Source organism: Aphidius gifuensis, linkage group LG2 (genome assembly GCF_014905175.1).
Source record: "Aphidius gifuensis isolate YNYX2018 linkage group LG2, ASM1490517v1, whole genome shotgun sequence".
Lineage (NCBI taxonomy): Eukaryota > Metazoa > Arthropoda > Insecta > Hymenoptera > Braconidae > Aphidius > Aphidius gifuensis.
Genome location: NC_057789.1, coordinates 22,627,943 through 22,700,031, shown reverse-complemented (window position 1 = coordinate 22,700,031; position 72,089 = coordinate 22,627,943). Strand labels below are relative to the sequence as shown.

Below are 72,089 nucleotides of genomic sequence, written 5' to 3'. Positions count from 1 at the left end.
TATTCTGGTCAGAATCTGTTCAGGAAACCTTATTCAGGATACGTTCAGGTTTCCCGTTCCTTTCCTGAACAGGAAAACTGAATAAAAAAAATTAATTTATTTGATAAGTTTTTCCTGATAGTATCCTGGTCAGAATCTGTTCAGGGAACCATATTCAGGATACGTTCAGGTTTCCTGTTCCTTTCCTGAACAGGAAAACTGAATAAAAAAAATTAAATTATTTGATAAATTTTTCCTGATAATATCCTGGTCAGAATCTGTTCAGGAAACCTTATTCAGGATACGTCAAGGGTTCCTGTTCCTTTCCTGAACAGGAAAACTGAATAAAAAAAATTAATTTATTTGATAAATTTTTCCTGATAGTATCCTGGTCAGAATCTGTTCAGGAAACCTTATTCAGGATACGTTCAGGTTTCCTGTTCCTGAACATCAACTAATTCGGTTCAGTGGTTCAAAAAGTATTGTAAAAAAACAGTTTGTGACACTACATGTCGTTGAATAAAAAAAAAAATAAACAACCGAAAAATTTGAAAAAAATATCGTAGAGTCTACAGATAAAGCGTCGTCGATTAAAACATTGCCGGAATTGATCGGTCAATATTTGGAATTGGGCCATGTCCAAAAATGGGCATATAAAATCTAATAAGGCCCAAAAAGTAAAAAAAAATATCATGTCTGTTTTTGGAAAAAAAAAAAAACCCAAATTTGTTTTAACATCGACTAATTCGGTTCAGCGGTTCAAAAAATATTGTAAAAAAACAGTTTGTGACACTACATATCGTTGAATAAAAAAAAAAAAATAAACAATCAAAAAATTTGAAAAAAATATCGTAGAGTCTACAGATGAAGCGTCGTCGATTGAAACATTGCTGGAATTGATCGGTCAATATTTGGAATTGGGCCATGTCCAAAAATGGGCATATAAAATCTAATAAGGCCCAAAAAGTAAAAAAAATATCATGTCTGTTTTTGGAAAAAAAAAAAACCTTAATTTGTTTTAACATCGACTAATTCAGTTCAGCGGTTCAAAAAATATTGTAAAAAAACAGTTTGTGACACTACATATCGTTAAATAAAAAAAAAAATAAACAACAGAAAAATTTGAAAAAAATATCGCAGAGTCTGCAGATGAAGCGTCGTCGATTAAAACATTGCCGGAATTGATTGGTCAATATTTGGAGTTGGGCCATGTCTAAAAATCGGCATATAAAATCTAACAAGGCCCCAAAATTGGAAATAAATATGACAATTGCTTTTGGCTAAAAAAAATGAAGAAAATGAGCATCTTACAAGCCAATTCGATTCAGGACTTCATGTTTTATCTCGAAATAACAAAAAGTCACAGAAAAGCGAAAACATAAGTGTCCTACGGAACACTAACAATAAAACCTACGATTTCTTATTAAGAACAGTAGATATAAGTATGTATGTAACAAAATAAAACAGTCTTTGTAAAAATTTATAATGTAATAAAATAATGTAACACGTATTGATCAATAAATAAATTTTGTTTAAAAAAAAAAAAAAAAAAACGGGCTAAAGCGTGCGTTTACAATAGTAACCCGATGTTCGTAGGCTCAATCCCGTCGAGTCGCACCAATAAACATAATTATGTTCTTTGTCTTTTGTTTCAGCCCATATATCTCCACCTCTATCCCAGTAATAATAAGTAATTAATTGATTCAGAAAAAAAAAATGAAAAATAAAATGAATCGTTAAATAATTTTTATTGATAATGTTTCTTGATCAATTTCTGATCGAAAATCTTGATCAAGTCTTGATCCATTTTTGCGTTACGTTTTGAACAATTCTTGTACAGATAGCTTGATCAAGTCTTGATCCATTTTTGCGTTACGTTTTGATCAATTCTTGATCAAGTTGTCTGATCAAAACTTATTGTTCTGAATTCAAGTTGCCTGATCAAGTTTTGATCATATCTTGAACTGAAATTCTACTCGGGTTGGTGTCAATCCCCAAGCCTGGTGCAAGCATCGACCAAGACTTGGAAACATTTTGCCAGGCTTGGCCCATTCCTTGGCCATGTTGTTTTCTCCTTCACGGGTCATGATGATAAAAATAAAATAAATTAAATAATAAAATAAAATAAATAATAAATTGAAATAATTGTGGCAAACAATTGAGGAATTATTCTAGACTACAAATTAATTTATTTGGCTACGTCCTTTCCTTAGAACCATTTGCCAATAGCTCTCGTGATGCCGTGAGACGAGACAAGACGAGAGTCTGCCCTCTCTTGTCTCAAATATTCTCGTCTCTCATCAGCTATCGCAATCGATCTCTCGTTTTGTCTTGTCTTCTCTCGGTCGAAACTTTATTCTTAGTAGTTTTATTTACATTATAAATAATAAATTCATTACTTCGATTTTTTTATAAATTTTTTTTTAATTTTTTAATACAAATTATTTATGCTTAGATATTATTTGGTTATTCCGATAATTTTTCTGCGAAAAGCAAATATAATATGGAGAATAAATATATGTTATCTACTGTACTAAAAAAAAACAAGAAACAATAAGAATAATATTATATAATCAACTTTGATGAAAAAAATTGAAAATTTGTTATAATCAAGCTCGGGAAGTTCGATACCGGCGAGACTTTCAGTTGATACTCTCGGTCTCGGTCCTAGTCTCGCGTCTCGCGAGACGACGCATGCGGGACCAAGACTAGTCTCGGTACCGCATGAAGCCCTAAAAATGATAAAAATCCTGCCCCGTGAAGGAGAAAACAACATGGCCAAGCATTGGGCCAAGCCGGGCAAAATGTTGCCAAGTCTTGGCTGCCAGTCTTGGTCAGTGCTTGCACCAGGCTTGGGGAATGACACCAATTTAAGCTTGGCTACCAATACTGGGCCAAGCATTGGCTGCCAATACTCAGCCAAGACTTCCAAAAATTTAATAATTTTATAAAAAAAAAAAAATTTTTAATTGTTTAAACTATTTAATTTTTTTATTTATGTAATTGATAATATATTTGACTGAAAAAACTACACCATAAATACTTGACATCACCAGGACTTAAACAAGGTATCTTCTAGTTGAAACTCCAGAGCCTTACTTACTTAACCATAGCAGCAACAATTAGAGATGAGGAAAATTTGTTTGACTTGAATGTTCATTATAATCATGGCAATCCAAGAATCAACCGACACTCGGCCGATATATAAATTTTATTTGTTTCATTAACCCCGGAATATATTTTAATAATTTATAAAAAAAAAATTTTTTTTCTTGAAATTTTCGTTATGTAAGAAAAAAATGAGTATAGCTGTTATACACATATTTATATATATAATTGAATAAAAAATTTTCAATATTAAATACATAACAGCGGCTCTTAATATATATTCACATATGTAGAAAGAATAAAAAATAATCCATTTTGGTGACCAAAAGAACAATCGACAAATGGCAAGTCAAGTTCACCAATTTTTAATGTGCCAACTCTTGGCTTAATGTATATTCCCAGTCTTGGCCGCCCAATAATGAACCAAGACTTGGCCGATGAACGGTCGATCAATAGCTGGCCAGCCCTTAATGAGCCAAGCCTTGGCTTAATTATCTGTTTCGAGTCTTGGCCACCCAATAATTTACAAAGACTCGGCCGATAAATGGCTTGATAAGAGCTGACCACCTCTTCTTCAACCAATCCCAGGTAGGAATTCTCGGGCTTGACGACCGTGTCAGGCTTGTGCAAGGGCTGTGTATCAAGCCTTGGTAGCCAAGGCTTGTCTCAGGCCTGGGCCCGTTGATTTTACCCGGCTTTACACGAGCCTTGGTAACTCAGTCTTGTGTCAAGCCTATATTTTTTGTTTTTACCCGGTCTCACACGGGCCTTGGTAACTCAGTCTTGTGTCAAGCCTGTCTTTTTGGCTTTTACCCGGCCTCACACGAGCCTTGGTAACTCAGTCTTGTGTCAAGCCTGTATTTTTTTCTTTTACCCGGTCTCACACGGGCCTGGGTAACTCAGTCTTGTGTCAAGCCTGTATTTTTTGCTTTTACCCGGCCTCACACGAGCCTTGGCTGCACAGGCTTGAAACAAGCTTGTTCCCGTTGATTTTACCCGGTCTCACACGGGCCTTGGTAACTCAGTCTTGTGTTTTTTGATTTTACCCGGTCTTACACGAGCCTTGAAACACAGCCTTGTGACAAGCTGGTGCCCATCGTTTCACCAAGCCTCACACGAGACTTGACTTGTGCATATATTTAATAAAAAAAAGAAAAAAATAGTAATTAGTTGTATAAATGTTATATAAATTTTAAAGAGAAATTATCAGGCTTTGACTATTGTGTCAGGCTTTTGCGAGGACTGTGTATTGAGTCTCAGCAGAGTTTATTCATATAAAAAAGTTTCACCACATCTTACATCAATACCCCGACGGTTGACTTGATAGCGCGTTCGACTTCTACGTGAGAGACCCCGGATCGATCCCACGTCACCTCCATTTGTTTTCGTTTAGTTAATGTCGTTTATTCAAATTTTTTAAATAAAAAAAAAATAATGTTATAAACATAAACTAACAATAATAGTTTATTTATATTATTTTTACTTTTTTTTGCAAGCCTGTGTCAAGCCTGAGACACAGGCTTATGCCAGGCTTGGAAAACAAGCCTGGAATACAAGCCTGACACCGGCAAAAACTTAGTGAACATTCCAGGGCTCACCCAGGCTTGACACAAGCCGGGTAGTGAAGGTTGACACGAGCCTCAGAGCCCGACAAACAGGCTTGTTCCAGGCTTGTCCCCGTCGTCACTTCCTACCTGGGATGGTCGGCCAAGCATTGGAATACAAGCCTTGGTAAGCAAATAACCAGCCATAAGTCAGCCAAGCATTGGATGCCATTATTGGGACAAGACTTGGCCGTGTTGTGAGTCTTGGCAATTCCTACCCGGGTGGTCACAATATTATTAAAATTGAAAAATAAAACTCGGACCTAGGTGAATTCAGTTCCGTGCTCTCCCAGGTAGGAAGTGACGACGGGCACAAGCCTGGGACAAGCCTGATTACCCGGCTCTCGGGCCTGTGTCGGGCCTGAGACACAAGCCTGTGTCAAGTCTGGAATGTTCACGATGTATTTGCTGGTGTCGGACTAGTGTATCGGGCTTGACACAGGCTTGTGTTCCCAGGCTTGACACCGGCTTGCAAAAAAAATTATAAAAAAATATAAATAAACAATTATTATTAATTTATTAATTTGATATTATTATTTTTTACGCGATACAATTTGAATTAACGATGATTATATTAACGAAAATAAACGGCGTAACGGGGGATCGATCCTAGGTCTCTCACGTGGAACTCCAATGCTCTATCAAGTCGACCACGGGGGATGCATGCAAGAGTCAGTCAAAATTTTTTATATGAATGAATTTATTCGAGAGTCAATACACAGTCCTTGTAAAAGCCTGGCACGATAGTCAAAACCTAATAATTTTTATTTAAAATGTCTATTTACAATTTATAGATCTAATTTATTTATTTATTTTTTTAATTGAATATATGCACAAGTCAAGTCCCGTGTGAGGCTTGGTAAAACGGGCTTGACACAAGGCTCGTGTGAGGCCGGGGAAAACAAAAAAACACGCTTGATACAGGCTTGAATTATTGAGGCCTGTGTGAGGCCGGTTAAAAACAACGGGGACAGTCTTGTGTCAAGCCTGTGTTAACGAGGCTCGTGTGAGGCCGGGGAAAACAAAAAACACAGGCTTGACACCGGCTTGAATTATTGAGGCCTGTGTGAGGCCGGTTAAAAACAACGGGGACAGTCTTGTGTCAAGCCTGTGTTAACGAGACTCGTGTGAGGCCGGGGAAAACAAAAAACACAGGCTTGACACCGGCTTGAATTATTGAGGCCTGTGTGAGGCCGGTTAAAGACAACGGGGACAGTCTTGTGTCAAGCCTGTGTTAACGAGGCTCGTGTGAGGCCGGGGAAAACAAAAAACACAGGCTTGACACCGGCTTGAATTATTAAGGCCTGTGTGAGGCCGGTTAAAGACAACGGGGACAGTCTTGTGTCAAGCCTGTGTTAACGAGGCTCGTGTAAAGCCGGAGAAAACAATGGGCACAAGCTTGTGTCAAGCCTGTGCTCCCCAGGCTCGATACACGACCCTCGCACAAGCCTGGCACAGTTGTTCAAGCCCGAGAACTCCTACCTGGGCTCTAGAGCTCTCTGCTACTCTGTAGCTACTCTGTAGAGGATAGAAAATATTCCACAACAAAAATATATAGTAATCAAGTAAATTATCATTGTTTTTTTTTTATATTATCAGTCAATAAAATTATTTTTTCTATTGATAAAGTAGACGGTATGATTCATTTAATAGCCTGGGCAACTCATACAGGTGAATTTATCTACGAAATTAATGCGGGAAAAACAGATACAAAATTATATCAAACGATACAATCATTTGCACTTCAATTATATCATCAAAAAGTCAAATTTTCTGATGCTCGTTTGATTCCAATAAATTCTAAACTCTTGCAAAGTGTAAGAAAATTATTAGATTAATTTATTGAAATTTAGAACTGAGCATTCTATTAGATAATATTTTTTAAAGATTCATTGTGGTAAATAATTTTTATTTAATTAAGTACACTATATATGTATGCGTAATATAATTAAAATTTATTGTTATACTGCTGAATCTTTTTTTGTTCTGAGATAATAATCCCGAATTGAAAAATAAAGACTCGCGATAATATGAAACATGCATAGATTAGGCTGTTTGAAAAATTAATTTATGATCTTGTTCTTGGTAAGAAGAATATAAAAATAATTTGGTTCAATTCGAATATTTAATCAGTGATATTGTATTTTTCAAACTTCAGCAAATTCATTATTTGTACTATTTAATTCCATATACATATGTAAATTTTGTATATCAGATTTAGAAGAGTCTATTTACCAAGGTATTTAAAACATCCGCATGTGAAGATGAACAAAAATTTAATTATTCAAGATAACAATAAATCAAATATATAACTACATTTTTAAAATTTTGTTCCTCATGGAATATTTTTTTTATCATTAATACTGTGTCAAAAAGAACTGACGTCAAGGCAAATATAGATTTGAGTAATTAATTATATAAACTATAGTTGTACCTGCATCTATATATAAACGAGGAAGGTGATACATTTGAATCAGAGTTTAAAAAAATTACAATGTATTACATTGGGATTTTTTTGATATTATTCAAGTATTCATCATTCGTGGCTTCTAAAACAACTCATTGTAATACGACGCCTGGTACAGCACTCGATATATATTGTAAGTCAAGCAACTGGACAAATTTCAATGAAGAAGATTCAATTATAAAAAGGTATCCAAATAAACTTCAAATAATAAATAAAAAAGCTAACGCTTTTCTATTCGATGCATTTGATAATATATCATCTTCATCAATTGAAACGCTGCGACTAGATTTGGCTGATGGACGATCGTATATTGATTCGAGTTGTTTTTTAAAATTACAAAACCTGAAAAGTTTAGAAATTAATTCAGCTTCAGTCTTACTTAATCCTTATAGTTTTTATGGACTTAAAAATTTAACATATCTCAAAATAAAATTGGACAATGAAACAGCACGACATATAGATAAAATATTATATCAACAATTAAATTTAAATAAATTGGAACTTTTAAATCACCATGATTCAGATATTTGTTATTCAACGAGAAAAAATACAACTATTATTCTATTACAACTTCAATATACGGGTGGTTTTTTTAAAACATTACCTCATAACTCATTTGTATGTTTCGGAAATCTGCAAAGTATAACAATCACTGAAAGTGATCTGATGTTTCTTGAACCCGGTGCATTTAATGGTTTAAAAAAATTGGAAACCGTCTCACTAACATCGAATCATAAACTCACTCATATACCTTCAAATGTATTCAATATTGGAAGTTTAGAAATAATAAATTTGAGTAACAATTCCATAAGTACAATTGATAATGAAGCATTGACAATTGAAAATAATAAATTATTATTAGTTAATTTGAGCTACAATTCATTGGAAATCATTGAAGAAGGAATGTTTAGAAAATTTAAATGTCATTTTATTGATTTATCACAAAGTGGAATAATTGGTATTGTTAATGGTGCATTTAATACCTCACGTATAAATATAATTGATCTTATGAAAAATCAAATATTAAGATTTAATTCATTCAAATGGGGAATCAACTATGCCGTTACATTGACTTTACTCGATATTATAAAATTCGATATTGCAACGAGCTCGAGCTTCAATGATAGCCAAATTTCAAGAGTAACAAATAAATTAAATTCCATCATTAAAGAATCATCTCTGTGTTATTTAACGGAATATGGTATTTATAAAATTTGTAAAACAAGAAATAAGAGCATTCGTTTAGTCAAGGATATTTTTAATTTTCTCTCAATACCAAAACTCGAAATACGGGACAATGAGATATTATCAATTGACAATTATGCATTTAAAAATCTGACGATTTTAACCTTGAAGATAAGCTCTGCCGTAGAAAAATTTACTATTACCAATAATTCTTTTGCAGGATTGCCGAATCTTAAAGTTCTCGAAATTGATACCAAGCAAATTTTTTTAAAAACACCTGTTTTTTATCATCTACAATCATTGATAGCTCTCGAGATACCATTGATTGAACCTCAAGAATTTCAATGTCGATCATTTTCAAATCTTCAAAGTTTAGAAGAATTGGTACTTGTGAATTATAATACAGTTGACATTTGCTATGGTCTATGTCGCACTATCAACTTTGGTATCAAAAGTCTGCAATACAAAAATAGTATTTTTACAGAGTTACAATGGATGAAATTATCTTGCTTGAAAAAATTAGTACATCTTGCCATAACCAATGGTAAGCTCAATACATTAACATCTTACTCATTCTATGGACTGGAAAATATAAAATCTTTAGACCTATCATCAAATCAATTGACTCATATAGATCAAGATACTTTTAAAGTATTAAATCATTTAGATCATCTCTTACTGAGTCATAACAAAATTATTTTAATTAACGATAAATCATTTGAAAACAAAATATTATCAACGCTTGATTTAAGTTACAATGAATTGAAATCCATCAATAAATATACACTCTATGGTCTTAAATGTAAACATCTGGATATATCAAATAATAAATTATTATCTATTGAAAATTATGCATTTGCAAACATGGATCTTAACAGACTCTATGTATATAATAATAAAAATCAAGATTTAAAAAATGCTTTAGCATGGAACGTTAGTGAATCTAATACCCAAACAGATTGTTTTAACGAAGAACCATTTACAATTTGCAAAAAATTTAATACTTTAACATCGGTGAACCTTATCACAAATCGATATGGCTATATAAATTATCGACTCGGTATCAAGGTTAGTGCTGCTTTGGAAAGTCAGACACTTAAATTATCTGGACAAATATATTCAATTGGTAGAAATGCATTTCAAAATTCAGATATTGTTACAAATTTAAAAACACTTATATGTCATCAAACAACTCACGTATTTACAATTTATCCAGAATCATTTGAGGGCTTGACAGAATTAGAAAACTTAGAATTAAATACTGGATTAATTGTACTAAAAGCTCATTTATTTAATAAATTACCATCTTTGAAATATCTTAAAATTGAAGTTGAAGAAACTTTTCAATATCTCAGTCAAGTATTGATAAATTTGAAAAATTTAAAAACATTGGAAATTGTTGGAAATCATACAATTGGTATTTGCCAAAATATATATTCGCATAAAATACCACATTCATTAACTGACATTCGTTATACATATGGTAACATTACAAATTTACAAGCAAATTCAATGACATGTATGCCACAACTTGAAAAAATTATTATAACAAATACACAATTAATGACAATCCAGGCTGGCGCATTTAAATCAATGAATAATCTTCAATATTTAAGTTTGGAATTTAATAAAATAACAAGGATTAGAAAAGGTACCTTTGATGATCTTAAATGCATTGATTTACATTTGTCTGCCAATGAAATAAGCACTATCGAGGATGATTCATTTAAAAATGCCAACATTCAAAATATTTATTTATTTACTACTGGCGTTACCTCAGTCAAGAAATCTTCGGGAATATCCAAATCTACTCACATCCGAATTCTTACTGATGCTGAATTGGAACGTCGAAAATATTTAATAAAATTAGGTTCATTACCATTCACATAATTTTCCTATTTATACATGTATAATAAAAAACTTTTTTTTGTTGTCATTAAATTTTTCAACTAAGAAATTTTAATCGCATTCAACTGAAAAGGTCTATATATTAGCATTGCACATATAGACTTCAACAAATTAATTAAATTAATTCCAGCATAAAAAATGTAATTGTTTGCTGTTTATTAAAAACTAAAAATTTGTTAAAATTATAATTTTTTTTTTGGAATTACGAAATTCAAAAGATCTGGTAACATTTGTTGGGGCGTGTGGCCCACGTTACCGTTGGAAAATGAAAATTTTCAATACTCTGGCTAGGGCACTGTTGAATTTTATCTGTTAAATAATATTTAATAGTTCATTAACAATAAAATCATTTAAAAATTTTAATTTCAACGACCCAGGTAGAAATAAGAGTCAATTTTTTGACTTCGCATATCAAATTAACATGTGAAGTCAAAAAGTGACCGCAAATTGACTCTAATTTTTACCTGGGGAGATATAGTCTTTTTTATTTTTCAAAAATCCAATTATCTGTTTTTTTTTCTGCTCTCTCCTATCAGAAGCAATATAGAGTTTTCAGAGACGCTTCTTTTATAAGCCAAATCCAAAGTCCGAAGTGTCCATTATATATGTCCTATAATGAACGATGGTATTTCGTATTGCCTTCGCTTAATTTTATAAAAAAAAAAAACAATCTAATGTTTATTTCAGTGGCCCTATTTGCATAATATTTTTTAATATCATAATTGAGGGTCTATTTTTCATAAATTACGCCTTGTATATAACGTATTTTTTTTTTTTTCAAATGTTTCACCTTAAGAGGAATGACAACCTTTGAAGATCTAACCTTATCTGTCATTTTTTCCAAACAACTTTTTAATTAGTAGAAAACAATATAAAGACCTAAAATTTGGTAAAGTCACTTATAATATTATAATGCACTGCATGACAGTATCAGAATTTGTTTATTTAACAAAAAAAATTAAAGATTCGTTTATCGACGGAGTTTACAATAAATAAATTTCCAAACAACTTTTTTTATTCTAAAATTTAATTAAATTTTATGAAATTTTACGAGATTGATTAAAAAATTATTCTCTAGTGCATGACACTATTTATTTGCAAAATACTAAAAAAATTTTTTTATATTTTTACAAAAAAAAAATTTTTTTTACCAGCAATGATAATTTATCCGGGGGAACTCGAAATTAAATTGGTGGCGCTGGGTATGCTATTTTTGCTATGTTTTGGGACTTATTTAACAATTGGCATTTTATTGTTGTGTCAAAAATAATTCCATAAAAAGTTAATTAATGGTTATAAAACTAAGTAATTTACACTTAATCAAATGTAAGTTAGGTAAATTTGAAACGCAAAACATATGGTTAATTATCGGATTAGTGTTTAGTATAAAACTGCAAGTGTAAGCATTGTAATTTTTTGTGGTTATGAATAACTTGATCGATAAAATAAGAACAATCAAAAAGAATCAGTATATAAAAAAGCATATTTATCGTGGATAATCTAAATATGACTGGAAAAATAGTAAGACAAAGCTCTAGAATTAATCTCTTCTCTATTGGTTATCATTTTATTGGCAGCATGTTATTTTTGGGAAACGATTGCATCAAATGCATGAAAACTGATCCTCAAAATTTAAACTTCTTTTTTTATTCTAACATCTTAAATTTTGTAAAATTTTGCATGGGTTCTAATTATTTGGAGATAATATTTAACTTTCAACTACTTAAAAATTCAAAATCGGAACGATAAACACAGATAAGAAAAGCATATATAAAAAATGCATGCGCTAGTTTTTATATAAATTTGCTCCTTTATATATAAAGGCTATAAAGGAATTAGGTGGACCTTCGTCGAAAAATTCTCATTTTCGATTTGAAGAATACCTGAATACCTGATGTTTATCATGAATTAATAAATTCTGACTGATAAAAAATATTATTTCTCTTATCAAATTTATTTGCTGGACTTATGTAATAATAAAAGTATTACATTTGAGTATGCAATGGTGGGATATATATAGATAGTTGATACGCATGAAATTTGTATAAAAATTAAATAAAATGAGGTCTAAAATAAATATTAATCTTTTAGAATTGTTTATAATGCATGTACGGACAAATTGGTATACTGAATAAATATAAGTGATTTTACCACCAGATATCGTCTAAAGTATGTCCCAATATTGAATACAATTGGGACTCACAGATGGAGCGAATGTGGTTCTGTTGGTAAAAATAAGGGAACAGTTAGGTCAAAATGAAAGGTTGTCATTCCTCTTAAGATGAACCAAAAGTTTTACCGGTAAAGCCTGTATGTATTTTTTCATATGAAAAGATTAAAGTAATAACAATAGTATTTTTCTCGTATAAAATTACATATAGACTTTACCGGTAAAACAGGACAACTTTTGTTTTACCTTCGATCATAAATCCATCAATATATAACGGACTTAAGAAAATCAATCAATCCAAAAGTTATAACGAACCTAATAAATTTTAATTATATTTAAAATAACATTTCATTTATTACAGAATTGTAATATTTAAGTACTTTGAAGATATTTATATTTATAACAATTTTAATGAACAAACATATTAAAAAATTAATATAATATGATGTTTTTTTATTTAAGAAAATAAAAGTATTATTATCCGCAAGCATAATAGTATACTTGCGGTGATACTGCCTATCGATTCTATACAGTTTCCATGAAATATTAAACAGTTTTAAGTATTGTCTAGTACGACAAGAACAATCTAGAAAAGACGGAAAAAAATTGGAGAAATTTCCATTGATCGTTGCCAAAAAAAAGTCGGAGATAAATCGGAAAAAAAAAGATAAAACTTTCCACCACGGGTCGTATACGTAAAAAGTGGGAGAAATCGAAGAAAAGTCGGAGAAATATCTGTGTCCGTAGCTTGAACACAATTTGATAATTAATAAATATATAAACAACAACTAAAAAGTGTATACTAGTTAACACTATATATACATGTATATTCAGAGCTCCGTTTATGCCAGACCGTTTATCAGAATTTGAAAGAAAAATTATTGTTGTTAAAAATGAGACTATTTGAGACGCATGCACGTTCTGAAAAAATAACTATACATACAGCTGCCATGGTGAACATATGTTTATAATAATATTCCGTAGTAAACAAAACGACATAACCTATGAGCCATATAACATTTATTTAAAAAAAAAAAAAAAAAAACCAATTAATAATTGCACATGACCCACCGGAGTATTGAAAATTTTAATTTTCGTCATAAAATATTAAATAAACTTTATACATAGTTAAGTTGTTATTTTTTTTTTTATTATTTACTTTTTTTTTTTTTTTTTGTATACAATTTTATGTAAACATGGAAAAATAATAATAAAAAATATATTTAAAAAATAAGCTTTCACAGATGAATCCAAAGCTACCCACTACTGCTGATGCAAATAATTTACAGTATATTTTTTTATTTTTGTTTTTCAACACATATACACTTTGGTTGAGTTTCTCTTATCACAAGTACGTGCCTGCAAACATTCAAATATACACATTCATTTCATATTACATACACCACAAAATCCACGTACATTTTTTTTTTTTTCTAGCTAGTTTTTTTAGTAAAACTTTTTTTTTTTTTACTCCTCACTTTTCTTGAGACTTGTTTTCTACTTTTGTTCAAGTCTTACGAACCATACTGAATAATTTTTTTTTTTTTTACACTGCCATTATTTCTGTCATTATAAAGCAGAAAAAAAAATATATTTTACAAGTTTTTTATAATTTTTTATTTTTATACTTTTGCTAGTTTGTCATTTCCTAAATAATAAAAATAAACTATATACATATAAGTTATTAATTTTATTTATTTATTTTTATTATCAACTGAATTTATGATGTTTGAAAAAAAGTTATTTTGAAAAAAAAAAAAACGACGACAATAAAAAATAACTAAAAGCAACAAATCAGATTTATTATATGACAATACATTTCATTTAATAATAACTCAGCAATTGAATTTAAAATAATAATATTAACAAAAATAACAGCAGACTAATATATAGAGATAGAAGTACTAAGACAAGTAGGAACATGTGTAAAGATTTATGTATATGTAAGTATGTGCAGAAACAAATATCTTATAATAATAATAGAAACAATAATAATAATAAGTGTAAGTACATGATAAAATATGAAACGAAACAAGAAAGTATACACAAAAATCTATATACACTTGACAGAAATGTCGTGCACTATCGGTCTATCACATATACGTGGATTTACGTTTTATTTTTGCTCTTGAGATATTGAAAATACATATACAAAATGTACCAAAAAGAAAAAAAAAATTTAATGATAAAAGTAATAATAACAATAATAATAATAACAAAGTGATATCGAAAAAATCCGAAGAGAAAAAAAAAATAATAAATATATACGATGGTACATTGAAAACTACTAACGGACAAAAAAAATATATATATATAATATTATATCTCAACATATGTATGAGAAAAGTAAAAAAATAAAAAAAACTAGCGAAAAATATAAGCAAAAAAGAAACAAAAGAAAATGAAAATGTCTGGTTGGCCGAGAGTGATTCGGTATATATAGACTTTTTTGAAAATATTTTTATTATTTTTTTTTAACTAATTTTTTTTTGTTTTTTTTTTTTATTTTTCTTTTTCATTTCTCTTTGGTCTATTCGTAAAAGGGATTGTTTAAAGGGGTTAAAAAATAAAAAAAAATAAAGAAAGAAAAGATTTATGGGTTGACCCGATTTTCCGAGTCAAACGTTTTGTTTAAATTTTCCACTCTTAAACTCTCATAGTTTGAGTATAACTTTAGGCATGCTGTTAGATCGACACATTGAAAATTGACACGGGCTAGTTAGACACATAAAATTTTCACAAATAAAAAAGACACAAATTAGTTAGATACAATTTAAAACGACACAAATTAAATTCACACGTATTAATCGGACACATAATATTTTAATTATTTTATAAGACACACAAAAATATTACACTCATAATTAGACACAAAATAATTCGACACAAAATAATTAATAAAAAAAAAAAATAGACACATATTAATTAATATTAGACACATAAAAATACGACAAAAATAAATTAGACACATTAAAAATAGAAACATTGAAGATAGACACATAATAAATCGACACGTAATAATCGGACACATTAAAATAAAAAACTTCAAAGAACGACACAATAAATTAGACACTATTTAAAACGACACAAATTAATTTCACATGTATTAATCGGACACATAATATTTTAATTATTTTATTAGACACATAAAAATATTAAACTCATAATTAGACACAAAATAATTTGACACAAAATAATTAATAAAAAATATAATAGACACATATTAATTAATATTTGACACATAAAAATACGACAAAAATTAATTAGACACATAAATATAAAAATGTTGAAGTTAGACACATAATATATTGACATGTTTTAATCGGACACATTAAAATAAAAGAACGACACAAATAAAATAAAATTGTAATAGTCGGACACATAGACTAATTTGAGTCCCACATAGACAAATTCGTCTATCACAGTGTGTCGGTAATACAGAAAAAAAATGAGAGATGGCACTGTATGTGTTTTCTCTTTTTAAATGGTCAACGTTTTAAAAATTGAATTGATTTAATTAGATTACATAATTAATTTCAAAAATAATTGAATAACATAATTAAAAGACAAAGAATATGTGATATTTAATTATGTAATCTAATTAAATCAATTCAATTTTTAAAACGTTGACCATTTAAAAAGAGAAAACACATACAGTGCCATCTCTTATTTTTTTTCTGTATTACCGACACACTGTGATAGACGAAACGTCTATTGAACTCAAATTCGTCAACCAGTACGACACATTTTGATCGTTCTTATTTTAATGTGTCCGTTAAACTGTCATGTCAATACAACATGATTACCAACTAATAATTGTGTAAATATTTATGTGTCAAATATTAATTATGTGTTAAATATTTATTTTTATTTTGTGTCAAATGTCCAATATGAGTTTAATATTTTATAATGTCTATAAAATAATTAAAATATTATGTGTCCATTATATACATGTGTGATAAGTTTTTAAATAGTCAATTTATTGCGTCGTTCTTTTATTTTTATTTTAATGTGTCCGTTATACGTGTCGATTTATTATGTGTCTATCTTCAATGTTTCTATTTTATGTGTCTAATTATTTTCATTTTTATGTGTCTAATATTAATTAATATGTCTATTTTTTTTATTATTTGTGTCAGTCGATTATATTATGTGCAATTGGTATATTGATAGTGCAAAATAATTAAAATATATTGTCCGATTAATACGTGAACAATTTTAAAAGTATCTCTAATTGGCTTTATGTGAAAATTTTATGTGTCTAACTAGCCCGTGTCAATTTTTAATGTGTCGATCTAACAGCATGCCTAACTTTATTCACAAAATTCAAAACTATCCCAACTGGCAAAACAATAATGTGTATAGCTAACTGTACATCCACCCTTTGATTTTGTTAACTCCATTACCTAGATTTCTAAATTACCCAAGCTTGAATCATCACTCTATATCTCTCTTATTTTCAAACAACTATATAGGTTCAAAAACCATCGAGAGAAACAGCTGATACTGCACATAGCCGTTTGATTAAACAAAAACAGACACAAATAATATTAGAAACAATGATAATGTTGTTTATGTATTATATGTTTAATACTATTGTTATTCTTAAACAATTTCAGCTCAAAACTAAAGTAAAATTTTATGAAATTATATAACTTTTATTAGTATTTTTTTATTTTAATTATACACTAATTATTAAATTGCACATCCTATTTATTTATATTTAAATTTTTACATTTAATTATTATATTACATATTATTATTTATTTTTATTATATTAAATTATACTCGTTTAATTTATCGAAAGATTTTTAATTTATAAAAAGAATTTAATATCAATTTTATTTCGTGAATTAAATAGAGTTTATTAATGTATATTTTTTTCAATCAAATATGATAAATAATTTTATTTTAATCTATACTGTATTCTGTTTAAAAAAAAAGATTCATAAAATATTTAATACTAGTGTATTGATGTTGTATAATAAGTTTAGTTTGTAATTAAAGTAAAATTATGATTCATGGAATCGCAGCATATTGTAAAATTAATTATTATTTGATTTGGAATTTTAATTATTATTCAGTAGTTAAATTTTTTTCAATTATTTATTATAATATTTTATACAAAATAAATCAAATTCAATGTTAATTTAAATTTTTTTCTTTTCTATAAATTGTTTGTAGGTGTAAATAAATAGTTTTTTTTTTTTCGTTCCATGGTGGCTATAAACACATTGATTTTTCCTTTTAATTGAAAATTATAATAATAATCAACATATATATAAATATTAAAGATCATATAATTATTTCGATATTTTTGTTGTTTGTTTGTTCAAAAATAAAATGCAATCTTATAAAATACAATTTTACACAATAAATTTCTTTTTTTTTTCGAATTATTCGTTTTTGTGTTCCAGATATTTTACAACTGTTATTGTGTATACTAATTTTAGTTCAAAACTAAAGTTGAATAAGGGTTAGTAAAATAGTAGTATCGTGTTAAAAACTATTAAACTTTATTAATGTGTTTTATTTAAACATATTTCTGAATTATAAATAATTATTTCATTTAAAAATTCATAACTATTATGTCAACTAATTTTATTTTACGTAACGGAAATAACATTTAATATTTATTTTGATGAAGTCAATTCAATGAAATGTATATTTCAATAGCAGATATGTATATAATGATATTAATTATTTATTTTATTCATGAAAAGCTCTTTATATATGCTCTAATTCCTTAATCGTTTGGTAAAAGAAAAAAAAAACTTTTTCTATTTATAAAATGACTTTTTCCATATGGAATTATATTTGTTAAATAAAATTATACATTTAAAAAAATTTATTTCATATTCTATAAATTTTTATAATCTTTTTTTTGTATTCACCTGTATAGAATAATACTTTTTATTTCAAACAAGATTATCAGTTGCCATAAAGCTGTTTTGTATTATACTTTATGTTCTTTGAATTAATGTATACTTATAGTTAGCTAAACAAACAAATAAAAAAAAATATAAAAAGGAGGCTTTTGTGGTCTTGCTGACGCAGGTAATTTTGCATGTAAAATTATAACATTGCATGTATTTCTAACATTAAACCTTAAAGATGAACAGATAAATTTCATCGTCTCTATCTGAATGCATGTTTTGTGAAAAAATGTGTTTGATCTATACATAATCCACTTACTTATGAAAAAAACTATACACAAAATTGAACGTCGAAAAAATCATAAATAAATAAATCATTGAAAATTCAAAAAAATACAATTTATTTGAGTGTTTATTTTTTTTTTTTCTGCTTATACATTGCATATGAATTTGATTATAAAAATTTTTTGATAAGTTTTTTTTATATAAATCAAATTTTAAAATCTCCTAAAAATATTTAAATATTAAAATCAATATTCTATAATAATATTTTACATCGAAAATGTATAATTTTCATTAATATATACCTTTTAAATTTTAAATCTTTTCTTTTATTATATCAATTTTTATTGAAATATAAAAATAATAAAAACTTTTTTTATAAGTAATAATAATGAATAATAAATTTAATTATTTTAAAAAATTATAAATTGTTTTAATACGTATAAAAAAAAAAACTCAACACCGTCGTTAACATAATTGAAACTGCATCTTTTCGAGGACATAAATTTCAATCTTTTATGTAATATTATCTTTCAAATTAAAAATTGACAAATTAATGTTTATAATTTATGACACAATAAAATATAAAAAAGTATTACTACTATATAAATTGCAATAATTCATTACCAAAATAGATAACTTAATCTTGAATTATCTAAACTGATATTTTAAGTTTAAATAAATATATACGAATTAAGATTTTTGAAAGGTTAATATTTTTAAATTCTAACGAATGATTGACAATTCATGTACATAGTTAAATTTAATGGATAAATTTTTAATGAAATATATCCGCCAGATGTACCATCAACTTGTCCTTTGTGAAATAATTCAAGTCCAGAAATTGGTAAACTCGGATTACTAGTAACTTCTGAAATATCAAAAAATGGAATAGTCGTTTGTGATGCATCTTTAATCAAGTCTGTTGACCTTATGGTGATAAATTGATTTTCCTTAGAATCATGTGGGTGTGTTTCAAATTTTAGTGGATCATCCGGATTATTCAAAACCAATTCAGTTCTGAAAATTTTAAATTAATAATTATTATATTGAAATGTTTCAAATAAATATATAATTTAAATTTTTATTACAGTCGTGCACATGATTGATTTTTATATTTTTTTCCAGTAGTAATATTTCCATTTTGATAATTAAAACCAACATATTTTGCTTCAAGTTTAAAGCGTCTCTCTAAGCCTTCACCAACATACTCATAGCTAAATCTGACACCTAAAATTCAAATCATTTTTCATATATAACTAGCTGGTTATTTTTTTTCTTGTATTTTTCAATTTCTATGTACCTGATAACAAATGTTCTTCGTCAAAAGTCAATTTTTGTAGGCATATTTCTTTTGCATAGAGGTCATGTAGTGAGACAAAATCTATATTTTCTTTCAATAAATGTTCAGTTCCATTTGAGTAAATAGCCTTGTTGGGGAAATTATTATTATATTCAAATTTTGGAAGTGGTATCCATCTCTCAGTATTTTTATCAATTCTTCCATGGGGTAAAAGTTTACCTTCTCGAAGTTGAATATGAATCATTCGATCTTTCCCAACAAGTCGTGCACCAGTTGCTACCCTACAAACAAATAATCATGCAACAAGTTATATTTTAAATAAAAATATAAAATTCAATACTTCAAATGTATACTCAACATGTCATTACTCGTTTGTGACCATAATAAACTAAAAGCTCTAATTGTATCACTTTTAGTGTGAATACCATCATTGACGCAATTACAAACAACTGATAAAAATCGTTTTTCCCACATGTTTTGAAGCCCAAGTCTTCCAGCTGTTTGATATGGATTTGTGCAACCATACTCTGTATTTTTATCATTGTAGAAAACTTTTATCCGGAAATAATTTTTGGTACTTGAATGATCATTTTTATTCTATAAAAATTATTTAACAATTATATATTTACAAAATTATATTTATAATAATTTTACAGCATTAACTTACTTTTTGAATATAGTCAGTCATTAATGTTTTTTTACATTCTTTAATCCAACCTGGACAAATATTATCATTGTCATTATCGTCATTACAATTATCATGTAATTGACATAGCCGGAAAGTATTCCATTTTTTATCAATACCAATAGTATCATGGGAATTTAAATCTTCACTATTTAATAAAATAGTGTAAAATAAATTGTTGAAAGAAGCATAATTTTGCTTACCTTAAAAAAACAGAGCTATTTTTATTATTATTATTATTTTTAACTAATTATCTAAATATCTCAAACGTATACCTATTATTTTGCTATTTTTTTCATTTTTTGCATCACACGAACGAATGAAATTTTTAGTAATACTCATTTTATTTTTAAATAACTTGGTATATTCAATAATATTATTTATTCTATTTTCTTTTACATCATTCATTTCATGAGTATAATTAAAACCATAATTTTTATATCTCCATATAAATGAAATTACAACACTAGCAAATCCTTGAACTTCAGCATAAATAATTTGAGTATAAAATGCAAATAATTGATAATGTGGCGTCAATTCTATCTCACAAAAAGTGTTGTTACTTGACTGTAAAAAATAATTATGTACATAATTTATAATTTACATTTTAGATTTATATTTTATGAGTTTTTGAATAATACAATAACACAATGAATATTGAATAATTCACCTGCAATAATTTTTGAAGATTATCTATAAAATTACTACTATTTCCTTTGTTAATTTGAAAAAAAAGTTGTTGCAAATCAAATAGCAATGATATTGGATAGCCACGATCATAAGATATCATTTTAGTGGTTTTCTGATCAATAGCTAATATTTTGATATTTTTTTTCAATTTTTTTGTCCATTTTTGAGAATCCTTATATAAAAAATCGACTCTATCAGTATACTCAAATATTTTTTCATACTGTTTCAACAATAAATAATCTATCGAATAAGTATTGACTTTTAAAACTTCCGAATTAAGTTTATTGACCTTGTTTGATATCATCCCAGAGAGTTCATAAAAGTCTTCAATTTTTATTAATTTTCGTTCATCACTTAACGAAATCAGTGCTTCACTATAAATTATATCAACTGTTGAAATTGCACTTTCAACAATTGCTTCATTTTTAATAATGCTAACAAGAAGTATCAACACGACAAAAAAATATTTAGTACTCATTTTTAAAAACTATATTCATACAGAATAATATTCCTATCGACAATTAAAGTTAAAGAAAAGTAAAAAAATATTTGAGATACTGGTGAACTCAGTTATCTGTACGTATCCAACTAAATTTTAAGAATGCTATATATATACTAATCATCGCTTCAATGTTTGGAACAATCACATGACTAATATTTATTCTAGTTGTTTTTGAAAATTGATGGAATGTATATCTCTCGAAAAATAACAGGCAGTGTTTATGGTAACTAAACACTATACATACAGATAAAAAAAAAAAAAAACTTGTCTCATTGGTACACGTAATTTGTGTTCTTTAAGACAAGGTTAGACTTTTATCTTTTGTTGTTTATAACATTGTAGCAATTTTAAATATAAAATATGTAAACATACTTGGTATGGAATGCCAGAAATATTACTGAAATATTATGAATGGTGATAATCCATATACAATTTCATGTATATATTTTTAAAAGAATGAATAAATTTGCCATTAATGTATGCTAAAATATTTTTTTTATTATTTTCTATTTAACATAAGCCAAGCTACTTTGTTTTGTTATATTTAGACACATAATATATTATCAATGATATCGTAGTTTATTATAAATAAAAATATATATATATTTCAATATATATTTTTTTTTATTTAAAACAATGTATTTTTGTAATTCATTTTTGTGTAAAATATGGTGAACATGTGGTGTATTTCATTTGATTTTTTAAGAGTCAAATATAAGTGAGAGGAAGAAAAACGTAAAAAGGGGTTGGTTTTATACTTGGTGGAAAAAAAAAAAAAAAACTAGTGAGGTTTGTTCGAGCAGAAGAAGGAAGAGGAAAAGAGAAATGAGGAAAGAGATGAGCCAATCGATAGATCGAAAAGTGGGGACTATCGTAGACAAGCGTCGCCCGGATGCCATTGCTGGCGCCACGACGCCTGGCGTCGTGACGTCCCGCGTTTTCTACAAACAAAAGACAAATATATGTATATAAAATGTATCTATATGTGCACACAAATATATATAAACCTATTTTTTATACATATAATATATATAAATGTATATGCAATTCTAAACAACAACTTGATTGCCCATTTTTTTTTCTATATTCACTCTACTTTAAATTGTTTATACATTTTCATTGTTGTAAAATTTAAGAAGCACCTTTAGTCTTTTCTCAGCAGCAGCAGCAGTTCACTCAGTGCTTTTGCACTTGAACTAGTTTTTCTTTATTTTTATTTGTTAATTTTTATATTGCTCTTCAACTACTGTTATGGCCATTTACTTTTATTGATCCTTCTCTTTTTAATCTTTCTTGTCAATTTCATTTTGTAAAAAAAATAATTGCTCTGATTTGCTCAATTTTTTTACTGCTCTTCTCCAAGTTTTGTTAATTCAGAAATAAAACAAAATTAATTTTAGAAGGGGTCATATAGTAAGTCCTAGTAAAACAAATAAATCGGAGAAAAACAGAGTAAATCAGAAGTCAATTGGGCAAGAGCAGAGTATAAGTCAAATTAAATTGGAAAATACAAGAAATATTGTGACAGAAAACTCGGAGAAATATCTAAAAAAAAAAAAAAATCTTGTTTTACTCGAATTTACTTTTGTCGGATCTATCTTGATTCTTGATTTAGAGAAAAATTATATTTACCTACAGTATCAATTTAAAAAAAAAAAAAACGCAAATTAAGTTGAAACGTATTGAAAGAACGCTTTTTATTTTTGCTATTATTATAAAAAAAAATATCATAAAGATTGATAATTTATTGATAATAATAACAAATAGAAAAAAAAAACACTCATTTTTAAATTTACATTTCGAATTAATTTTTGGTTTTTTATTTTTAAATATTGTTATGAAAATTAAATTTCATAATATTTATATGGATTTTTTATTCCATTTTATTATTATTTGTTTTTTTTTTTTAAATATCAAAATACTATTCATGATATGTTTTATATTAATTTTTATGCTATCTGAATTTTAACAATATCATATTTATATTCATATCATGATCATTTTATTTTTTCATCCAATTGAATTTATTTTTATCTAACTAACTTCAACATTCAAACAGTCCAAATATTATTTGTGTGTTTGAATTAAAAAAAAAAAAAAAAAAGTCAAAGCAAACAAATCGTATAAAAATACAATCACTAACGAAAAAAAAAAGATATACCTATATATATATTTATATATCAATCAGATATACAGTACCTCCATCTGTGAAAATTCATTTTTATCAAATAACATTAAAAAAAAAAAAAAAAAGAATGAAAATGAAAATTGGATAGTTTTAGTTTGCCAAAAATGTCACACAATGAACCAAAAAAATTCACAAAACTGTTCTACATCATATGCATCGAAATTTTAAATGAAAAAAAAATATAATAAATAATAAATTTACAAAATAAGCAAATTTTTACATCACAAAAAAATAACAATATTTAGAATGCAGTTTTTTTTTTTTAATTAATATTATTTATCAATGTGTAATGAAAAATAAAAAAAATCTACAAAAATGAAATGTGGTTTTCGCTTTTTTCAAACAATATATTTATAACAAAATAATTTTATTTTGTTATTTTAATTTTAAGAATTACTTATAGAGTGTTTATTGACTTTCCATTTTCTTTTCGACGTTTTAAATAAACTTAGATTTTGAATTTTAATAAATAAGTCAAGTTTGTTGTGCTATTGTAGTTTGTACTATGAAATGTATATATATATTTTCTAAACACACACACATATACATATTGACTTATAAATTATATATATATATATATATTGAAGGCCAGAAGGACGACCGAGGATTAACAGCCTCGAAATACGGAGTAACCCCCGTACGGAGTAAACCTTATCCAATTTCTCAATCCTCCACCTACAAAACTCCCTTTTCAGTCAATATATATACATATATTTAGTATATATGTATACATGTATGAAGTAGAAACTCTGCTGCTTCAATAGTTTTCCCTTGAATTGTTTTAGAACTTTGTTTTAATTAACTGCTGGCAAAACGATTGCAATTAACTTGGCTATATACGCGGACCGATTTCAGTGTCCAAATATATCCTATCATAATTATTTTCAATATAAAGTTGTATTATTTATATAGAGCTAAACTACTTATATTTAATTTAAATAAACAAAGATATTAAAAATCAGTATTTATGGTATAAATTTATCATGGTAAAATTGCTTCACGAAAAATAAAAAAAAGTCTAGGAAACAAGTTTAAATTAAAATTTATGATTTTAAAATTATACAAGCATACAGTAAAATATGACACAATGATTTAACAACTATCTCAAATATATCAAAAATTATCACAACAGTGTTTGTACAATAAATAAATATTGTATTAAAAAAATAATTTTTTTTTTTTTTTTTTTTTAACACATTTATCATATATCTTGGTTGGTTAATTCAAAAATAAACAATTCAAATATTAATTGATAAGTCATTGTATTATAATGACTGAATATTATTATTTTTATTAATTTATTTTTTAATTTACTTTTTAAGTAAATAATAAATAAACTACGAATTTATCAATGACATTTTCTATTTTAAAATAAAATATTAATTTTATATTTTATGTATTTCGGATTATAATATTAATTATTTAATGAAAATAATTCTGAGAAATTATTATTGATTATTAATAAATTATACTTAATAATGCAAACATATTATATATTTTAATTGTTGTTAATATACATATAATTACTGAATAAATACTTTTTAAATTAAATATTATTATTCAATCTAATTTTTAATTTAATTTGTAAATAATTATTCATCTGACATAGTTTCTAGTTTGAAACCAATTCTCAGAATTTATCTCCAACAATAACAATGGTTTAAATTTCCTACTGACTTTACTCATTAATTTTTAAACTGACGATTTTAAATTATAACAATAATAAACAACAACAAAAATTAATCAATAAATTTACAATCCAATTGATGAAACACATATATTTTTCAAGATGGAATATAAAACTTTGAATATTTTAAATTTCCTGGTTATATCTGGGAAAATAATTTTTCTAGTTATAATTATCTAGGGTCTTTTAGTTTACAGTGTTTTTACCAAGTTTATTTTAGGGGAACAGCTGGATATAAAAGAGAGATAAAAATATTGATTATTCGGTGAGCCGAGTGAGACGAGTACAGTCGTTAAAGTAAGGATAAAAAATATTTCCCACCAATATTATACGTGTGTTAAAGTGAGTACGACTGATATAAAAATAAAGACAACAAATATTATATATATAAACTACTGTACGTCGGCCATCTTGCCGTCGACTTAGTCTGACATCAGGGACGTCAGTCCAACAGTGTATAATATTCATTTCTCAATAATTGTATTTGTAAAAAAATTGATGTGTTGTTAATTTATAAATAATAATTAATAAATATTTATTGATATCAAAAAAAATAAATATATATATATTCTGTGCCAACAGCAGAGGAGTAAACAGTTTCTAAATATCGTGATAAATATATTATACGTGATTGTAACTGATTAGAACATTGGAGTGATTAATTGATGATTGTTGGCAATCTATATTTGTTCAGTAAAGAGACAAATATACAATAAATAATAAAGGCAAGTAGTTAATTTTTTAATTAATTTTAATTATCAGTCGCATTTTGTCGACAATAAATTCAACACAATTCGAGTAATTTAATACAAACATCCGACATTTTTTTTTTTTCTTTTTTTATCAATTCGTGTTCGTGGTAAAATTTTATAAATAACTATCGTCACCTTGATAAATTTTTATTTTCATTGTTATCATCAACATTATTATTGGAAAAAAAAAATTATTTTTTAATATTTTATTTTTCAATTTTTAGGCACTGAAGCTGTTGATAAAAGAAAAAATTAAGCTGTTATTTTTTTGTTGAATTAAACAAGACAAAATGACGAGACAAACTTCTATTTTGCTGAGTTTTCTATATTTAGCTTGCACCCTTGCTATGATCCAGGCAGGTGAGTTGATATTTAAAATTTTTTCTTATTTTTAAAAAAATCATTATTAATTTATTTATTCATTTTTTTTTTTATCATCATACCTTATCATTCATGCAATGCATTATCATTTGGTCATTTTCTTTTATTTTAAAATTCTTAACATCAATATTTTCATGTACATTTGTTTTTATTTTTTGCGCTGTGAATGTTTTTTGAGTTTTTTAATTGTTGATTTTGTTTTTTTGTTATCTATTTTATTTTCATTTTTTTTTTTTTCTTTGTATTTAACATTTTTGTTTGATTGTTGACACCCTGACCCAATTCGAACATGAGTCATTCGATTGTACCATTTTTGCTCCTTGAATTTGTTCATCTAACGCTGATTAATAATCATCCATTAATTAAACTAACAATAAAATATAATCATCCTTGAAAATTAAATTCTTTACATATATATTTGTTTTTTTTTCTACAATAAATTTTAAGCCTAGATAATTTTCATTATTTGAGGTTATTGGGTGGAGTTGCGCGTGACGATGAAAATTGATTTTTCAAGTAAAATTGAAACTTTTATTTATATAACAAATAATAATAATTAAATTAATTTATTTAACCAGCTACAAATGAAAATTATTTACATTATCAGTTCCTAGAATAATCTTATCTTATCATTGATTTGTTTTTTTTTTTTTTTTTTAATAATTCCACTCGTTTGAACAATAAAAAAATAAGTAACTTCTATATTTAATTTAAAAAATTTCCGAATGACAATAATAATGTTTTATTAAAATTAATAAATTTATTTAAAAAATAAAAGATATATAATAGCAATTTTCATTGAAGATCGCAATGTATGTTGCCACTGTAATTATATTATTAAATTGAATTAAGATAAAAAAATTTTATTAGCCTTCAATGAGTATACAAGTAATTAAAATGAGCACTACTTGCACGTGCTTCAACGCGCGCATCAGTAAAATAATTTCATAACATTTTCATTTGATAAAATTAAACAATTAGACAAAAATTATTAAACATCTCTAGATGATGTTTGAAATAATAAATACATAAATATTGTTTTTATTTATTTGTTGAATAACATATTAATAATCACAATATAAAATTGTGATTGTCGAGTCATTTTTATGAATCATTTTGTGTACAAGTTTAGTCAAGCTAGTGACTAACTAACGTCATCAATTTTGTATATATTTAATATGCGTCATCACATTTTAAAGTCGACATATAATCTAATGATTTGTTAATGACAGTGTGTCCTAAAAATAAAATTTAAAAACAATATTTTCAACAAAAATAAACGTATATTATATAAATATTTTTTATGTATAAATTATATTCAAAGAAAAAAAATTTTTTTAATAATATTTTGGTGATGGAAGGTGAAAAGGGGATGGTATTAACAATAAAATATTGGTGTGGTTTAATTGTTATACCTTGAATTCCAAATAGCAGCTTGATAAACGTAAAAAAAAAAGCAAAATAAAATGCAGCTTTAAATATTTCCCACATAAAAATAAATCCTACAACAATAAATTGATTTTTTTTTTTTACAATATTTAAAATAAATTGACCATTAATATTAATTACCTTGCTAGTAATAAAAAAAATCAATATATTGTATAAATAGCTTTTGATAAATTCTGAAATTCTGATGATGATGATATATATAGTAAAAAAAATAATTGAAGAAATAAAAAAATATATATATACTTATATATATATATATAAACTGAATTATGAAAAATGATTGTTTCTTCATCAACAAGAAACTTACAATGGAACTGGACCGATTGTTGTTGGACAACCATGGTCAATCACCTGTCAAGGAGGTCCTGATGATAATTTTCAATCATCATTGGGATGGACAAGAAATGGTCAAACAATACCGGAATTATCAAAGGCACAAATATCAATAAAATATGATCAAAACAATACGAGTACTTTAAGTTCATCATCAGCAACTGAAGCACATGATGGAAAATACAGCTGTTTAATGTCAAATTCAAAGAGTTTTTATGATCTCACTATTATTCGGGGTTCGTAAATCGTAGTAGTTTCCTCATTTTGATATAACAAATTATTCCCTTTTAAATAGTTAATATTGAATTCAGGTAAATTTTATTCATCATAAATAAGTAATTGAGAAAAAAATTATCATCATTACATATTATTCTTTCATTTATTAATTAAATTTAAACTTGAAAAAACTATTTTCATTGGATTAAATTGTAGTCATTATTGGAATTATTGTTTTTATCTAAAAATGCAACAAATGATGGATCGAATATACCTGAAGTCAAAGAAATAAAAATAGAAAAAAAAAAAAAAACGCCCACAAAGCTCTTTCTCTAATTCTGACTCATCCTTCAATCAGTTATTTCTAGTTCGTTAGAAATTTTTTCCTTTTCAATTTGAGTAATTGTATATGGTTTTTTTTTTTTTTTCTATATATTTATTATTTTTATTTCAACACACACTGTCAATTTTAATTACACAGCTATTTTTTTTTTTTTTTTCATTTTGCAATTTTTTTTCTATGCTTATTGTTATTATTATTTATTTTTATTTTTTTTTTCATTTTATTTTCTATCTTTTTTGCAACATGGAAGAGAGAAAAGTTTTTTTCATGTTAACTAGATATATTTTATCGATAGAAAAAAAACAAAATAGTTTTTAATTTTTTCTTTTGATGTTGAAGCTTTACAAATATTTTTTTTTATCAGCGTTATGTGAGTGGGAATGAATGCGTGAATCATAAAATAACATAAATTTTTTTTTTATTTTAAAAAACTTGTGCACATATTTACGTGAGTAAAAATTGGTAACTCAAAACTATGTCGTCGTCATATTCTTTTTATTTAACAATTTTATATTATCTGAATACTTTGACAATCCAATAACAACCACCCAAGATGCTTTTCCATTTACAATAATCACAAAATTATACTCTGATTTTATCGTTTTATACACTCTCGTATGAAACATAAATTTGACAATAAAAAAGAAAAATTCAAGTAACTGCAAAATCACTACAAAGTAAATATGTTAAAAAAAAAAAAGAAAATTATTTCCTGAACGTGACTAGATTTTTATTTTTTAGATTAAATTTTTTTCTTCTCAAATATTAGTCAACATATTTTATCAAAATATTCTACTACATTATTTTAATTATTAAAAAAAAAAACAAAAATAATATTCTAAATCTAATAAAAAAACAAAGACAAATTTTCTATTTTTGTCACACAAAAAAACGTAATTATAATTTAAATTTTCATTATTAAATTTTAATTTACAAAGTTGAAAAAAAAAAATATGTATATATTAATTTAACAACAACAAAATAAAATATAATAATATAATAAAGCTTGAAGGAAATCTTGGATATGAAATTCTCCATTTGCTTGAGAGTTTAAGAAGCAAGAGACTACACTCTATATCAACTTGGTAATATTTTATTTTCAAAATGCAAGGATTAGAATGATTTATGATACGATTTGGTATATATATATAATATATATATGCAGTTTTCCACCACTTTATGCACTTCTCTTCTCACAATGTTCATCTGCCTCTTTTCTAGTGCAATGCATTCTACTTTTATACGAGCTTACACATCTTTATATCATCTATTATATATCTATATATAATTTACATATTACATACATACATGTACATTCATCTTGTGCAAAAAAAATATATATATATATAGTTTAAAAAGAAAACTTTACCAGCTGACTATTATCTCGTTATCTTACCTACATATTCTAACATAAAATTTTCGTCGAGTTATTCTTTCTTTCTTTTTCTTCTTTGTGTATTTATATGATGGACTTTTTTTTTTTTCTTTCTCTATTTTTAAAGCTCTTGGTATCTCTATTATCTATTTTTTATTATTATTATTTTTTTTCTTTTTATTGTCAAGATCTACGAGATGATGAAAATTGTTTGAAAATAGTATCCGTTTGAGTTACTCGGAAAAACTTTATCATCTTAAATTTGTTTTCTTCCACACTTGTATATAATATTTATATGGATACATATGTGTGTGTGTGGGTTGTACGTACGTTTGTGTAAATGTTAACATGGTAATTCAGCGTGTAAACATGTACATTTTTTTTATTTGCCGGAAAAGAGAATAAATATACCAAAACATCTGTAATTATTATATTGTTTATTCTCATAATTGATGATTTATTTATTTTCATTTTTTTTTTTTTTTATTACAAATGATATTATTTTATGTCAATTTTAGCTTACTGATAAATTATATCATTCTTATCTGATTTTAATTTAATTATATTCTGAAAGTTAGATAATTAAAATCTATATTTTTTTTTCTTATATAATTTAAAAACGTAATTTTATGGATTTATTTTTTATTCTTTTTTTGCATATATGATTTTAAGGTTGAAATTCATGATTAATGTAGTGGAAGATATTTAAATTGATGCAAAATTTATTGATGGGCTCAATGGTTGAGGAAAAAAGTTTAACTGAAGCGTTGAAATAATCATTTTTTTTTTTTATATGAATTTTTTTTTATTAGTTTTAATTTTTGTTAGTACTTTGATGTTAGATTGAGATGTATTTTAAAAATTTAAACTTTTTTTAAAAAAAGTTATTTCTTTGCTTGTAATAAAACCCTAACAAGAACTTATTTTTTTTTTTTTTTCGTTTGAAGAAAATAAAAAAACATCAAGTCATTAAATTTGTAGAAATATTAATAGCTGTTATTATTTTATAAAAAAATTAAAAAGCTCAAATGAACGTAAAAGATCAAATTATATACTCTTTATCGTTTTATTAAATACTGCAACTTTATCATTAACTATACTTATCGACGCAACGAATTTTTTTTTTTTAATTGACTTATTTTTCATTGTATTCTCAAGTATATTTTTAGAAGTTGATTTTTATTATTCTTTTGATATTTGAATTCCAGTTATTAAAAATATATTTATTGTATTTGTGAATTCGGTAACAATAAAAAATTTTAACAATGAAATATTGTATTTTATGTTGAACAATAAGAGCCAAAGTATCAAACAGTGTAAATAAAATATTTTTTTTTTAAATTTTTTTTTATAAAAAACATATAAAAAAACTTGATTGCCTTTAATTTTCTGGAAAACTTCTACTAAGTTCATTTATTTTTCTCAATAGCAATATTAAAGTTTCAAGTATCGAATGAAAAATTGGATTAAATATATATATATATATATAATATATAAACCTTTATAATAAAACAAGAGTTTTTATATTTTTATCACTTAAAATTTACTTGTTTAAATCGGAAAAAATTCTTAAAGAAAACATTAATAATTATGATAGAAAATGTTTTCTACAAAAATACTATTCCAGAATGTTTAATTCATTTTTTTTTTTTTTAATATCAGTAAAAGTTTTTAAAGAGTTTTTTAAAATTTATTATTTTTTTTTCCTCTTTTATGCACGTAAGAATTTACAATAATTGAGTGACTTTTTAATTATTTTTTTATGTTCTTTTTTTGTTTTGCAATGTTACATAGAGCATGCATAATGTTCATTACCCCCAAAAATTATTCTAAAATTTTTTATAATTGTTCAAAGAAGCCTGTGCAAATTTACCTTGATCATAGCAAGCACGAAATAGAAAGAAAAAAAAAGGTTAAATTATTTAAAAAAAAAAAAAGTAATACCACTTTTTTTTTTTCGTAAGTTTATGAAAAAATGATTATAATAAAGAATAATCAATTATTTAGGAAAATAAACGATAACGAACCAAGTTTATTAATTAATGTAAGTTTGAATTATAAGACCCCGAAAAAAATTAAAAACTTAGAAAAAATTAATAATGAATTATTCATTATGATGTGTACTTATAATTTTTCTAAATTTATTATTTAATTCATTTTTTTTTCTTTTTAACAATGATCTTATATAACTTTTCGACTTGTTTAATAAAAAAAAAAAACTTTTTTTTTTTGTTTTTAATTAATTTTTTTTGTTATAAAAAATTGTTATATCTTATATTTTTTAATAGTCCTTGTTATCATTATATTTAATTGAATTAAAAGAGGTCATATAAATTACTGTGATAATAATATTAAATTTCATCTGACAAGTTAGCTTCTGGTGATAATGGTGATTTTGTGTGTGTCGTAATATTCAGAGACAAAATAAAATAATTTTCGTTGATTATTACCAGACATACTGTGACAACATTGTACCATTAAAAACAAATAAAAAACCAGTATAGACAAAAAGAATAAAAAAATTACGTGAAAATTAAAAAAAAAAAAACATTTTTAATAATTTAAAAAATAAAATAACACCTTCAGATATTTTTGTAAAAATTAAATTTACAAAACTAATAAATTTTTGAGAGCTTTATTGTTTTTTATTTTTTTTTTAACTACAAAGTCAATTAAGATATCGTGGGATAAAAATTAAATTAAAAGCCAAAAAAAAATAAAAAAAATCCTACGAACGTCATCACTTTAACTTCATAAAAAAGATGGTGAAAAAAAAAAAATGGTTTAAAAAAATTTTTCTAAAGTTACCAAATTTTTTTTTTTATTTTATTTCTGCAGTACTAGCAATTAGTTGAAATTTCCAGTTGACCTAGTCGGGACAGCGGTTATTCGATTAAGACCGTTGTCAGCGCGGTTTGAAAATTGAAAAAGTACATCAGACTTAACTATCAGTGTCACTCATGATTTTATTTATTTATTTTTTAAACAAACAATTTTCAAGTACAATAAAAAATATTGTGAATAAATTTGTTTGTTGAATAAAAATTAAATAAATTATTTTTAAAAAATATAATATTCAAAGTACAAAAAGATTTTGTAAATATATGTGTATTTTTAAAAAAAAATATTTTAAAATCGTGATTTAAAATCAGATGTTGAATAGTTTTTCAAATTGAATCGTGACCAGAAATGTCAAATTTTTTAGAGGAAATTCAATGTATCACTTTAACATCTGTTTTTGTCCAAGACATCTATCTCTTTTAAAATTGCTTTTTTAAATTGATTTTTGATCCATTATTATAGTGACCTGTTTTACAAATATATTTATCCTTTTATTATTATTATTATTATTACTATCTTTAATTTCAAATTTTTATATTTTTATTTTTTTTTTTTATAAAACATATTGAATATATTTTTATTAAATCTCGATCATTGTATAGCTCTTTACAAGTATTTTCCAATACATATAAATCTATATTTCACTTTTCAATTTAATGAATTTTTTTCACGATTAAAAAAATTTTTTTTTTTCATTTTTCCTTTCATCATATTTATTCATTTTTAAAATTTGTATTGTCGTTATAATTTTTACTAGCTTTTTTATTTTTGAGCTTTCATAAAAAATAGACCGAAAAATTCAAAGCAAAACTGTACGGAAAAGCAACCGCAAGAGAGATCTGCATCGGTAAAAACTTTTTCGTCGTAGTTTTTAATCCGGAAATTTCAAGAGTTTTTTTTACAGTATATACATACTTTTTTTTTTACTTTTTATTTCTTTTAGTTTCTAAACTTTGTTTTTTATTTTTTTTTTTTAAATATTGTGCAGTTTTCCGGTAAAATTTTAAAATTTCCTCACCAAAGCGAATATATACAGATGTATATATAGAAATAAATACTGTAACCTTATTTTATATCAGTACACAAAGAATACTTTGAGTATTACAAATATTTATATACTTGTTGAAAAAAAACTAATAAAATAATTTAGTATTCATAAAATAATTACATATTTCTAATAAAATTTCGAAACAGTTATAACATTATCATTAATAGATTTATTCAAAAAGAATAAATAAAGTAAAAAAAAAAAATAACTTCAAAATTAAATTGTTAAAATTTATGTTATCATTTAAAAAAAAATAAATTTACAATTTTTTTTTTTTTTTTTTTACAAATCTCATCATTTTTAAATTGTTCCCTGGATATTTGCCTTCTTAAGCTGCGGAACAAAGAAATGTTAACCCAACTGATGTGCAAAATCTTTTTTTTATTTTTTTTTTGTCCTGTTGAAAAAAAATTTCCTTTTCTCTTTTCTTCAGTAGGTTTTTTTTTTCCCATTTTTTTTATTTTTTTATTTTTTTGCTCCTGCATAATCCAGGGGTAAAGTAAGACCTGGCCTAATGAATATTCTGTGGCTTGAAACTGGCATGGAATTTGCATTTGTCCTGTGTATAACCTTCGAACAATTTAGAGACGAGTTGATAGGAAGATAGAGAAGGATAGAGATGATATGAATATATATATGGTTAACTAAAAGACGAGTCTCTTGTGCGTCATGGTACTGGCCATCTGATCATTCTGTCACGGTTCACAGACCATTTATGTCATACTGTACAAAGTGCTTCTCATACTCCGATCGAAGTCCAGCACCAAGCTACCCCCATCAACCCTTCATCTCACCTAACAAAGAAAAAAACATCTGATCTCTAATTTAATTATATACTTAAAATATATATTTTTATTTAATTATTTATTTAAATTTTTTTTATAATCTGATAATTAAAATTTTTACAATTCAATTTAACAAAACTTCTTGTTCATTAATTATTTAAAAAAATTTCAATTAATGTAAATAGCTGGCTTTAAAAGAAAAAATAATGAAATAAAATTTTGCATATAATTTTTTGTTTTTTTTATATTCAATTTCACATCTAGTTATTCAAATACAAAAGTGTAAATGAAAATATGCTATAAAAAAAATAAATAAATATTTATAATGTAAGATGAAATGTATATAGTTTACACAGTGTGATATGCAAAAATATCAAGAAATGTTATAGAGTATGAAAAAAAATATATAGTTTGAAAATTTACATATATATTATAAACTTTTTGGTGGTGTAAAAAAAAATCTAACTGACAACATACAACCAATTTCTGTGTCATCTTAAACTTGTTTACTTTATTTATCTATTTATTGTATTTTTTTTTTATTTTGTATTACCTCTGTCAAGATACTTTTATCACAAACTTCTCTAACAATTTACAAATATTAAAAATTTATTTTGAAAAATTTATCAATTTATAATAAATTCACAATATTTTTATTTGTTCAAAAAACTTATAGATATTCTGATTATTATTTTTATTTATTCATTGCATTTTTTATTTTTATAAATAAATGAAAAATAAATCACAAAATTCTCGAGTGTATTGCAAATATTTTTTGAATGCTTTAGAGATAAAGTTTGTTTGATATTAATATTCATATTTGAATGTTGGGTTTTGTATTTCAATTTAATTGAACTACAAAAATAGTTAACTAATTAATTTTTTTTTTAAGTAATTAAATTTTGATTATTTAGTTAATTATTATGATTAACAATTCACAAAAATTGTATTTTTATTCTGAATGGTTATGTACTATTGAATTTGATTTAATAACATTAATAAATAAATAAACTGAAATTTTTACATTTCATAATTCATTTTGATATATTAAATTTAATATAAATTCAACAAAGCTGTACAAATAAATGTATTTTATACAAACCAGATGGTAATAATAATTATTATTATATTGAAAATGAAATGTTTATTATTAAATTATCAGAACTAATAGAATTTAATTCAACTTCAATTTGTCAAATAAAAAAAAAGAAAATTAATGATTTTGCAATATCATTAAAATTTAAAAACTTTTTTAATTTTTTCAATTTTGAATGTCTATACGAAATAAAAGATTGTTTCGATTTGATAGTTTGAAAAGAATATATCAACTCACTGTAAAAATAAAAGAGACTATTTGTTTCATTTTCTGACTGAATCATTTATTTTTCAACATTAATTGAAATGTTCTTTTTTCTTAGCCAAATATTTAAACATTTTTTTTTTTTGTTAAAAATTTTAAGTTACTTTTTAGTTTAAACTGCAATATTTTCTATTGAGTGACATTAATTTTGATGTATCTATTTATTAATTTTTTTCATTTAAAACTTTTTGTTATATATATTCATTTCAAATGTTAAAGAAAAAAATTATTATACATGCAAGTTACATAAAGCTAGTCATGCATCATGAAATCACAGTTTCTTATTTTTTATTTTCTTTTTGACACTGTATGGTAGTATCTAAACTTCCTACAGTTTGATACATGGAGGGTTTAAAGTTAACTTTATTTCATGGAAAAGACACCCATATATACACCGCAAACTCTCCAATCCATTTTGAAGAAGGAAACCTAAAATCCTCTTACGAATTCTATGCACCTACCTCAATCGATCGAGATGTCTTTTTTTTTTTAACTTCCAACAAGATATATAAAATAAATATAACAAAACTTTTCAATGGGAATAGTAAATATTTATTTATTGCAATTTAACTTTTGAACTGCTGTTATAACTACTAGATGAAAAAAAAAAAAAAAAACAATTTAACCCTCGTGATATTTAAGGGTAACTCAAAATTTCACTAAACTTTTGACCTTTTATTTTAACAGTCATGCTCCATAATATTTTATTATCTTGTAAAATTTTATTCTAAATGATATAAATAAAAAAAAAATGAAAAAAGAACTTAAAAAAGCAAAAAATAAAATCACCTCTCTCAATACTATCATTTTTTATGTGGTAATAAATTTACTTTCATACACCTTTTAGACTAACGAATATTATTATATTTTCTAAACTTTTTTTCTTTTTATTTTTTTTTTACAAGTCGAAACTTTTTAAAAAATTTCATTATGACAAAAATAAAATAATCATTTTATTAATAAACTTTTTTAATAAAATATAATACATATATAAAACATTAATTAATTACTTTATAATATTTTTAATATCTAAAAAAAAAATGCATATCATTATTTATACCATTATTTATATTTGTTTAAAAAACAAAAAATGTTAAATATATTATTTTCTTAGTTTACTATGTTTTATAACTCCCTAGACGCGTGGGTGTTCAAGGGTAACTTTTTTCCTCTGTTATTTTTTTTATTTTTTTATTTCTCATGGGACTCTTTTATTATATATATATTTTTTTTTTCATCTTTTTTCTTGTACTCCTTGTGAATCTCGATAGCTCGTAGACGAAAATGTAGATGCACTACTACTTTGCGATTAAACAAGACAAAGAGAGTTCAAAATGATGAAAGGATGAGTAGAAAAGCAAAAAGCATCGTTGTTGAAGCTCGATGGTAAACGTTTTTGTCATAACTTACTGCTCCCTATGCCTCTTCTTCCTAACATTATACTCATTCTCCTTGATCCATGCACTTTGTTGATAACGAGTGGTTAAAGAGGCAAAAATAAAATAAAATTGAGGGAAAAAAAAATACATATAAAAGTGCTATGAAACAATGGAAATAGATTATTTAAAAAGAAAAGACCAAAGAAAAAATTAGAGTGTGACGTATTTTGAACGTCAAAGTGCAAAGCTCGATACCTTTTTTTTCTTTTTTTTTTTTTTTGTGCCATTATATTTCGTCCATCACACCGTTCTTCGGTTCTCTCAATCGCTTATCAGTTTTTTCTTTATTTATCACTTTTTTTTTTTTATATTATTTTTGTATTTTTATTGTAGAACTAGCTAGGTAAAAATGTTGCGTCAGTTGGCTAAACGCTGGCTGTAATTACTGTCCCGTAATTTACTAGGAGTTTGCGTTTAATTACCGGGAGTAACCTGCATCGCTGACTCTGGATATATACCCTTCTACTCTTCTCTTCATCCCTTCTGTGTAAAAGGTTGTGCCGACAGTGTCGTTTCTAAAGCTTTTTTTTTTTTTTTCTAACGGAAGGATGAAACAAAAAATAAAAGAAAATGGTGGTAGAAAATTGCAATTGAGAGGATGCACTTCTGTGACCGAGTCAAAGAGAAATAATAGGGTTGATTATTTTGAAAAAAAAATTTCGATAGGGCAGGAGAGGATATTAAAGGTGTTTGAAGTTAGCCAGTTTTCTATATTTTATGCTTGGTTACTTTTGTTTAATTTTATCTCTGTTTAAAATTTTGTAATAGAAATTTTACTTCTACCCTTATAAAATATTTATTATATTTAACAAACTATACTTTGTATATAAAATTTATTTATTAAATAAATAACATGATAATAAATTTTATAATTATTTTCATGTAGTTTGCATTTAGTTTTATAAATTAAACAAAAAAATTACCTTATATTATTTGTATGTTAAATTATTTTTTTTGTTTTTGTTTTTTTTTAATATTTAAGTTAGTGTTTGTATTAGAGTTTTTTTAAAATTTATTTCTATTTATTTAAAATTAGTTTAACATTAGATTTTTAAAAAAAGCATTTCTATTTCTTATGAATGTAATAAAAAATGATAAAAAAAAATATTTTTTTTATAGTTTTGTTTTGAAATAGCATGATAATAGTTTTAGTTATTGATGAAAAAAAATTTTTTTTGTTAATTTTTATATTAATATTGATTATTTATAATTTTTTATCAATTAATTATATGATTTTTATTATTTATTTACAGATTTTGTTTCGAAAATTAAGCTGAAAAAAACTCCATTAATAATCAAATGTGAAAATATCACTGATAATTCTGATATTATATGGAAAATGGAAGATAAAGTAATAAACGAGCAAAAAATGTTCAAAATTGATGCTAAAAATTTAACACTTACTGTTGATCCCGCTGATGATGATACTAGTATTTTCAATAAATCAATAACTTGTTCACCAAAAAATTCAACAACACCAGCTTCAAAATTCAAAATTTTTCGTGAGTTAAAATTTTATTTTATAATTATTTTAAAAAAATCAAAACATCACAAGCATTAATTTTTAATTTATTTTTTTTTCAGCCAAACCAATTCCAACTATGAATCCACACAGTGTTGCTGTTGAAGGTGAAAAATTAACTTTATACTGTCACAATAAAAATAACTTTTATCCAAGTATTAAAATAAAATGGCAGTTTAAAAATCAGGATATAAATGATACAAGCCGTATTACATATAAATCAGATGACAATCAAATTGAAAAATCAATGCTTATTATTGAAAAGCCAACATTAGATGATGCAGGTGAATGGTCATGTCGTGCTGCATATGATAAAAATGATCTCAATAATGATGATATTGAAGTTGCTACAACAACATTAAGAGTTAAAGATAAATTAGCAGCATTATGGCCATTCCTTGGTATTTGTGCTGAAGTATTTATACTCTGTACAATTATTCTTATTTATGAAAAAAAACGTAATAAATCTGATCTTGAAGAATCTGATACTGATCAAAGTCCAGACACGTGAGTTAAATTATTTTTAACTTTCTCACAATACAAAATAATAAACAAAATAAAATAATAATAATAAATTAATAATACTTAACATACTGTCATTGATACTAATATAAATTAATAATTTTGCTCATTTGTTTACTAATTAATTTACTAATAATAAAAACTACACATTGTCCAAATTATATTTTAAATTTTATCACAATCTGCAAGAAAAATAACAATGAAAATTTAACGAAAATAGTTGAAACAATAAGTTGATAAATATTAGATTATATTTTTAATTTTATTTAATTATTTAATTATTTACTTTTTATCAGATAATATTAAATGACAATGTTTTGCTACATTGTGTTTGTCAATGAACAAGTTGACCAAACTACGAGTTATACAACTATCCAGCTTGGTTGACAAGAGTAACGCCCTATCACATCCTTTACAATTCTCAAGCTTTTTGTGATTGGAAGCAAAATATAGTGTAACACCACAATTCAACCCTCAAATCATTTTAAGCCATATCTTACTAACAATTTTCAACATTTCCTCTTGGTCTCTTTTCTCTTGATTCAAATCTTATCCTTATATCATATCCTTACTTTACAACAAGAATAACCACATTTCTTCTCTTACAAACAATTTGTTTTTTATTTACCTTAGACAATATTTGTTTTTAAATTTTTCTTTTTAACATTATTTGAATTCCAATCTATTAAATTTCATTAGACTAATAAATTTTAAATATAAATATAATGATCATTTATTTTTAATTCTAATATAACCATAAAAATAACAATAAAATAAGTTTTAAATGTCGAATAAATTATAATTAAAATTATATCATTTTATTTATTACTAATTAGTATTTATTTAATTTTTAAATTTAGTTTTTTTATTTTATAATTATTTTTTAAGTTCTTAACAATTGTACAATATAAGTATCGAATAAAAAATTTTTTGTAATAAAAAAATGAAATAATAAGTATGTGAAATAACAATAAAAAAAAAAAAAAAGAAAAACAAATTTTTTTCTTTTTTTTTTTTTCGAAATTTTTATATGAATTTTTTATTTTTCTATTCCAATGAAAAATATTATTGGTGTTTTTCTTGTAAAAAATTTTATATGTGAAATTTTTTATTCATTTATTTACACATAATTTAACAAATAAAAAAATATTTGAATTTATCATGAAAATCATAAACTAAAAAATATAATATGGAAAAAAAATAATAATTTTTGATTTATTATTTGTTTGTTATAACAGAAAACCAGCATCAAACAAGGACTCAGATGTCAGACACAGAAAATAAATAAATATAAAAACATCAATAAATATATTATAAATAAGTAAATAAATAATAAAGCGCATACAGACATAATTAATGCTTAATCACGAAAAAAAAAAAATGAAAAAAATAACGAAATTAAAAACTAAAACATCAAAAGTTTTTTAAATTTTATATTTACAAATGAACCAACTAAGCCCGAATGAACATGAAATAAACAAAAAAAAAAAATATACATACATATATAGAGAGTATAAAATAAATATCTTTACAAAAATAAAAAAATATATAACTGCTGTGAAAATGAGAAATTTTAACCATAAAAGACACTCATCAACCAAAGTTCATCGTTGCTATTTTCGCTAGAAAACACATTACGAGATTTATTCATTGAATGTGCACTGAAAAACAGCATAAAAATATTATGAAAAAAAAAAAAAAAAAAAATTACAAGAATAAATCAACACAAAGATACATTGCTGCTTCATTTTTTTGAGTTGATATAAAAAAAAGAAAGTAGAAAAGAATATAAATAATATCGAGCAAAAGAAGAAACAAAATATATGAAAGAAAATAATCATAAATAACTTCATATTGGTGCATTTTTTCCCTCCTCAAGTTTTTTTTTTTTTGTTATTAAAATTTACGTAATTTTATCATGCGCACCGATGGTTTAAAAAAAAATAATAATTAACCATCAAGTGTGCAAGTTATAAGTAGTATTATAATTAATTGTTATTACCATTATATTCCATTAAAATTGAGAACTAATCTGATGATGCTTGAAAATAATAAAAAAATATATATTAAACTGCCGTCGAATTTCATTAGGATTTAATGGATCAATATTTCAACAATCTAATACTTTTTAGAGTAGATAAATATAATACTCGTCTTTTCGCTTGACGATAATAAATATAAGACATTGAAGTAAATAAAACAAAAATTTTAAAAATAATTAAAAAATTAATCATGATGAAAAAAAAATAAAATTTATAAAAAACAAAAATAGTCAATCAATAATAAAAAAATAAAATATAAAAAAGAAAAATACAATTATTATAATTAATGAACTATTAAAGAAGAAAAAAAAGTTCATTTTATAATTTTTTATTTTCACATTTATTATCACTATTATTATTATCATTGAAGTTTGTACCTTCGACTATTCAAACATTAAAATCATGATTAAAAAAGTTTGCTGTAATTGATAATTAAATAGTTTTAATTGAAAATAACAGTCATTTTTTTTTTTTTTTTATTTTTGTTATATTCAATTACAATCAATTTTTTTTTTTTGCTTTTTTTGTGTGTGCATGTATGTGTATGTGTGACAAGGTGTTAAAAAATAAAAAAAAATTAAATTAAATTAAAAAGAGTTCGTGACAATGGCCTTGTGTACAGACTCTTGTTAAAGATGACCTCATTTTTTATGTAACATCTTTGAAAAACAATTTATGTCACGTGCGAATTAAATTGTTAATTCAAAAAAAAAAAAATAAATACGATAAAGTCATTTATATTATTTTATCTTTTTATTCAATATCAATTTTGAAATTTAAAATTTATATATATATTAAAGAAGACAAAGAAATTTTATTAAACAAATAATTATATAATATTGTCGTTCATCGTTCTTTTAAAATCGATAAATATCGAATATTAAATAATTATAAGATAAATTCATTGTTGTTGCACATTAGTAATTATCACACGTAAAAAATGTCAAAAAAAAAAAAAAATCATAACACAAGAAAATTCTTATAATATATTATACAAATTAAAAATGAAAAAATTATAAAAATAAAATGTTACATGATAGATTTAAGAGTGTTTTAACATTAATTTTTTTGTTGCTGATTTAAAAAAATGAATAGAATTTAACAAATTTATGAAAAGTTTGCCTTCAAGTTTAGTACTTAAAAATTAATAAATAAAGAAATAAATTATATCAATGAATAATGAAAATGAAAAATATTTTTACGCTCTTTTTCTCCTGTCCTAAAAAAACAAACGAAAAATGTGAACATTAAAAATCTGGGTTACAGAAATAAATTATAAACAAAATTTTCTGTATTGCACTTTTTTTTTTTTTTTTTTATTCTAGCATTTTTTAACTGCAATCATTATTTTATTACAAATTTTTTTTTATATTATTAATATTTTTAAAAGTATAACTTACATAAATAGCACTTTTCAAAAAAAAAACAAAAAAAAAAAATTAGTATAACTTAAAGTAATATATATATATAGGTACATGATTTAAAATTTCGAAGCGATAAATTTTCACTGTCAACGTGATGTTTATAATTTTTTTTTATCATTAAATTTTCTAAATAAAATTATATTGTTTTACAAGAATTTTTTAATACTTGGAAAAATTTTTCGCGCACTAAAAATATTCTCTTTGGTCGAAAGCACGAGTATTTTTTTTTTTTGTGTTAGATACTTGCTTTATTATTATTATATAAATCTTTCTATTTTTTTTTTTAATTTAGTATGATTTAAACCACGTGACAGTGAGTTTTTGATGAAATCTCGTAAGCTATTTATTTACAAGAAAAAAAGATCAAAACTGCTGCACTTTTAAATTTATTAATTTTCTTGAGTCAGTGGATTTAACTTTACGACTTCACTCGAGAACAAAATAATATGGAAAATAAAAAAAAATATTGGAAAGCTTATTTGACAAACTTTCTACAAAATAAAAAATAAATATATTTTCTTTTTTTACAACAAATTATATAAAATTTAAATGCAATAACTTTTTTAAAATTTATTTTCATGATAATAATTGAATTATTCATAATCGAGTCATTAAATAATTTAAATTAATAATAAAAAAATTATTATACATCAATAATAAGTAATAAAAATTTTATATTTAAAAAAAAAATTTTTAAATATCATTAAGCTATCTTCAATCTCAATTTGTTCATAAGCAATTTTATCCTTCAACGAATAATACAAAAAAATGCCAAGTTACTTCAAGTCAAGCTATAAATTTTTAAGTTAAGAAAGTTAAATCCATCGCCCTTTAGCACCAAAAACTTTCTCCGCCAAACAAACCCATCAAATAACAACTTTTATATATCGCGAAAAAAAAAATAAAAATTATAAAATAAAATTAACAATAAAACAAAGGAAATAAAAATACAAAAAAAGAAAAACAATGGATAGAAAATTATTTACATAGATTATCATTTTTAAATTGACACATATTGTTTTTTTTTTTTTTCTTTTTCTTCTTTTTCATTAGAAATTATCATTAACTTTTATTTTTTCTTTCAAGACCATAATTTTATCGTTTTTTTTTTTTCTTAAATTTCATTTGAATTTTTATTATTATTATATTTTATCTGTCATTATTTTAAATGAAATTTATTATTTAGATTTTTGATTACCATAATCAACATAAACACGTACAACTTCACCACTATATTTTCTCTGACTTGGCATAAAATAAAAATCAGGTTGTTGTGATGATTGTTGTGAATTCATTGTACCATTAACATGATGACTTTTTGGTCTTTGATTTCTACGATCTTGTGTATAATAACCAGCTTGTTGTGATGATGGTGATTGATGTCTTGGTCCTGGTGCACGTGGTAAACTATATGTCGCTCTTGCAACAGACATTTGTTGTTGTTGTTGTGGATGTTGTTGATGATGATAATGATTATTATTACTATTACCATTACTTCTGTTATTATGATTACTTTTTTCAATTGTATTTGTCATATTTGATCTAGTTATAACACCATCTGTTAAATCTTTTGATCTTGGTAAACTTGATACTGGTGGTGGTGGTGCTTTTTCTTCAGTTTCAAATCCTTCAAATGCAAAATTTGTATTTGCACCAGTTGTATAATCACGCCATGCATTATTTCCAATCAAACGCTCCGGCTAAAATTTTTTTTATTATTTAATTAAAACATTGATTTTTCTAAGTTTATACTATTGACAATTTTAATCAAATTAGAAAAAAAAAAAATTAATTAATTAACTTAATATTTTTGTGATAAATTAAATAATTATATATTAATCAAAACTTGGAGAATGAAAAAAAATGTATAGAATGATAGATTTGTTGATAGTAAAGTTAATAAATAGTACCTTTTTTTTGTTTTTTTTAGTTCAATGGTATAGAAATGATAATATATAAATTATAATTGTGACATTGAATAATGGGAATATTTTTTTATGGACTACCAATTATTATTTTGGTTTGGTCGATGCATATTTGGAGGAAGATGTTGTTGATGATGACGACCATTATGTTGCTGTTGCTGTGGTTGCTGTTGTTGATGTTGTTGTTGATGAGGATGGTGATGATGATGATGATGATGATGGTGACCATTGTCATTTTGTCGATGATAACGAGTCGCGGATGAACGATGAATTGGATTGGCAGAAGTAGGAGTAGTAACCAAAGGCAGCGAGTATACCCTCTATACACATCATCATCACATGTACCAGTTGCAAAGAGCACAGATTCATGCAACAAGCAAAGTATCCATTTTTTTTCTCTTTCTTTTTTTCTTTACTTTCTACTCATTTAGTAATTAATTTTGACAAATGATACTATTAAATTAGTTATACTAATTGATATAGAGAAAAAAATAAAATAAATATAGCAAAGAAGAATGAGATAGTTAAATATAAAAGATAAAATTAATTGTTTTAAATTAGAAAAGAGATTTTTTTTTTTTTTTAAAAAAAGAAAAATGTCAAGATGAACTACTCCAAGTTTTGATTAACATGGCTAACTAATATTTAACATTGATAAACATATCATTAAAAATGATCTGCTCAATTTAACATATTTCCTGAAAAATTATTCAAGTTTTAATTAAAAAAAAATAAAATAAAAAATATAAGTAAACTTGATTTTGATTGATGAATGTTGATTAAATTATTTTTTAATCAATCACACCTGTAGAATGAATATATGTATATGTATTTTTTTTCTTTTCAATTCAATGAATATGAGAAACTCATAAATGAATTATCAAATAATCCAACTTATATCTCAATAAATTAAATTGATCCCTTAGGTAATATTATAAATTATTCACGTAATTTTCTGCATGTAACTTGGTATCTATATATATACACGTAAATTTACCTTTGTCGTGCGTTTTCTTGTGGCTTTGTACACTGTACAAGTTGCCTGTAACAAAGCTATAGCAACTAAAGCAGCGACACATCCAGCGACAATATACAGCTTCGTTTCACCAAGCAAAAGGTTCTTTGATCCTCCTATTCCATTCTCAAAGTCATCAGACAACTCGTTTACTGTTGAGAGAATTAAAAAAAAAAAAATTATAAAATATTATAGAACAATAATTTTTTTATTCTTTATAGTATTTTTTTTTTCTTTTTACTTTATACTTTGTAATAAAATTAAAATAAATTATAATAAAATTTACGCACAAAGAGGTGCTCGTACAACAAGATATTGTGGATCTACAGTGAGTGAACCAACTCTTCCATTTAAAATTGCTTGTTTCAATGCAATTTCAGCACTAGCAACTGTATCGTTTGGTCTTAATGCTCGTAATTTTGCCTCATTTTTATCCAAGATTAAACTCATTTTTGCAATGACACTGTTTTCACCATTTCTATTGACAATTAAAATATATAATTATTATTAAATAACAGCTTGACATTGAATACTTAATTAATGTGATAGCTATTTTTAATAATCAGGAATTTACTTTTTTATAATTTAGAACTATACCAGTTAAAAGTTAAATAAAATATCCTATATTTACCTTTGTAGGTCACTCAATTTAATCATCGAATAACCAGGAAGATTATTCAATGCTGGACCAAATGTGTATGAAAGTTTTTTTGATATATCATCAAAATCTTGTGTACCTGGTTGTGGTTCTTTAAAACCATTTGGTAAATTTAATAATTTAACTTCAATATCATAATAAAGTTGATTTGATAATTTTCTTTCAATTTCATTATCTTCTTCATCATCTAAAAATTGAAAAAAATAAAATTATTCAAATATATTATTCAAACAATGAATTATGAATAGTTGATTTTATGTTTTTAAAAAATAATTTACCATCAATTCCACATGATCTGATGCATACTTTTTTTGATGATACAAATATACTTGCATGTTTTTTAATTTTTTTATTAACTTGATTATATTCACCACCTTTTACTGGGAACATCATGTATAAACAATGATCATCAGTAAATGATAAATCTTTAGTATCACGACTTATTCTTTTACGTGTAAATTTAATTGTTGAAATTCCATTTTCACTTTTACCACTGTGATTAACTGTATCTTGTGATCCATCAAGTACTGGAGATGTATAACCACTTATCCATGTGTCCATTAAAAATGGCATACCAGATGATTTATCAATCCATCCAATAATAGCATCTGTTTGTGACTAAAAAACAATAAAAATTTAAAATTAAAATTAAAAATTAAATTATCATTATTTAAATAATATATCCAAAAAAATTAAATTTATATTAACCATTTTTCTGTCATTTGAAAAACCAACACCTGTCCAAGTATTTGATTCCTTTGTAACAATTATGAAGGTCACTTCATCCTGAAAATAATAATAATAAAAATATCTTAAATATTTAATAAAACAATGTTGTGTATGATGAAGAAGACTTATATGAACTATGTAACCACATAATGTAGAAAATTAAATTTCAAACGTAGAATGAAAGTTTAGCCTAAAGGTGTATGTGTCTCGATGTTGATAATTTTTTCATGATTTTATATACATATATAAATTTGTTTGTTATTTTACTTGTACATAGTATGTGTTAGTTGAAGGTAATCGAGCAAAGAGAAAGCTTTATATATTTATATACACAATACGGTTTATTTACCTTTCGTGTTTTGTAGGTCCATTCAATGTAATAATCACAGGTGGCATTTTCAATTGAACAGTGTCTTGGATATCTCCATTCACCACTACATTTTTTTTTAATTGCTTCTTCTTCTTTATCACCACCAAATTTTTCTTTATTTTTTTCATCTTTAATAAATAATTAAAATTAATATTTTATTTTAAATTTAAATACATAAATTAAATATTAAAATAATTACCAAAAAAGTTTATTGATTCAACACCTCTTTGTGAATTATGTCCATGATATTTAAGCTCATCTTGTTTGTAGAAATCTTTAATATTTGCATTACCTTTTTCAATTCCACTTGATGGACGATGTTGATATTTACCTGGTTCTTGGCCTTTCGCCCAAATAACATGCATATTATCATTGACTATATCATGATCAGTTAAATCATTTGTTGATAATTTACGTCTGAATAATATTGTTGTAACACCATCTTTTTCATATCCCATTGCACCAGTTAAACTTTCTTTACCACCCCAAAAATCATCGAAACGTGGTGTTGAACGATCACGAGTATAATAATCACCAATTCTATGAGTATTACCTCTTGCTGAACCAATTATCATGTCTGTACAATCCATTGAATGGAAATCATGTTTGGGAGTGTATTTATTGTGCGATGATCCAGCTAAAGATTTTTTTTTTTTGTTTAAATAAAATAAAATGATTATTTTTTAAAATTTAATTTTATTATTAATAACAGGGCAGGGGAGGAGACTTAATTTATTAATTAAAATTTTTAAAAATGTATAATTTTTTGTGAAATAACTACTGCTACAGTGACATGCATTTTATACGTTTTTTTTTTTTTTTTTCAATTTTGCTAAAGACAAATAACCTTTAGGTAAATTTTTATATTTTATAACTTTTTAAAAAATTCATCTAAGCTTTGTCTAGAGCATGTGATAAAATAATTTATAAATAATGATAAAACAAGTCTACTTTGGTGTAAATGGTTATATACAAATTACTTTTTTTTTTCGTTTGACTATTTATATTTTTAACTACTTTTGTTAAATTGCTGTTTTACCTTTCGTAGTAACCGCTTTTCCGAATTCTGATATTCCTTCAGGCTCAGGATTTGCCTCGGGTTCAGGAGAAATAGGTTCAGATTTTGATTCAGGTTCAGGTGAAATAGGTTCAGATTTTGATTCTGGTTCAGGAGCAGAAGGCTCAGATTTTACTTCTGGTTCAGGAGCAGAAGGCTCAGATTTTGCTTCTGGTTCGGGAGCAGAAGGCTCAGATTTTGCTTCAGGCTCAGGAGCAGAAGGCTCACTTTTTGGTTCAGGTTCAGGAAAAGTAGGCTCACCTTTTGGTTCAGGTTCAGGAGCTATAGGTTTAGAAGCAGTAAGTCTACTTTTTGTTTTAGGTTCAGGAGCAATAGGTTCTCCTTTTGGTTCAGGTTCTGGAGCAGTAGGTTCACCTTTTGGTTCAGGTTCAGGAGAAATAGGTTCACCTTTTGGTTCAGGTTCGGGAGAAATAGGTTCACCTTTTGGTTCAGGTTCGGGAGAAATAGGTTCACCTTTTGGTTCAGGTTCAGGAGAAATAGGTTCACCTTTTGGTTCAGGTTCTGGAGCAGTAGGTTCACCTTTTGGTTCAGGTTCAGGAGAAATAGGTTCACCTTTTAGTTCAGGTTCAGGAGAAATAGGTTCACCTTTTGGTTCAGGTTCAGGAGAAATAGGTTCACTTTTTGGTTCAAGTTCAGGAGAAACAGGTTCACCTTTTGGTTCAGGTTCAGGGCTCAAAGGTTCAGGAGTTGAGGGTGCAGGGTTAGAAGGCCTTGGAAACTTTGGCCTTGTAGCCTTAGGCTTAAAGGATTTTGGTTTTGATATTGGTTGTTCCGGCTCACTCGTGGGCTCACCTGTGCAACATAAGCAACAACCATGCATTCTATATAAATTACCAACACCATGTGCGTCTATTCATAAAAATATTACATAATATTACTCTAAATCATGATTTTTACATTTCAAAAAAAAAAAAAACCAGAATATTTCATCTCTAAAAAATCAACAATAATTCAATTATAAAAAAAAAAATAAATAAATATACATGTATAAATTGTTAATATTTATTCAAGCTGAAATAACTGGTTATAAAAATAATTCAAAAACTAGGTATATATTAAATTTAACAAAAATGATTAAAACAAAAATATGTGTGTGAAAAAAAAATGAGTGTTACGACTAAAATTATTATATAATACCAACAAATGATACTCAACATGAAGTGTATTCTGTAAAATTACGTGTGTTATATATATATCTACAGCCAATTTAACAACTACATGTACAAATGTGAAAAAATATAAAAAAAATAAATGCAAAATCAACATTGTAATCTAAATTCCATGTGACATAATAGTAATAGTATTTTTTACAATGACTTTAATAACAAATAAAATTAAAATTAAATAAAAAAAAAAAAACAAATAAAATTACAAGATTTTATAAATAAAATAATAAAACCAGTTTGTGCTAGTGAATTTTAATTTGAAATGTGAAGACAAATATTTCTGTAAGACGCAATATAACACCTGACTACGTTATACGTCATACACAATATATATTTAAGTGTCTTCGTGTGAATATTTTCAGGTTGAAAAAAGAGACAATGTATTGTGATAATGCTCGTATGAAAATGAACATGGGATAATTAAAACAAAAGCAATTTAATTGCCATATTGTATTAAAAAATTTTACACTATTCATGTGGAAAATTTATTTTACTAACAAAAGTGAATGTAATTTTAAAAAAATATGCGGTTAAAAAATATTTACACATTTAGGTGTAAAATATTTATATTTCTTTGTTTAAAACAATAATAAAAATTATTGAAAAATATAAAAAAAATAAATAAACAATAAAATTATCTTTTATTTAAATTTACTCACCAGTTGGCTCAGATGATGCGGGTTCTGGAGATCTTTTTTTACGTCCTGCAATAAAAAATAAACAAAAAAAATAAAAAAACTATATGTATATTTAAAAAAGAAACGTTTAATCAACGTTGCATCATTTGCGTTAATGATATGCCGTTGTTTGTTTTTAATCTAAATTGTTAATTGCATGAGAATGAAGAAAGGTAAGCTGTGGTAAATTTAATCTTGGTATTAAAAATAAAAAAAAAAAGTAAAAGGAAAAAAGTTTTTCTCAAGCCCTTTTTAAATATATGTATATATATGAATACAAAAATAAAAAAAAGACGAGTAGTTATCTCTCCATTATTTCTCAGAATGATATTGAGTAATTAAAAAAATATTCTTTGAGATAGCTAATTTTAATTAATTATAATTATAACAAATCAAATTAAAATTCATGATGTTATGATTCAACAATAATAGTGATTAAAAAACTAATAATAAATAAATAATAATAACTTAAATAATTAAATTACCTTGTTTTGCAGTTATTTGATAAGTAACACTAGTATGTACTTTAGTATCAGTGTCAATAACAGTTGGAACATCAACATCTGTATGTGGTTTTGCTGATCGTCTTTTGGCTGCTGATTTTGATGGTTCTGGTTTGCCATTTTCTGGTTCTGGTACACTTGTTTCTGGCTCTGGTTTACTTGGTTCTGGTTCTGGTGATCCAACTTCTGACTCTGTTCAAATAGTTAATGTTTTTTTCGTTTTTTTTTAAATTATCTTACATTTGTTATTTAATAATAATTATTAATTAATATTTGTTTTTACTTTGTCTATCAGCTGATATCTCTGGTGTAGGTTCTCCATTACTAGACACATGAGCATTTATTTCAGGTTCAGATTTTGGCTCTGGTTGTGGTAACATTTCAATTTTAATTTTTTTATCAGTTATATCAGGAAATGAACGACATTCACTTGATAAATTACTCGAACGCCAGCCAATACCAACCCATGATGTACCATTAACAACCATAACACCTTCTAACTCTTTAATATCCTCAAGTATACGCCAATAAAATGTAAAATCATTTGAAAAATGTTTTACACTGTAACTATCAAAATCAACTGTTGTTGATTTAATTGGTGATACTGTAAAATAAAAAATTATATTAATAAATTTATTAAAAATTTTGTTTCATCATTCAATAATTTTATAAATTAAAAATATTGGAAAAATTATTTTTTTGTGAATACATATTTTTCCGATAAATTATTAGTAAAATATTTTAATCAAATTTTTTATTTTTTTTATTAATTCCGTTATTGTCCGATCGATTTCTGATTTATTTTTTTTTTTCTTTAATCTATCAAACTCACTCCATTTTTCTCCGAATTTTATTTCAATTTACTTTGATTTATTCCACTTTTTTGATCAATATTTTTCCACTCATTTAAATATTGTTTAATTAACTTAGTTTTAAAAAAATATCTATTTATTATTTTAATTAGAAAACTAACGTTTGTTACAACGACGACCAAACCATCCATTGTTGCAATAACAATGTTTTGTTGGTGATGTAGTACCACCATTGTCAATGCATTTACCCTGATCACCACAATCAGAATTAGACATGCATTCTTCATGATATTCACATCTTGAACCATGATACAATGCATCACATTTACATCGACCAAGTAAATATCTTCCATGACCACTACAAGTTTCTCTGTATAATTTCTTCTCAACAATCTATTTTTAAAATAAAATTATCAATTAAATATTAAAACTTTATGATAAATCAATTTCTATTGATATTTAAATATTTATAATCATTAATAATGTTTGTTGAAATTCCATTTGACTTACATCGACATCTGAACATGACCAAAATCTGTAGCTTGATCCCCATTCTGCAGCTTCACGAAGCAGTCTTACTGTACAATCAATACAGGTGAAATTTTGCGGCAACTCAACTGGATAATACTGTGCCCTGTCAAGGTCATTTACACATTTTATTTTCATAAAAAAATTCAATGATATAACTATTATCATATCTAATATATAATTAATCAAAATAATTTGTCATTATTAAAAAAACATTTTATATCATTTCATTAGTTAACCAATTAATTAAAAAAATAAAAAATTTTAATTAAAAAAATTGGGATAATTTGACATCAGTATTTTTTCTTGTATATAAAAATTAATTAAATATTTTCAAAGAAAATAAATATAAATAAAATATAATTACGTTGCGTCGTCAGAAACAAATTCACTTTGTTGTGTCACTGGTGTCAAGTCAACCAAAGGCCTGTCCAATGCATCAAGAATTTGCAATCGAAAACCTCCCTGTAAAAAAAATTTTAAATGATATATTTATTATTTGAATGAATTATATTTTATTTTTACTAGAATTAATTAAAAAACACTTGTTAATGAATATTATTTTTTCAGCAATTTTTTTTTTTTTTTTTTTTTTTGTGTGTTTATATATATATTTAGTGTTTGGCTTTCACCCGGATTCCATTGGCACGATACACGCGTGCCTAACGCTCCCAATACTTTTACCCAGACGACAGTTATATCTTTTGCGAGAGTCATGCGAATAAAATAACTAACCAGCATGCCTTGTCACAAACAAACCGAGCTCCATTAAAATCCAATGTTGTTTTTTTTTTTTGCCAACAAAATTCCTCATTTGGTATTTAACTCACTAACAATATGTAACAATTAAAAAATAAATTCTGAATGTGGAAAAAAAAAATAATAAATAAACCAAGCAATTTATAAATAAATAAAATGGAAAAAAAAAAATTATTTAGAACACGTCAAGAAAATATGTGTAAAATTCACATATTAAACTGATGGATTTTCACTCTGACTGTTAACAAATTGAATGACTAGAAAAAAATTTAATATAAAAAAAAAAGTTTTAAAAAAATTTTAAAACTATTTTACAATCAATAAACTGATTTATAATCTTTTATATTTTTTTTTTCCGTACTATTTTGATGGTGTCTTCAAAAACTACAAATTATCATTAAATTGAGTAAAAAAAAGTTTTTTTAAATTTAAAATAAAAAATGATTAGGAAATGTGTTTGACGTTTGGGGATTTAGAAAGCTCATCTTTTTGAGCATCTGGCTGGCATGGCATGTAAACAAGCTTGTCATGTTGAGAAAAGAATCTTGGTAATAAACATTGTGGTTGATGGTTCAAGTACTTCAAGATTCATTTATAAAAATAAAATAAAATAATAATAATAGCATTAAGTATTCACACACATACACACTTGTTGAATAATAATAATAATAATAGTAATAGTAATAAAAATAACTAAATAAATAAATAACAATGATTAAAAAAATAATAAATGATGATAAATAAACATATATGCAAAATAATGTTTATTGTATAGGCGAGAAAATGAAAACTAACGGATTATCAATACTTACAACTAGTTAATTATAACGCATAATATTTTGTAACGGGGATGTTAATATTATATTGCAATGGGGCGTTTAATGGAATGTGGAATGAAGGCCAACATCAATGATTTCCGCATTGATGATCACTCGGAATAAATAACACCTGTTTGTGTATCTCACACTGATCGTCGTGAACCCTATCATCAGGTCATTGTCCAGAATTTTTGTATATTATTTTTTATAAAATTATTATGATAAAAATTTTATTACTTTTTTTATTCTTATTTAATAAATATAAAATTTATTTATTTATTTATTTATATAGGTATGATTTGATTTTTTTTTTTTTTTTTTTTTTTTTGATTATCAATTGAGTTTTTAGAAATATTTTATTATTTAAATATTTAATATAATTGATTTATTTATTTTTTTTTATTTTTATTTGAAAAAAAAATTATAAATATTTTATTTTTAATATTTATTTGAAAATTTATAATTGATAAATATAAAAATAAAATTCTCGTTTGAAAATTTTATTTATTTAATTTTTTTTTATTATTTTTAACTTGATTTATAAATGATTTATTTTTCGATAAGCATACATATATTTTTGTCTATTAAAATGATTAAAAAAATTTATCATTATATTGTAAGTTTTATTATTATTTTAATTTTTTAAAAAAATATTGATAAATAATAATTTAACAACAATAGTACATCATCAGAATACCGTCAATTTTGAGGTCATAACGGTCTCTCCCACAATTTAGTATCGAGCACGCCTTGGCTATCATCGAGCATACCTGCATACCAAACTGAACATCATTTTTTTCATGCTTTTATATATTTCTATCCTTTTTTTTATTTTTTATTTATCTTATTTAATCGTTATTTCGAAATCAACTGTCCAAGAACATGTATGAGCAGATATAGAAACACATCTATGTACATTCAAAATGTACATATATTTATACATACATATATGTACCTGTAATATTGCTAAATTCGATGAGCAATGCTAATTTCGAAAGCCTTAAGGCTGTGAATAAATGAATGGGTCGAGGCTGAATATTTGTAATTGGTGTAAATTCCACATATGTGACATCAATAATTTCGCACCTCAAAGTTAAATATTATTTCTAAATACTCAATATCAATAATTAAATAAAGTAAAACGAAAAATGCTGTATAGTACAAAAAAATTTAATAAAAAAAAAAACATATGACCCCAATGAATTGCCCATGAAATATCTCACAATAAAATAATTGTCATTGCAGTTTTTTTTTTTTATATTATTTTTATTGCAAAGGTTGTAATTAAATCTGCTCGACATTGATTTTTATATATTTTCATTATTTATAAATTTTATATATGACAATTTAAACTCGAGAATATTAAAAACAAATAGTCGTTTTTTTTTTTTTTTTTATTAATTTTTGTATGATGAAAAAAAATAGCAATATAACATAATTTTTTTTTTAGTTAACTTGGATGAATTTAACGATGACCTACATTCATTCAAAAATTTAATATTGAATGGTTAATTAATTTATTAGAAAAATAAGAATAATATTTTCATTTAATTAAAATTTTTATGTAATTTTATATAATAATTTAAAAATCAATGATAGTTGTGAAATTTAAATATTTTATGTGTATTTGTATTGAATGCGTTGGCATGCTTTGAGTAAATTCATATACAATGTATACGTTGACTAAATACCTAAGACTTCTTTTGTGAATAATTCAAAGCGCGACTGCCTTGAGAAGAAAATGCGTGTGTAGGCCGTCCGGTTTTGCACTGTTGAATGTATAAAACCCCTCTTCTATATTATTTTATTTTTTTTACTTATTAAATTTCTCGGTTTGATGTCGCAATTTTAAATTTATAAATTCAAAGTATTTGTGAAGAAATTTGACACTATCTTTTATAAATAAATTGACTATTCAACTGATTTGTGGTTTATTGTTATTATAATAAAATTAAAAAAAAAGAATATACATTTTTAAATAAGGTTATTGTTATACAATTTTTTAATGATAATTGCTCTTGACTATATATTTATAAAAATTCTATTCAATGAGGACTTGATTTTACTAGACAAATTTTAAATCTATACACATATACAAAGTGTCTTTTTTTAAATAAATTTGACACTGTCTATTGTACAACTTAATTTTTCAACAAATGTATCATCTTGAATAAAAAAAAAATATGTATATAACTATTGTTTTTTTTTTTCCGTGTACATGACTAAATATCTTGAACAAAAATTGGCCAATTATTGAAATATTCATGTGAAAAATATTTTAAAAAATATCCACTGGCACGTAGAAAATAAATTAATTACAATTTTATCAAAGATATATAATAATTATATTGATAATAACATGTAATAATAAATAGCAAACATTTCATAAAGCTGTGTTTAAAAAGTAAATATTAAATTTCAGTCATTACAATACGATAATTATTCAATTAATTTATTTGAAAATTAATTACTTTTGAATGTATCAAAGATAGAAATAAATTTAAAAAAAAACAAACAAATTGTTAAATACAATATTTATTTATCGCATATATATTGTAATCAAAATTTATAATAATAAGTGCTAAAATATACTTGACGTTTTTAATACTAATACACGCTACGAGACGTTTTTTTTGGAAAATTAATTTACCAGGATAATTTATTTCGGGATTATTTTCCTAAGAAATTTGTGTTCAAGATATTTAGTCATGATAGAATTTTTTTAATTAAGAAAACTATTTTACCTGATGAGGATATGCCAAATGCCAAGTGATATTGAATTTACTTCCAGCAAGTAGACTCGTCTTTATGTCACCTGTAAATTAAGGAAAAAACAACAAAATTAATTTAATAAAAATTAAAACATGTTTTGTTAGTTTGTAGATTGTAATAAAGATGAAAAAAAAACGAAATAAAAATAGTCAAGTTAGTTGAGGCATTTGTAATTATCGTGTAATTGTTATGTGATGCGATGCAATTAAATGATCTGAGCTAGTCTTGTGGATTACGAGTTTTACTTTACCCTGTTTACTTTCATCTTCATTCTTTGTTTTTTTTTTTTTTTCATATACCCACGACTCAATTTCTACACACCACAAATATTACACGATTTTTATACGATATTTATCAAAATTACGCGAAAAAAGAAAGATAAATAAATAAAATAACTTTGCCATAATTTTGACATTGTTAATCGGTCTTATCCGACTATTCAAGCGCTGACCTGTAAGCAAGAACTGCCAATCTGCCAAGAATTACAACAATCATTTATAAATATTTTTTTTTTTTCTTACAATCTTTAAATTAAATTTCTATAATTTAATTTAATAGTTTTTATATAAAATTTTCAATTAAAGTAGTAAATTTTATTGTAAAAAAAATTTAAAAAGATAAAATTAAAAAAAAAAGTTTCTAAATGTTGATTAATGTTAACAATGTACTTTTAATTTATATTGATTTATTTATAATTAAATTTAAATTACTATTGAATATTTCATGAATTTAATACACATTGTATTTCATTAATTTTATTAAAATTTAATAAAATATTAACATGTTTATTAATATATTTTTTATGATAAATATTATGATTTATTCTGATGTTTGTACGATTAACAAATGATAAGACATTGTTTTGTTTTGTCTGAATATTAATAAATGATACCTGCGTGGAATAAAAAGAAAGTACTTTATAATATTATATAATTTAATCGTCAACAAACAGTACTTTTTTTTTTTACTGTATATCTATATATACTTTCTTTTTCCAGTTAAGTTTCGCCAGTTACACCTGTATTATTATTATACGTACACTCCTTGTCATTATCTACCCTCTCAATTTCGATAACAATAATTTTATTTCATTTTTTTTCCAATCAAAAACAATATACTAAAAAATATCTAACAATCAATTTTCAAACGAATACTAAAAGTTAAACGTTAAAAAAAAAAAAAACAATAAAAAATTTAAAATTAGTGACCTATTGTTTTCTCATTTCCTTTTTAGTGATAAATTTTTTTTTTTACATAAAAATTTAGTTGTTAAAATTTGAAATAAACATTTATATTTTAAAAAAAAAAATAGGATTTTTTTATTTTCTATTCAATCGTTAATTATTAGTTTTTAAATTTTAATTTATTTTCTCCAATGAATAAAAAAAGAAAAAAATGTAATTATATCAAGAAATATTTAAAATTATTTATTGAAATAAATTTCAGTAAAATTTAAATTATATTTATCTTTAACTAACAAAAATCATTTATATACCTATACAAAATCCGGAAGAGACAAGAATGCAATACTACCGATCGTTCCATTTGACTGTTTTTTACACTTTCTGCATTTTAATCCATCAGACACACTTAGCAACTCTTCATTTATATATATTTACCATTCAATTTATTTTTTCTTTCATTTTTTTTCGAAATATAAATATTCCAATAAATATATATCATCTCTATACCAACAAATACCAGTCGACTTGAATAAACAAAATATTTGAAAAAAAAAAAAAGAAATTCAAATATGAAAATACAATTAAATAATATTTCTAAAAAAAAGTAATAACTAGCATCAATAATTGAAATGAAAAAAAAAATTGCAATAACAACATAATTACACACCTCATTAGAAAGGATATAAAATATAATAATATAAAAGAAAAAAAAATTTCAAACGATATAATAACTCTTTCATTTTAAATATAAAAAAAAATTAATTTTATATATTTTTCATCAAATTAATACTAATTAATCAAATCAATCATATATAAATTAAATAATTAAATTTTTTAATACTTCACATTATATTAACAAGTATATATAAACATAATTTATATAATATTAAATGGTTTTTTATTTTCAAATAAGAAATATTATGTTTTTTTTTTTTTTAAGATTAAGCTGTAATATCTACGTAAATTTATTTGTGTATATAAATACAAATAAACAAAAAAAAAAAAAGAAAAATACTTTGAGTTCATGAGACAGGTGAATAGAATGCTATATACACTTGCGACATAAAAATAAGATGAAAAAAAAAATCTTTTTTTTTAAATTAAAATACAAAAATACTTTTTAGAAGAGCAATGAAATGGGAGCAGAGAAGAACTCAAAAGTTTTCATAAATATATATATGTATATATAAATTCTCTTTGCTGAATATAGCCAGAGGTGTACAACCTGATTTTTTATTTATATATAAAGTTATATATATGTATTATATATAGGGTATGAACACTGAGACTTGTGCCTTTGGTATGAACGGTGAAAGTCGACTCTCTACATCTCAACCGCATCTCCCACTTTTCTATAAACTACTACTACAAATATTTTTATCCTTTCTGAGCTTACTTCTTCAGCACTACAATCTATGTTATTGCTTATACATATATATATAAATATTTAATACACATAAACACGACACTCTTAATGTCGTTTTCTCATAGTATCATATACAGATTGTGGAATTTCCGTCATTCCGATATTATATTTTACCGATGAATGAATTTTTTTTTTTTTTTTGTTATGATCGTATATAAATAGTTTTAAATCTTTATTTTATTATTTCGATAATATGACAAATCTGGAAAAAAAATGACCAGTCAAAATATCAAAAATAAAGAAAAAAAAAAAAAAAATCTAGAAAGCACGAAAAAAAAATATTTACTGGCAAGTTGAAAATCAATTAATTAGAAACTTATCAAAGATATAGGTAGAACAATTGTGTTAATAATAAATTATAAAATATAATAAATATTTCATACAATATTCAAAAAGTAAACATTAAAATTATTGAAATTGTCATTACAATATACGATGACCAAATAATTTATCATTAAAGTAATTATTTCAGAATTTATCCAAGGTATATGATAATAGTGAATCAAAAGAAAAAAATGAATTACGAAAAGCATTATTTAATAATTCATTATTTACATACTGGTGTCATACCTTTAGACACGTTTAAAATAGTCATTAAATCATCACGTTTATATTTTAAATAATTTAACCATAAAGTATATTTTTAAGATTAAAAAAAAAAAAATATATATAAAAATTTATAAATTTTTAACATTTATTTTTGAGAATTTCTAATATATATTATATATATATATATATTTTTTTTTGTAATTTAATTATACATGAGGATATAAAAAAATTGATTAATTAATATAAATTTTTAAAAAATAAAAATAAAATATTTTTTACCTTTTGGCATTCCACATGGTCCAGGTGTTCTGGCATTATCAAGAAAATCAATATCGTATTTTCTGGCTTGTGGAAATGTTAGTGCAACGTGTCCATGTACATTGTCAAAAATAAATGTCAATTTTATTATGACTAAAAACCAGATTACATATCTTTGTATCATTTTAAAAAATATTTGAAATGAAAAATTCAATAAATAAATAAATAAATAAAATAAAAAAAGAGGTATTCAATCGATTTTATGGACAAGTTTAATAACTGTGGTATCAAAAAGTATACCAATGTTTCAGTTATATACCGTTAAACTCAAACCACAGCAACTTGACTGTTCAATGCCGGCCAATTTAATTTTTTTTTTTTATTTTTTATCTTCAAATTGACGTTCTTTTACGTTTGGCTCGTTAAAATTTGATCTTTCTTTCGACCTCATCGAAGAAGCTTCTTCTCTTTATTTATTATTTTTCCAAATTTTTTTTTATTTCCCACGAATACCTGAAAAATAAATTGATTATAAAAATTATGTTTTCTTATTTTTTAGGTGACATTATTATTTTTTTTTTCATATTAAATTATTTAAGATGATTATTTTTATAAGTTAATAAATTGCAAGTCGAGGTCGTCATCGTTGTGCTTCGATGATCTGCACTCGCACTTCCGCCATCACAATTTGCAATTTATCTTTATAATAATAAAAACAAAAAATGAATAAATAAATAAATAAATCTTTTTTTTTTCATTTTTATCATCTTCTCTTTGGCGCGCAACTTATTTTTTATTGCCATTTTTTTCTCGTAACATCTTTTTCTAATCGTTTTTTTTTTTTTTTCGTTTCATTTTTTATCGCATAAATGTCGAGAAACACGCAATAGGCCCCCTACGTTATTTTCAATGCCAAGGACGAAAGGATACTTCGTCAGATTTATGATTTTTTTTTTATAAATTTAATATCAACTTCATTATTATAATTAATTCATCAATTTCGTTTTTTTTTTTAAATTTTAATTGATAGATTTCTAGAAGAAATTGTTGTTTATATAGTTTATTCAATGTTAACTTTTGATTCGAGTTATAGAGCTGACTATTTTTTCTTATTTTTTCTGCAGATCAACATTCACTTTTAAAACCTATCTGCATTCCAAGATGGAAGTAAACAACATGACTAGATTGAAAAAGTTTTGACGTAGGTATAATAAATAAATTTAAAAAATATATAAAAAACAATAAGATATAATTTAAATAAATATAAATTTTCCTAAATTTAATTTTTCATTTAAAACTACAAATATAAAAATTAACTAATGTATTTTTTATTAATTTATTTTTATTGTCAAATTATCAAACATCAAGGACTCACTAATCATTAAATTACTAATCAATTAATTTTTTATTAAATAAATATCTAATTTGAAAATTATATAATAATGTTGTTATAATAATTTTAAAGAATATTTATTTTCTACTAAATTTCAAATGAATATTTAAATTAAAAATTTAGAAATCATTAATAGATAAGATTAATAAAAAATTATTTAAAATCCATTTATATCATAATTAAATCATCTATATAAAATAAATACTTATGTAATTTAAAATAAACCATTTCCAAATTCGATAAATATATCTTTCCATAAAATAAACAATCAAAAAAAATTTCAATAAACAAATCAATTTATTTTTAAATAACAACTCACCTGTGGATTTTTGAAGGTCACCAATAAATTATAAAATTTTCGATCCAAGGATGAGTTGAGTGGGTGCAAAATAATATTTGAAATTTTCACAAAACACTATTTTTTTTTTCAAAAAAAATTAAAAAAAAACATATTTCACACTTCACAATTAATTAACAAAAACAAGTAACAATTTTTAAAAAATACTAATGAGCAATAACAATTAACAGTCTTCAGGAAGTAGCCATTTTGTGTTTTTAATAAAACAAGAAAAAATTTTATAAATAATGTTTTTTTTTTGTATATTGTAATAATTATTAATATAAATTAATTTTTTTTTTATACGCACGCGCAATAAAGAACAGTACGTGATGAACTTAAGTCCCGGACTGGCCCAAACTCCTGCTGAGAAACACGCCAAGTTGAAACGAAGAAAACACACTGTATTTACCCCCTTCACCTGTATTCTTACCGTGTAGCCCCCCCTTAACTCCCCTTCCACCCACTTGTTACTACCACTGGCCAACTCATAATCCACGTCTCCATTTTCGACGCATCCATTTTTAAAGACAATAATTTTCTGATATATACGCGATTTTCTTTTTTTATTTTTCAAGGTGAAAAATGGAAATAATTTGACACTTTGCAGTATAAAATATTAAACAAAATAAATTTAAAAAAATCCAAAAAGACAGATATAAAAAAATAAAATATGATAAAATTGTTTATTTTTTTTTTATTTTTTAAATAATTGTCGCATTCATGGCCCAGATGACTGAGATCGGAATGGAAAGCCGGATGAATTGACGGTGAAAGACTGATGTGTTAAGCAGACACGTAATTAGTCCAACTCATAAGACATTTGACTCAAATAAATAATAGAATATTAATTTAACGAAAAAAAAAAAATTAGTCTTTTTTTTATTGTTGATAAATATAACTGAATATTTCATAGAAAAAAATTATAATTTCATATTTTATTATTATTACAAAATATATACCTTTTTCTTGTATTTTTAATAATTTTAATTTCATTATTATCTTAGTTCCTAATATATGTATAAAAAAATTTAAAAGAATTTCATATCATCTTGCTTTTTTTTTTGATACATCAAATCTACATTTTGTAAAAACCTACTCCAAATTTTCCCCCCATACACTCTAATCTCTATCATACTCCTGGTTTTTAAAGGTTTAATGAGAAAACAATAAATTTATGTTCAAGAACTTTTTTATCATAAATAAACATTTCGGAGTAACTTGGAATAATCATAAAAATAATGCTGTCACTTTGTCAATGTATGGGATTTGTGGTTAGAGATGCGCAATGGACCAAAATGATTAATCAGCACATAGCAACAATTTAAAAGTTATAATATTTTTTAATAATAAATTAAAAAACTCCCGATGGGATTTTTTTGCGTATTATGATTCTCCAAAGAATTATCTATCGATTGCAAAAAAAAAACCTAAATAAGTTGAAAAATAAAAAAATTCAGGATGCCTGCACCCCTAAATCTTAATTAATTATTAATATTAATTAAACTATTAACTCCCAAAGAAAATTAACTTCATTCCAATATTCTCCGAAAAAACTCCAATAGAATGAGCTCATTATACTAGTATAACAGATTCTTCTAATTTCATCAAACTTAGGCTAATTAGATGGGATCATATTTACACACATACATAAATACATTGAGTAAAATCGAGCCAAAATAATGGTCAAATTGCATTGAATAATTCGATAATCGCATTGAATAACACCATCAGCACTGATAATACAATTTTGAACAAAAAAAAGGTTGGCATTCACATAATAGTTTTTTTTAAAAAACGATTAATAGAAAGTCAAGGGTTGAGTGCCCGAAGGGCGCGATCTACACGTCATTTTCTGATTTTCCTTTAACATCACATGTTAATCAACATGACAATAATTAAAATTATCTATTGAAATAGAACTTTATAGACATTAATGATTTAAGTGAAAGATAAATACCTGTCACTCATTAAGAATTAAAATTAATGAAATTGATAGAAAATATTTGCACTGAATACCGGAATATCCATTACATTTCTTTTTGTTTATTTATTTTTATACACGGAGAAAAAAAAACGACAAATATTGTTGAGAAAACAGGACAAAAATTGTCGTGCCGCACAACAAAGTAGAGGCGAAGTTGAAACTCTATAATATTTGTTCTGCCGGTAGTACAGTTTTTGTTCATCTGGCAGAGTAATAATTACCGTGCTGTTTAACAAAATTTGTCATGCTCCAAACAAAAATTGATAGACATACAACAAAATTTATTATGCTCCAAACAAAAACTGTTGAACATACAACAATTTTTGTATTTAGTTTAATAATTTTTATTATTCCACATAACAAAAATTCTAAAACCATATTAAATTTTTTTTTTTTCAAAATTACGAAATAAATTTTCATTATGATAATCAAAAAGAAGAAGGAAAACAATTAAGGAACAAATTAATTCAAATTAATGCTTTGATTTGTTTTTCATATTTATAATTATTAAAGATTAAAATAAAAAATCTCTGCATTAAAATGACAGATGCAGGTTATGTTTGTCATTTTCATATAATTTCATACTTTATTGTTAATGTGATTTGTTAAATATCAAGTTTGGTTATTTATCTAGTTGCTCACAAATATTTTAGTTTATAATTCAATGATTGAAATGTTATTAAAACTTGACATCTTGGGATTAATTAATTTATTTTTAAAACGTCAGTCACACCAAAGCTGATCTCAACTTAGGCTGACTTAGAAAATTCCACACAATGCCATGTAGATATACCGAGGCACACGAACAAGACCGAGTCTTACCGATAACACCCGAAAATCAAATTGTTGTGCAGCACGGTAATATTTGTCTTGAATCGGACAATATTTATTGAGCAGCCGAACAAATATTATTAAGCAACACAACAAATATTATTGGATGGTAAAAATTGTTGTGCAGCTAAATAAAATTTGTTCAACGATACAATAAAATTTGTTGTAGCACAACAAATTTTGTTTAACGATAGAACAATTTTTGTTGCAGCACAACAAAAAGCGACAGGATAGGATTTCGCCTCTAGTTTGTTGTGCTCTCACAACAATTTTTGTGGTTTTTTTTTCTCAGTGTATATATGTACAGATAAATAAAAAAGGCCATTGATACAATAACGGACTTAAAGTATATAAATACATATCTAATTATTATATTAAAAAACATATACGACAAAAAGTGACTATGTATTCCCAAACATAAGACATCGACATTCAGGTTAAATAAAAGCGACCGCGCTAGCGGGCGCTCAGTCTCGTAAATATAAAGTGAACAAAAGTAAACTTTTTTTTTTTATTATCAATACAACATTTTTAAATATATACATTCTTGTAATATATGCATATAAAATATTTTTTTTTTCTTTTTTATTCTTTTATAACGTATGAGTACTTTATTAGTTTTTTTTCAATTATTAATTAACAATGAATATTGCATTTATTTTAACTCAAAAATTACGTATCGATTGTACTGAACAACAAACAAAAAAAATATATAAAATGAATATAAATTAATAATAAATAAGTCAAGTTTAAATTAAAAAAAAAATGCTTATTTATACTTTGATTTAACATATATAATGAAGATGTTCTTTATTTATTTCGTACGTCTAAATCGAAATATAATTTACCATTATTTTTTAAAATTAAGCTGGATTTCAAATTTCAATTTAATTTTTATTAGAGATGCCGCGATAATCGATAATATCGCCACAAGACGATACGACAACGATACAATAATGCCATTTTTTATCGTATCGTCGTCACGACACGATACGATATTTGACTGACGATAACCGATAAAATTATCGTGTTATCGCGATAATGTCGGAAAAAATATACATTTAAATCAAAGCAATATTTTCATATTGTTAAACTCCACAAAATATTAAATTAAAGAAAAAATAGATTACTGCAACATAGAATATTAGATATATTAATCTAACAATATGAAAGTAATATAAATTATAATAATATGATAATTAATAATAATTTTATATAAATTTATATATATAAACCGTTGTTGCATGTGTTATAATATTTTTTTTTTAATTTGTTTTTCGAGTGTTTTTTCAGCATTATTTGCCAATGAACTTTTAAACCATGAATTTAAACATAATAAATTTTGAGTATAATAATTTTTACTTAGATAATTCATGTAATTTACTTATTGTCCTTAAGATAATTCTTCCTGCTTTTATAATGTTTTTGTATGCCAAAAATATTTTAAAATTTCCCTGTAAATTATACTCAAACAAAAAAATTATCGTCGATAATGTCGATAATACACGATACGATACGACAACGCCTATGACGATACGATAATAAGACGACACGATAATCCGATTTTTTGTCGAATATTTAGACGACCCCGAGTGGAAATTGAGATCAAGTCTTGATCAAGACTTGATCAGGCAACATTGATTTCAAATCCATTCTTGATCAAGATGCTTGATCAAATCTTGATCAAGAACGTAACGCTAAACGTGATCAATATTTGATCAAGTATTTTGATCAAAACTTGATCAAGTATCTTGATCAAATCTTGATCACGTTTAGCGTTACGTTCTTGATCAAGATTTGATCAAGAGGCTTGATCAAGACTTGATCAAGATACTTGATCAAGACTTGATCAAGATATTTCATCAAAGCTTGATCGAAAAAATAAAAAAAAAAAAATTATTTACAAACCATTAATTTTTTTATTATTGTATTATGAAGTGTGATGTCATAGAGAAGAGTTAGATAATTATCGAGCGCAGAAGTTTTTTTTGTTTTTTCTAATACACGGTAACCGGGAATCGAACCGACGAAGTATAGATTGACGTAGTAACGGGTACGCTTTAGACCGCTCGACCACGGAGGGAAACGATGTACCGTGTGATTTTTTGAAGCTTATATATTTAGACCAGTCTTGAGAGATTATGACGTCACGTTTGGCGTTTTTTTCAGTAAAAAACTTTTATCAATATTTAAAAATCGTAATAATGAACATAATATATAATAAATTAAAAAGTTAATGTTTTCTTGATCCTATCTTGATCAAGAAATATTTAAAAAAAGAACAAGTAACGAGATAAATATTTATTGATCAAGTTTGGATCAAGACGGCCTTATTACAGACAAGTTAAAGTTTTCTTGATCCTATCTTGATCAAGCCGGCCTTAGTCAAGAAAAAGTTTTTTTTGATCAAGTTTGATCAAGACGGCCGTATCACAGACAAGTTAAAGTTTTCTTGATCAAGTTTGATCAAGACGGCCGTATCACGGACGTGTTAAAGTTTTCTTGATCCTATTTGATCAAGCCGGCCTTAGTCAAGAAGAGTTAAAGTTTTCTTGATCAAGTTTATCAAGACGGCCGTATCACGGACGTGTTAAAGTTTTGATCCTATCTTGATCAAGACGGCCTTAGTAAAGAGTTAAAGTTTTGATCAAGTTTGATCAAGACGGCCGTATCACGGACGTGTTAAAGTTTTCTTGATCCTATCTTGACTGCCGGCATTAATCAAGAAGAGTTAAAGTTTTCTTGATCAAGTTTGGATCAAGACGGCCGTATCACGGACGTGTTAAAGTTTTCTTGATCCTATCTTGATCAAGACGGCCTTAGTCAAGAAGAGTTAAAGTTTTCCTGATCAAGTTTGGATCAAGACGGCCGTATCACGGACAAGTTAAAGTTTTCTTGATCCTATCTTGATCAAGACGGCCTTAGTCAAGAAGAGTTAAAGTTTTCTTGATCAAGTTTGGATCAAGACGGCCTTATCACAAACGAGTTAAAGTTTTCTTGATCCTATCTTGAGCAGGTTATCCTTAATCAAGCATCTTGATCAAATCTTGATCAAAACTTGATCAGGTTTCCTGAGTTAAGGCAACCTTGATCAAGTATTGATCAAGATTGGGAGCAAATCAAGCTAGCTTGAACAGATTTCCACTCGGGACACGATACGATAACGACAATCATCTTTCGCGACACGATACGATAATCAGCCAATTATCGTATCGTATCGCGGCATCTCTAATTTTTATTCATTTTATATATTTTTTTGTTTGTTTATCGTTATTATATAGATGCAATATGTATAAGAACTCAATACTAAAAAAGGCACCACAAAAAAAAAAAAAAAAATTAAGAAAACCAAATTTGATATTATTGATGACACGGCGAGAGTCTCGCGAGAAGTCTCGGACTAATGCTAGTATCGTCTCGGTCTCGTCTCGAGTTCGCGAGACGAGATGAGAAAGTGCCAAGACTGGTCTCGTCTCGTGTGCATCTCTAGCTGGTTCAATCAATTTTTCTTATTCGTTTTATGCAATCATAGAGAGACATGGGGAAAGTGTTAAGGCAGTATGTCAAAATATTGAAAAAAAAATCCCTCTCACAGATTTTGATCAAAGTAGGCCCATTTTTTTAATGAAATAAAGATCTATTTTAACAAATTTTTTTTGTAATTTTCTACCACGATTTGACCGAGATAATTAGGGTCAAAGTTGACAAGAATTTAACACTTTAACACACAAGCATAGGAAGCATCGGCACGTTTTCACTTCTATTGAAAAAACGCTCTCACAGAACATCTTTATTTTACTACAGCTTATACTTCTTTTAATTACAAAAATAATAAAAAAAAAATCATTGATTTCTACCACGAATTTTGAAAGTTATTAATTATTTAAGACGAAAATTTAGGGTCAAAAACAGTCAAAAAGTACCAGGCGAAGCATTGAAAATCTGCTGAAGAAGTATTAGTGTGTGTAAATACGAGGCGCCCTCACTCATACTTCTAAAGACGCGTCAGTAAAGTATACAAATTTTAGACATTAGAGGGCACTTATTATTTTTTTAAGCTATAGTTACAAGGGTGCCTCTTTGAACCCAAAGAATTATCCTACCTTGGGATTTACATACCGCCTTTAAAAAGCTGCAGGTTATAATTTTCTTTGGAGTAATATAGAATAAAAAATAAAAGCGTGCAAATTCTTACACTCTTCCCTATGTCCCTCCATGATTGCATAAAACGAATACGAAAAATTGATCAGACAAGTTGAGAGCTGAGTTTTCATATTTGTTCATGCAATTAAACTGGTAAAAAGTGTTAGGAACCCGAGTAGAAATATAGGACAGGTTCGGATCGAGACCTGACCAGGCTTGCCTGATTTCGAAACCAGTTTGGATCTAGATACTGGATCTGAACTTAATCAGGATGTAACGCTTTTTCGTAAGTTTCAGATCCAGAATGGTTCAGGATACCTGATCGAGCTGTAGTGAAGATACATGATCCATAATGGATCCAGATTTTATTCTAAGTTAATACTTTTGTTTTGATCAAGTTCTGTTCCGGACTGGATCAGGCTATATAGCCTAATAGAGATATTTCTATTAAGGAAAAGATGTAGGTGTCTGATCCAGACTTGATCAATGATCAGGATGTGATAGAGTTACTTGAATGAGGGTAGCCTTACGATATCCTGATCCGGCTTTAATCAGTGTTTAGGCTATCCTGAACAAATTTCTTTTCAAGAAACTGTTATCAACTGATTTAAAATAAAAACTTCCAGATAACGACCATATCACGATGAAAATACCAGTTCTCGTCCGATCACTGAAGTCAAGCATCGTGGTTAGTACTTGGATGGGTGACCGCTTGGAAACACCATGTGTCGTTATCTTTTTTTGTTTTTTTTTTTAAACTTTTCATTATCAATTAATAGTTTTTAATATCCGGAAATTAATGTAACATCTATACATTTTCTACACAAATTTGTTTTATGATTGAAACAGATAATACTTCAGAAGTTCAAAAATTTTATATTTTTCAGTCGGAGAGTGCGACTGACTGTCTACTTAGATCCTCTACTTTTTTATGATGGGTTAAATTGCAATGAATTAGATTCTTATGACTATACTTACTAATAACATCAAAACAAAAATTGTTAATTTTTATATACAAAAGTAACTCATTTTTTCTCTTTTTAATAAACAAAATATGTGAAATAAAAATATAAATAAAAAAAATTAGGTGCGGTGACGTGGTTATATCTTACGATAGTTTGTAAATTCGATTTTGTGATTTTAAAAGAATAACCTAATTTTTTTTATTTATATTTTTATTTCACATATTTTGTTTATTAAAAAGGGAAAAAATAAGTTACTTTTGTATATAAAAATGAACAATTTTTGTTTTGATGTTATTTCACTACTTTTGTTTAATTTTTAAAAGAATAAATTTATATAAATGATTTAAAACAATTAAATACGCGCCGAGCTATCCCGTATGTACAGCTGCTAATACGCATGCGTGTTTCTACATGTATGTGTAAGTAGTGGATTAGAGGCGAAGAAGAGATGGACATTGTGAACGCGAGAAAGAGAAAAATGCAGAATCGGGCAATTTTAACAAAATATTTATTTTTTAATAAGATCTTGTACCTGGCTTTTACGGGTTATCATATCTATTTAACTATACATCGGAAAAATTCGAGACTAGGCTCGTTGGATAGGGAAATATTGATATTAATAAGGAAAGTAATTTTAGTTTTGATTTATATTAAATAATAAGTAATTAAGTAAGTTATTGAGCAATTAAAAATTCGTGACGTCATACCCATGCAAACTATTTATACTATTACTCGGTAAGTCATCTCGCGCTGGAAAAAAATGACTTGAGATTCTACCGAGTCTCCTGATAAGTCGGATTATGAAAAATGAAAACAAATAACAGGACATGGGCGTTATCAGAAGGTTATATTACTCCAAAAAAATTATAACCTGCAGCTTCTTCACACTATCTTTATGTCCTTCTATGATTGCATAAAACGGATTCGAAAAATTCATCAGGCCAGTTTCGATCTGACTGAGTTTCGATATTTGTTTATGCAATTAACCTAGTGAAAAGTCTTAGGAAACTGTTCATAATTGCTTTGAAATAACATTGTCTTCAGATAACGACCATATCACGATGAAAATACCAGTTCTCGTCCGATCACTGAAGTAAAGCATCGTTGAGCGTGGTTAGTACTTGGATGGGTGACCGCTTGGGAACACCACGTGTCGTTATCTTTTTTTGTTTTTTTTTTTTAAACTTTGCATTATCAATTAATATTTTTTAATATCCGGAAATTAATGCAAGATCTGTACATTTTCTGAAAACAATTTGTTTTATGCTTGAGACAGATGATACTTCAGAAGTTCAAAATTTCATATTTTTCAGCAGAAGAGGTCTACTAAGATCGTCTACTTTTGTATGGTGGGTTAAATTGCAATGAATTAGATTCTTATAACTACTTACTAATAAGTCGAATTATGAAAAATGAAAACAAACAACAGCATATGGGCGTTATCAAAAAATTATATTACTCCGAAAAAGTTATAACCTGCAGCTTGCCTTTACAAGCTTGCATAAATAAAAGATATTTTGGGTTAAAACCAAAAGATTTCGAGTAGTCTGATACAATCTTCAGGGTGTATAGCTTGGTTAATTGGATAGGGAAAAGGCGTCTATTTTGGGTCGACAACTTTTGTTTCTAAGGTTTACTATACATTCTTGTAGTCTATCATGAAGAGTTTTGCAGTCTCAATTATTATAAAGAGATTGCGTAATTTATATACACAGTAAAAAAACGTTGGTAATTCGTTTG

General features: G+C 25.2%; 3 protein-coding genes, 1 non-coding gene and 1 pseudogene across 9 annotated transcripts in view; 3 read left to right on the top strand and 2 right to left on the bottom strand.

Annotated features, from left to right (window-relative positions):
* LOC122850543 overlaps positions 1–2,042 on the bottom strand; it is an 11,284-nt gene extending 9,242 nt beyond the window's left edge. The window contains exon 1 of the mRNA XM_044149675.1: positions 1,956–2,042. Coding sequence (XP_044005610.1) covers positions 1,956–2,042 — 87 coding nt within the window. The remainder of the gene's footprint in view (positions 1–1,955) is intronic.
* A 23,976-nt stretch (positions 2,043–26,018) lies between these two features.
* LOC122849535 (basigin) lies at positions 26,019–42,759 on the top strand. 4 transcript variants are annotated; one of them, XM_044148255.1, is made up of 6 exons: positions 26,019–26,359; positions 26,611–26,746; positions 28,516–28,785; positions 39,210–39,458; positions 39,541–39,985; positions 41,239–42,759. In XM_044148255.1, exons 2-6 carry the CDS (start codon positions 26,677–26,679, stop codon positions 41,282–41,284), a joined length of 1,080 nt encoding a protein of 359 aa, XP_044004190.1. In that variant the 5' UTR covers positions 26,019–26,359; positions 26,611–26,676; the 3' UTR covers positions 41,285–42,759. The 4 variants fall into 4 exon arrangements, with proteins under 4 accessions (XP_044004190.1, XP_044004191.1, XP_044004192.1 ...); XM_044148254.1 differs by lacking the exon at positions 26,019–26,359 and adding an exon at positions 26,419–26,493; XM_044148256.1 differs by lacking the exon at positions 28,516–28,785 and having other exon boundaries at positions 26,021–26,359.
* A 1,476-nt stretch (positions 42,760–44,235) lies between these two features.
* Positions 44,236–62,805, bottom strand: LOC122849534. 3 transcript variants are annotated; one of them, XR_006373580.1, is made up of 19 exons: positions 62,406–62,805; positions 60,715–61,206; positions 57,249–57,319; positions 53,295–53,392; positions 52,910–53,033; positions 52,561–52,792; positions 51,871–52,191; positions 51,570–51,779; positions 51,067–51,111; positions 49,203–50,033; positions 48,363–48,800; positions 48,143–48,291; positions 47,773–47,850; positions 47,343–47,682; positions 47,038–47,251; positions 46,697–46,884; positions 46,389–46,558; positions 45,377–45,711; positions 45,070–45,166 (listed from the first exon to the last, which is right to left on the bottom strand). XR_006373580.1 is itself a non-coding variant. In XM_044148252.1 (18 exons), exons 2-18 carry the CDS (start codon positions 60,875–60,877, stop codon positions 44,645–44,647), a joined length of 4,194 nt encoding a protein of 1,397 aa, XP_044004187.1. In that variant the 5' UTR covers positions 60,878–61,206; positions 62,406–62,803; the 3' UTR covers positions 44,236–44,644. The 3 variants fall into 3 exon arrangements, 2 of the variants coding, with proteins under 2 accessions (XP_044004187.1, XP_044004188.1); XM_044148252.1 differs by lacking the exon at positions 45,377–45,711 and having other exon boundaries at positions 44,236–45,166; positions 62,406–62,803; XM_044148253.1 differs by lacking the exons at positions 45,377–45,711; positions 49,203–50,033 and having other exon boundaries at positions 44,236–45,166; positions 62,406–62,803.
* A 7,204-nt stretch (positions 62,806–70,009) lies between these two features.
* Positions 70,010–70,121, top strand: LOC122850731 (annotated as a pseudogene).
* A 1,271-nt stretch (positions 70,122–71,392) lies between these two features.
* Positions 71,393–71,511, top strand: LOC122850729. The gene has a single exon (XR_006373639.1). It is a non-coding gene; the product is annotated as a 5S ribosomal RNA (ribosomal RNA).
* Positions 71,512–72,089: the final 578 nt, after the last annotated feature.

Coding starts and splice junctions, on each gene's coding strand:
- LOC122849534 (XM_044148252.1), bottom strand. CDS start 60,877: ATGATACAAAGATATGTAATCTGGTTTTTAGTCATAATAAAATTGACA. Junction 47,683..47,772: donor TTTCAAATGACAGAAAAATG/GTTAATATAAAT, acceptor ATTGTTTTTTAG/TCACAAACAGATGCTATTAT. Junction 46,885..47,037: donor AAATTGAGTGACCTACAAAG/GTAAATATAGGA, acceptor AATTGTCAATAG/AAATGGTGAAAACAGTGTCA.
- LOC122849535 (XM_044148255.1), top strand. CDS start 26,677: ATGACGAGACAAACTTCTATTTTGCTGAGTTTTCTATATTTAGCTTGC. Junction 26,747..28,515: donor CCTTGCTATGATCCAGGCAG/GTGAGTTGATAT, acceptor TTCATCAACAAG/AAACTTACAATGGAACTGGA. Junction 28,786..39,209: donor TGATCTCACTATTATTCGGG/GTTCGTAAATCG, acceptor ATTTATTTACAG/ATTTTGTTTCGAAAATTAAG.